The sequence below is a fragment of the Polyodon spathula genome, chromosome 2 (assembly GCF_017654505.1).
Source record: "Polyodon spathula isolate WHYD16114869_AA chromosome 2, ASM1765450v1, whole genome shotgun sequence".
NCBI lineage: Eukaryota > Metazoa > Chordata > Actinopteri > Acipenseriformes > Polyodontidae > Polyodon > Polyodon spathula.
This window is the reverse complement of record NC_054535.1, coordinates 39,855,663-39,927,751: the sequence shown is the minus strand read 5'-3', so window position 1 is coordinate 39,927,751 and position 72,089 is coordinate 39,855,663. Positions and strand designations below refer to the sequence as shown.

The window sequence follows — 72,089 nt, the reverse complement described above, 5'->3', positions numbered from 1 at the left end:
ATTAATGGTTCAACCTAATTGCTTCCAGTGACATGAGTTGCCCCCTCTCATCTTTCCATTTAACAGGGATACACTTGTCTTTATCATAACATTATTCACAGGATGACCTTAGTGACATTATGTGTCAGGCTGTAGAGGGTAATTGACCTGGGGGGGAGGGAGAGATATTGTGGCAAAGTGGAGCTTGCTCTGCCACTTTTCACTGTATTTTGGTGTAAAATAAGTACTTAAACAAACAGCAGATAGGGTGTAAACAAGGTGGTGCCTGTAAATGTATTTACACAACACAACAGATTAAACAAATGCAAGGAGTGCTAGCTAAACTTAATAAACACAGTTCTAAACCATAACTGGACGGCTAAGCCATTTTCCAGTTTACCAGTCCCCAAACACAATATCTTTTCTTCCTTTTCCTTTTCGAAATACAATCCCTCCAGGTCTACATACAGGCCAATGTCTCAACCCAGCTAACAGAATCTTTTTGAGGCACCTGTTTTAAAGAGTTAGCCTTCATTATCCACAGGTGTTTCCCATTAACAAACCCTGCGTTTCTGTTGGCCAGTTGAGAATTCTGGGAAATGTAGCCTTGGTGTCCTTTTTAAACTAGTAGGACTATATTTTTATTTTTTAACCTATAAGGAATACAAACTACGATTTAGCTTGGCTAAATATAACCTTGCCTCTGACTTTATTGCACACACACACACATATATATATGTGTGTGTGTGTGTGTGTGTGTGTGTTTACGTGGTATTACCATTTTTTTTTTATGGTCTTTAAAGCTGAATGGTGAGCACATACGATATATGTTAGGACCCCAAGCCGAAATCTCTTGTCTCATTACTACAACCATAATTGTAAATAGACAGCAACGCATTTTCTGAATCCTTCAGAAAGAAAAACATTAGGAGCAAAGGGGAAACCAATGGTTTAAAACTTTCAAAAACACCAGGCAACAAGATGATTTAAAACTGGAACTAGCTATGGCAAGGAGGTATTTTCAGCTCACGCTCTCCAATTATATAAAAACATAGTTAACTTCAACCTCCTAATGCTTGACAGGCATTATACACAAAGTGTGAATCTACAGATAGATCGCCCAGAAAACACTTCAATGTGTACTGTACATAACAAATTAGTTGTCTTACTGAAAAGCATACACAAATTTGCAACATACACCAAACTGTAATTTTTGCACACGCGTCATATGCAGAGTCTGGACCTTGTAACAGAGCTTTGGAAAACCCACTGTGATGGTGCGGTGTGTGTGGTGGTGAAACAGATGTCACAGAGTCATTGGTACAGGTGCAAATAACCCCAATACCAGCAATGGTAGGGGGTTATTTTTTATTTATGGGAACACAGTCCAAAGCAATACAAAAATACAAATAATATGTCCCAATAGAGTGAGTCCCTCTCAGCTCTATTGTGCACTTTTGGGGTGGTGGAAAGAGCAGGTGCTCAGGTGTGGACGTGTCCAGTTCAGTTGTCCAGGCAGTAGTGCGGCAGCTCCTTGTTGTGACGACTCAGTCCAACCCAGGTCCTGAAAATAAACAAAACAAAAACACATAGCAAACAAACAAACACACGCCTCAGCAACCCAGGTTCAGTGTTACCTCCAAAAGCCCTGCACTTGCAAAATGACAGCCCTTATATACCAGGAGACTCCATCCCATGATCAGCGCAACTCAGCACACCTGCCAGTTGTCTAATGCAGCACAGCTGATCACAGTAATCTTGTCCCCTAATATGGTCATTCCGCCCTGCACTAAGATGGCCGACTTCCTTTTCTGCCCCTCTCTCCAAGCCAGCCCGTCTCAGTACAGGCATGCAAGTACCTCTGCTTATTGCCCTCTTGGTTCGGGAGGGAGATTTACATCTCATATCCTCTCGCTGTCTGTCACACCCACCCACATGTATAACTATCACAAAATGGACGACTAAGGAGGCAGGTCCTTAGTTGGCGATTCAGTTCCAAAAGATGGAAGCTCATCTGTCAACAACTGTAGAAACTGTAGCCAACGGCATCTTGTTTTCTCACTACTGATATTTTAGGCTTTTTGTTTTTGATGTTAGTTCATGTGTTTATTATTCAAATACAGAAGATGTTTTTGGCTGTATTTTTTTTTCATTGATTTCCAAAAATCTTGATGCCTTCTTGAACCATTGTGCTAAAATGTCAAATGCACCCGACCAGCAATTACTGAGACAAACTCAACCTGAATTTCATAAGAACTGTTGGCACTAAATATATAATGTACAGTCAGAGCCTTTGCCCATGCCACCAAAGGCATGGTATTTCACACAATGACTTCACATCCTAGTGCGTGTTATTGCTTACACGCTAGTGCTGTTGTATTATGTTTACAGTATACTAAGATTCAGTATATCTGAGTATCAGGTTTGCCAATTGCATAAGCTTCTGTTAGCATATTGTTGAGACCTACGTATCCTGTCACAGACCTTCCTAGCAAATGGAAACTTTACATTTTAATCAAGCCTATATTACCGGATGGTTCTTCAACCTCTCTAACTAGTTGCATGTCAATATCAATTTAAATGTCTGTGAAACAGTAATTGCCAATGCCAGTTCTTTTGTGAATGAAAATGAGCTATTTTATTTTCTAAATGAAAGCTTTAGGCTATTTTTCTCTTCAACACTTCTAAGATTTTAGACTTCCCTTTAGATTTTAGAATGCAAATACTGCACTCTGGGTTACCGCATGACAGCAGCCCGTATAGCTGTCAATTTGTTTCCTGATTAATATATTGCTGTAAAACTGACCTTACAGCCAGTCCTGATATATAAATATATATATTATTATATATAATATATATAATATATAGACTTATATATACACAAATTTACAAAATTCTAAAACACTTCATGGTTAGATACCTACAAATGTTAAAAGAAAAGGTAGTACATTTAATTGCCTGACATCTTTATAGACTTAATGTCAAAATGTTTATAAAATAGTAATGGTAAAATGCAACACAGACATTACTGTCACTTTTGCACATGCTTCTCACATGTACAATCCAGATCTTAAACGCTCAATAGAGTTCAATTTATAAATACTGAAAGGAACTTGCAATTACAAATGTGTTTGACTCAAAGTCTTATTATACTTAATATACCATATTATTTGCATTCATCTTCAAAAGTGTTTTTCAAAATGTCCTGCCTAGTTTTACATTTATGTTGTTACCGAATCCAAAATATACCGGATTTTGCACAATCGAAGCCCAGGTCAAAAGTAAGAGAGGTGCGTTGACTCAGACAGGCAGGGGTAAAATTACAAGCATTATTGCAGAAGGAGTTTTTGAAAATATTAGGGAGATTAAGTTTATAATTAGGCATGCTTAAATTCAGAGGTAAAGCACAGCACACAGTCACGATAAAGAATCAAGAAGTGCAGTTAACATATTTATTGACTGGTGAAATACAATTCAAAGTTGCTGCAGTATGTCCACTGTTTCGTAAGTTCAAATCTTTTCACAAAACAAACAATCAACTTTAAAGCTACAGTGTGCAGTCCAAAAGCACATCATGAAAAAAACAACGTTTGTAGGTGAAAAACGCTAAAATGTTGCTGCATTTAAAAAATATAAACATGTGAAATTTTCGGTCCACTAAAATAAAGGGCTTCACATAATCTCTATAAGTACAAAATAGCATTGTCCAACACAAAATAATAAATTAACACCCAAAGTAGCACTATGGCATTAGCATGCTCAGTACAAAAAATGGTGCCTGAGTTACAAGCTCTTGCAGTGTCTAGAAAAAAGAAAAATCTAAAATATGGATTGTACCGTAACAGGAAAGTGTAATCAATCAGACATCTGACCCAAAACTGCTGTTATCTGAACTGTCATCGTCGAACCTAAATCATTTCATGCACAGAGCAACTACATCTAGACAATTTTTTCTATTTATGTGAGCCACAATATTTCCCCTCAGGCATTATTTGCACATGGTTATTAAAAACTGGAATTTAATGCTGAAAATCAATGGTTCTAGAGAGTAGTTTTATTTATTTATTGTTATACCAATTATCCTACGCCTTGTACTACTAATTAATAGTTATTTAACATGAATGATTAAATATCAATGACCAGAACAATGGTATATGTTAATAATCAAATTACATTTTAATAAAACAATGATAATATTGATGGTTATTGATAGCACAAAACAAAACAGTTATTTGCAAATATTTCTCAAGACAAGAAAATATTAGTCAGCTGACTTACAATACAGTTTCAAGATAATTGATCAATATTACCTGAACTGGGAGACCTCTCTGATTCCTTGTGTGACCCTGAGCAAGTCACTTAACCTCCTTGTGCTCCATCTTTGGGGTGGGACATTGTTGTGAGTGACTCTGCAGCTGATGCATAGTTTACACACTCTAGTCCCATATCTTGTAAAGCGCTTTGTGATGGTGGTCCACTATGAAAAGTGCTATATATATATATATATATATATATATATATATATATATATATATATATAATAAATTACAGTGGAGTATAAGGAAGTTCAGTTACAAAACCGTCATGTGCTGCACTTAAACAGAACCATGGCACATAAATTTCATCTTACTCATCTGGAGTTGTATGACTATAATTACACGTTGAGCAGTAGACCTTGTTTCTTATTTCTAAATCAGAACATGAAAAAAATATAATAACAAACTATTATATCGAGATCACAAGATAAATTACCCCAGAATGTCTTGATATTTTATTGGCTATGTCATTAGGTCACAACATCTTTAAATCCTGAGATAATTCACCTCTAAACATAACACATATTGGGGTCATGAGATCATTTATCCAGTGATCTCTCAACATACAAATTAAAATGTCAAGATCCAGATAAAATATATCTTGTGATCATGACATACAGCAACAACATGTTTTTTTTTTTTTTTTTTTTTTTGTTTTTTTTAATTTCCTCAAACCTCCTAACCAAAACAAGGCCAATTGTAACTTTCAGACAGTGAGCAGGATTTACAACAGAAACAACTGGTGACACAGACAGTAACTGTTCTGATTGATTGTGAACAGGGATTGGAAATGGTTGTTTTAGAAGATAAGATGCCCACCAGCTACAGTGCTTGGATAATTTAAAGTTTCTAAGTGACAAAGTTTTTAGTTATGGCAGTTTTAAATAAAGTTCAGGGTATTGGCAGCCCAGGTTTCTGTATTGTTACAAATGAGCATATTATACTGGTATGATAGCAGTGAGGCTGAATTGGGATATTTTGTAGAGAGCAGAATTTTACATGGTTTCCCTTTACAAAATGTTTGACTGCGGCAGTAACAGTGAAAAATTTTAGACAGGCCTCAGACACTAACAGCTGGCATTAACAATTGGTTTTTGAAGGTCAGGACCACATTTACTTCAGTATTAGCTCATTCAAGCTACACACTCACTTGAGAAGTGCTCATGTGCAGATGAATTATTTCTGCCCACAAAAATGTATTTCAATCAGGTTTACTCACAAAGGAGAGGTGGAGCTCAGTTGCTCATCTACTTGCTCCTTTAGTTAACAAAGAAAAAAATGCCAATACATTTTTAAAAATAAGTACAAGTTACTTTACCTTAGGACCAGGAGTAACTAGGGGAAAAATATTTGTACACATTATGTAACATTAAATAGCAATGCCACCAAATATTTTTGAAAATACAAATTGCCATTTGACAAAGATTATATTTTATGAATAAAGCTGTGAACAGAAAGAAAATGTATATAAGTAATGTAATATGACAATATCCAGTGTGTTTTGGTCACATTATCAAAGCCTTTGCTAATATAGAACAGAATGTATGCATACATGATTTCCAGGGAACACACATGTCCTGCAGTCATGTTCTACCACTTCATTTAATATCACATTCAGTGTATTCATTCATTACAATTATTTACTGTAGGGCATATTGTAATAGACAATATTGATTGATTCATTGATTATTTACAAGTTCAAGAACAATAATGTTGGTAGCCTACAGTTTCATAGTTTCATTTGTTTCATTTTGTGTGTGTGGATACAGGGCAGGAGGGAAACACAGGGATCAAAACACAAATGCAAAGATTGTTACATTGCCCCCACCTTAGTTTCTGCCAGGGTGGCTCTAACGCTGGCAGCGATGCGAAGCATTCCTGCAGTGCAACATGGGCAGCGGCAATGCTAGCAGTGGTGCTAGGCATTCCTGCAGTGGCAACCCTAGCAGCTGCAATGCTGACACTGGTGCAGGGCACACCAGCCATGACCACTCTGGCAGCGGTGTGGGGAACCTCAGCAGGGGCAACGCTGGCAGTGGTACTGGTCACTCTGACAGCGTTGGGCACGCCGTCAGTGGCAACGGTGCTGAGCACTCCGGCAGTGGCGTGGGGCACTCCAGCAGTTGTAGCACAGGCAGCGGCAATGCTGGACCACACAATTATTTGTATTTTTCAATGTGGACTAAAAGAAAAGCAATGGCAAGGAGTTTTAAGTAAATCCCTAATAAAACTATACATTCACGATTACAATATGGGTTTCTTTACAGTTTAGCGTTAACCATTACAAAGGAACAAATCACCTCGCTACGTCCCCTTGTATACCGTCATTATGACCGTGGTTACTAATGAATGTTCCGTCCAATGTTCGTGTTACATATTAAAGTTCGGGACATGTTAAAAGATCAAGATAAACAATGTGGAACATCCTCCTTGGGCTGCGCAATGTATGGTCCCTAGTATTTGTGTTTCGTTTAGGGATTATAAAGACGGTCTTATGCCACCGTAGCTTGCTACCGTGGGGGCCCTGGTGGAATCACTGCTGCCGCAATCTTTTTCCGGTGGTGTAGTTCGAATATAGTGGGAAGGCCCAGCATCGGGGCTCCCTTTTACACTGCACAAAGGAACAGCCATGCAGTTTGTGCGGCAGTCAACAACTCATCCTTGGCGACCGAGCGCCCGGACGTGGTGCACTGGGGATTTATACCAGACGATTGGTGATACCGGTTATCATATTTCCTTCTTACAAGTGACATGTGAAATGAGGACTGTAATAGTTCTTAACCGTTCCCAAAACATTTATTTAGGGATTACGGTGTATCGTGGCTGCCACATTATTTCCCTTCTGGGTTTATGATTTAGTGTACTGTAGCTCTGCTCCCTTTCTAGATGACCGACTTTTGCCTAACCCTGGGAATTAATTGTCTGGCCATCCAGTGCAGGGCACTCTGTTCCATTTACACAGCGCCCTCACAGGTGGGAAGGGGGATTTATACCAAGAATAATTCTGTCTCCATGACAGAGGTTATCAAATTCCATTCTTAAACCATGTGAAATGAGGACCATCCTAGTTTTTTATACATTTGGCAATGATGTGTCAAAAAAGGACACTCTAAAACAAAAAACAACGAATTTTTGCAAAGACTGCTTGGAAGTAAACTGATAGATAAAATCATCATAATCCAAAACAGTTAAAACAGTCACTAACTTTAATCTGCTAGCCTGATGAAAAAAAAACAAACAAAACTTATTATTCCTAAAAAGGAAATCTAGTTTAGGTCCCAATTTTGAAAGTAGTTTATCAGTGTGATAAATAAATGTAAGATGCTCATTGATCTATATACCTAAATATATATAGGAGGAAACTTTCTTAAGTGATTCACCATACAAAGTAGTAATAGCCCAGGTCTGATTACAAATTTTCTTCCTGTTAGAACAAAATAACATGGTTTGAGTCTTAACAGTAATTTATCTCGGAATAGTTGTTTTTGCACAATATCAAATGCATTCTGGAGATCTCTCTGAACAGCCTGTATATATGGAATATCCAGTTGTATATAGAACAGTGTCATCCACATATAGATGTATGCAAGAATTTATAGTACCCAAATTACTTCCCAAATTATTTATGTACAAAGTAAATAGTAATGGTCCAAGTACTGAAACCTGAGGAACCCCTTTGCACAGATAAAAAGGTTGAAATATTTCCATCAGCTCTTATTGCTTGTGTTTGATTTGTTAAGTAGTCCTTGAACCAATCCGCAGCCCTGTCATTAATTCCCAGGCCACCTAATTTTCTACAGAGAACAGTATGATCAACTGAATCAAAAGCCTTGGATAAATCTAGTAATAAAGCACCAGCATATTTCCCATAATCCAAAACGATTGATATGTCATTGATAACTTTAAGAACAGCAGTACAGGTACTATGTTTTGACCAAAATCCAGATCGATGTCCTACCAAGATATTATTCTATGTTAAAAAATAAATAAATAAATAAAAACTTTTTAATTGCTTACTTACTAACCTCTCAAATATTTTAGCAATAACTGGTAGGACAGATATAGGTATATAATTATTAAGATCTAAGTGTTCACCTCCCTTAAAAACAGGAACAGCATATGCCAACGTAGTAATATGTTATGTTAGATATCGCCATGTTCATTTTGAACCAATGAGAATGCAGCATTTGGTTTTGACAGGTGCCCTTAGCCAATCAGGATCGACCGGAAGTCCAGCCTCCCAATTCCTGTCATGTGTTTATAGTTGAAAGTGTTAAACCATTAAAATGTTAAAAAACAAGGTTACAAGGCATGGCCTTTTTAAAAATGTACTTTTTAAGAAAAGACTTAAGATCCATTGGACGTATGTCCACATGATAGATGCAGCTTTTATCAATACAAATCGATATTGGCAAAAAATAAAAAATAAAAAATAAAATAAGCTTGGAAATGTTAAAACAGTTTACTGAAAAAAACACTAAAATGAGAAAAACACAAAGGTGCAGTGTTAAATAAAATGAGCAGTAAAATGTCAAAAAAGGTGACAAGGCATGTACTTAATAATGAAACAGTTTAAAAGCAGATAAATGTGAATTGTTCAAACGTGCAGAGAACTGAGAAGTGTGCTTGTTGAAAAAAAAAGACTAAAAATGTGTTAAATATACAATTATTACAACTTTAAAAATGGAGGGTTGTTTTTGCATAAATATTTATAGAGTGTTTTCTTTTTTTATCAATATAAAGACGAGAATGACGCTGGAGTAACTGAAACAGCGGGCTGTGCAACTCCTTCTAAAATGAACTTGTGTTTTTGTGCATGTCTTGCTAGTAGCAAGGAGAATGATGTACAGAGTAGTTTAAAAAATGAGGATGACCGTGTAAAATACATAATGAGCAACAATGAATGTGGTTATAGGCTCTGTGTTATTAAAATGTGTCAAGGGCTTTCTGGTTGATGACTGCTATGCTTGTGAAATTGATGGACCCGGTCAAAAGCATCGCATGTGTCTAAGCTTTGAAAATGATCAAGGAGATTTCGGTTCAACTGTGTCTATTATCTGTAACAAAATAAGCATCACACATCTGCTGGCTACAATACTGTGCATTGAAAATCCAAGCATGGTATATATGTTATAACTGAAACAGAAAAGGAAATTGTAAGACGTTTAAAAGCTATTAGGACAGATTACCAACCTTTGGGATCTATTATAGGCCTTCTTGAAAATGCAGACTGTGAAATATTATGAAATGGCTAATCGTGTTGTAAAAAATAAATATTGCAAGTTGTTTTACAAACGCAGACAGCGATATTAGAAAATGATGTGAATGTATGTGCGTGTTTCTCCTATTACATTTTGTCCTATATTTACAGAACAAAGACAGGAAACCTTTTCCTGAGAGAATAAGTGTACAAACATATCATGAATCTATACTGGAAGCTGTAATTACTAATGTAATGTGTATTAAAATAGGCCAAAAAATGAACACACTAGAACTGGTGGCTGCCGAACTTCTGACCGATGTTGAAGCATTCATGCAAAATGTACCAGAACTGATGCTTTATATTTATTATATAGAATGGCGGGTGGTATTTTCATGAGGGTTCAGAGAATGTTGTGTAGATCATTTGGAAATGCCGTCCCAATTGTTACAGCAGGCAAGTTTTACTGCATGCTAGAAAGAATAGCATTGAACTGTGCTAAAGGTTACAAGGATGGGGAGAGACAAGCGGTAATGAATGCTTTGGAAGACAGTGCAGCATTTCTTTATAAAGTGCCTGTTACTAATCGGGTTTTGTGGTATGCCGTGTGAATATATAACATGTATGTGTATGGTTTAAAAGGTCTTCAACATTCTTGTTTGAAATAAGATAAAACCAATCACAAAGAACAAATGTTATTATGTGTTTGTGTACAAAAATAAAATGTTTTAATCATATACATTTTCTGTGCATTTTGTTATAATTACCGCCCCACACCTAGGAGGGGTATGCCACGGCCTGTTTGTGAGTGTACCATATATATATATATATATATATATATATATATATATATATATATATGTGTGTGTGTGTGTGTGTGTGTGTGTGTTGTGTGTTAAAAATGTTTACAGAAACTATGCTTGAGAAAATAATAAAGAAAATATATTATACGCCTAAGAAACCAGTAAGTTTCATAGGTGTGAATAGTCTATTAAAAAGTGTACAGAATAGAAGAGTATCGGTGCCTAGGAAGCGAGTGTCAAAGTGGCTTTCTGAGCAGTATTCAAACTTTAATAATGGTTTCAAGTACATTTTAACATGTACAGGTATATTGTCTGAGTATGCATGGGTCATTGCATTGAAGAGCAAAAAGGTGAGCGAAGTTGCACTGGCTTTCCAAAACATATTTAGCCAGGGCCATGTGCCTGAAAAGGTGCAAATGGATCAGGGTACTGAATTTCTGAACAAAACTTTACAGCAAGAAATTCAAGTATATAGATGTTTTGTCAGACTTTATACACAGCTATAACCACAGCTACCACTGAATTAATGAGTCAGGACCTGCTGATGTTAACAGATTTAACTCTTTAAAGATTTGGGGATTTGTTTAAAATAAAATTGACAGACTTTTCATTTAAAAAGGGGGATCACATGAAAGTGTCTAAATTAAAGGGAACATTTGAAAAAGGATACGAACAGACCTTTACAGATGAAATTTCCATAATTAAAGAATGTGTGAATGGGTTTAAGCAAACCTATAAATTGAAAGATTATGCTGGAGACGATATTAAAGAGTTCTTTTATGTCAGAATTACAGAAGGTGAAGAAGACGTCAGACAGAGCTTATCGCATACAAAACAAATTGGCTTGCAGGGGGAAAGGCGCTAACAAACAATTATTAGTTAAGTGGCCTGGCTGGGGTTCTAAATTTAATGGATTGGTCAATGCTTCGGACGTGAAAGACATTGCTCAAAGTTTTTGAAAAATTCTTAAAATGGATAACAACGGTTTTTACATGAGACTGACGAGCAATGCCTCTTCAGAGTTATTTCCGGGCAACACAAGAGTCTGTTTTACAAATCATTTAGTGAAACTTATACAGTTGACCAGGAAATGGGAAGTAGCACTGGTAGAGATACATTACCCACATGCGTTCAATACAATCAGCAAAGATTTTAGTTTAGAACTGGTTTAAGAAACAACAAGAGGCATTAGGACCTATGTGACACAGAAATGATATTATAAAACTATAAAGGAAGGGTTAGATTAAATGAATGGATCTATCCAGTTAATTCCTGGTTCACCCAAGGTGATGTTTAAATACAGCCCCATCAGTAGAAGCACAAGGCTGATATTACTTCTGGATTTAATACCATGTATGTACAGTATATACAGATATTATTGAACATCAGCAAGTTGCGGACGCTTACGCCCCTGTTACGATGTGTCAATTTAAAAGGAGATGATGGCAAATTTATCACATCATTATTTGACAAACCCCATCATATCCGAGTGAGTGTGCATCATTTTGGAACGATATCAGTTGAAATAAAGTCAGACCTGAATAAGCACGTGTCATTTGCATTTGGCAAGGTTATTGTCAAGTTGCATTTTCGTCCAGTGAAAACTATAAACTTTTAAAACGATGGCTTTCATTAAAACCTACGGAGACCATGCTTTGCACAGATGGCTTACCGAGGTTTCAGGGACTGCCTGTCATGTACGGGGCTGGTATTGGAGGTTTGTTTAAGGCACTGTTTAGGAAGGCCGTGCCTTTTTGGAAGTGAGGGTTTGAAATTGTAAGTTGCATGTGAAATCAGCTGCTAGGAACATTGCCAAAGATGTGACAGGTCAGGTCAACAGCGCTGTAGTGAATAGGGCTATGGTCCCCCAAAAAGGTTCGGAGCTAATGTTTATCAGAAGGGGAATCAAGAGCAAGAGAAATATTTCACAGCCACTGCTTCTGGGGCCACCTGTGCTGTGTAAAAGACAATCGAGTAAAGGCAGAAACACTCATAAAAGCAAAAGAGGGTCTATGAAGCAGACCAAGCATAGCCAGAGAGGGCTTCATATTTTTTAACAATGGCATTTGTTCACGGGTGTTCAGATGAATGTGCAAAATCTGAACTGGATATCTTTCAGATGGCCAGTCTCAAACTAGCATCGAGAAAAGGTATTTACCTTGAAGTTCCGCCATTTACAGCTCTTTCAGAAAATGCCCCTTTGGAATTATTATTGGATTATTTAGATTTAATAACACACTGCTCTACCTGGGCTGTAAAATAGTTAAAGAAGACAGGGTAGGCATAGCTGCGGATGAAGGCGTGAGCCTTGTAAATTACCCCATAGCCTCTCTTTTTAGTCAAGTCGATATCATGGTGGGGGACCATCTTGTCAGTCAATCAAACAACAAATATCCCTACAGGGCCTTTATAGAAACAGTTCTTAATTACAGTGAAGATACTCTGAAAACACAATTTTCTACAGGTCTCTTTTACAAAGATATCCCAGGACATAACGAAATAACCACGCTGACCGGAGACAACGGAAGTTTTTAAAAAAGGGCCGGTTACAACTCTTTAAGCAAAAAAATAGAGTTAAACTCACTCGTAATAGAGATTAATTTTGCGTAATGAGCAACGCAAACACTTTTAAGCTGGTTATTCTCACTGCATTGTTGTTTGTGAAGAGTCTGAGAGTACCAGTAAACATATTTTGGAACTTTATTCAGGAGATGTTATGCTAAATGATAGAATCGTTAATCAATTTGTGCAAAACATGTATAGACAGAGACACACATCTCAAAGCTTGTTTAACCCCAGTGAATATGGACATACTCAGGCGTGTATTGGTTTTTGTGAACTTAAAGGGTGTCATGATTGTTAACCTACAAAAACATACTTATTATATAGCGTTTACGGGTGTTTATTAGTGTTATGAATATGTGTATGAATAAATATTATGAACGTACAGGAGTTTAAAAAAACATTACAAAAAAAATCTATAATCATTCTAAATAGTTATTACAATTTCAAATACACACAAACCCACACAAAAGCACAGCAAACATATACAATATGTAATAAAACTTAACCATTCAGGTATTTTAAACAATTTAAAAACATGCACATCATTAAACAGACATTCAGGTCTTTTAAACAATTAACTTTTTTTTTTTAAAGTTTCAACTCTATCGGATGTATCATATAGCATTGACATAGTGCCCAACTCAGAACTTTTTAAGCCTGTCTGTTTTTACGTTTTTCTTGTAAGAGGTCTTACAGACAAATCGAAGCGTTAAGCCCTTGTTACACGAGTCAATTTACTAGCAACTTTTATCGCCTGTGACCAAATCTTGTGAGGATTGCCCCCTGCAACAGCCCTGACAACGTATTGTCAACGTTCTGGCAACGCGATTGCTTAAGTGGACAGCAATCCTACTACAGGCAACAAGTTCCAGGCAATAGCCAATCAGAGCACTGGTGTGTGTCACGTGATTCTGCCTGCTACAGTGAAAACAATAGTTAACATGGACACGAAAGCCGCAATTACTGGACTCAGGACAAAGAAATACTTCTCATAGGTCAACACATCTTTAATTTGATAGTATTTTGAGAACAACCAACGGAAGAGTTACTTTTAACAAGTTTTTAAAACTTCTTAAAACCTTTGGTCCAACTGTAAATATAGGGGAATAAAAATGTAACTGCTGTAACTCAGCTAAACCGATGTCAATATTTTGTTATTTCTATTACCTTTTTTAAACTGTTACTCGCAGCACTGTGATAATATAACCATGAAAGGTGTGTGTGTGTGTGTGTGTGTGTGTGTGTGTGTGTGTGTGTATATATATATATATATATATATATATATATATATATATATATATATATATATATATATATATATATCTGGCAATACATTAAATATATCATATTACTGTATACTGTACTTGTTCTCAACTCTGTAACTGGTTGTATCGTCGCTTTGACGCTCATTCAGTAAACTGAAAGCAGCCTTTTCCTGTCGCTGTAAGAACCACTTCTTAACCCAGATGCTCTTTCGCTGCTTTGTGTTTTTCTTCATCTTCTAACAAATTAATTAATAGAAGTGCACTTATGGCCCTTTTTTTGTTTAATGGCTGGCATTTCAAACTGTCAATTTACTGTTAATTCCAGAACCATGTGATGTAGTTCTTAAATATGACTGGCTATTGCTTGGATTAAAGGCAATTTGTATCGAATGCGAGCTGCCTGTTCGGTGTATTGTGTAACAGGTCAAATCCCCCGCGGTTTATGTTGCCAGCACATTGAGTTATGTAACAAGTCCTTTAGGGTTTGTTTTAAGTTCTCTATTTGTAGCATTGACAAGATAGTAGCAGGGTGTATTAAGCACAGTCATGGCCTCCATGTACACAAATTTGCCTTTATCATTCCAAGAGGCTGTACAGCGGTTATCTTTTTAATAAAAACATTTATAACGTTGCGATACACTAGCTAGCAATGTCTGAAAAAACAGTGTCTGCGTTATTAGCAGGGACGATGACAAACTGGGTTAGTTTCAGTGGGTGTGTCCTGCTCGGGCATATGCAGTGTTGAAGACCCCTTCTCAGATTTTCCCTGTCGTACAAAAGTCAAGTAACGTTGTAGTACCTGTTCGTAACATATAACCTTTTCATATTGGTTATGATGTTTATTTTGTAGAATGTCTCCAATTCCCTGTTCAGTTTGCGCGTTGCTGATTTACGAAAGCATGTTATTAAGCAACGGTACAGCCACACTCAACAGGGAGCTGATGAAATCTCCGGACTGCTTAATCAAAAGTCTTTTTCTTTTGGCTGACACTGCTTTGTTACTCAGCGCCTTTATAATCTTCCTTTTTTTTCTTAAAAATTCCAAATTGTCTAGTTGTCAGCGGTATGTTATCTTTCAGAGTATTCAGACAAATTTCAGTTTTAGTTTCTATTAGATCGTTAGAAGCTGTACACAGAATGGCATTCCTCTGATGCGGTTTTGATCTTAATAGTTTTAACAGGTTTAAATTTCTGCGATCACATGAAGACATGGCTGATGTCGGATCAGCGGCTTTCAAATGAATCAAGTCCTTTTAGAATTTTGTTTTTTTAAAGACATAAGCTAGAGGCACGTCTGAGGGGAAAAAAACACTCCTCAACCGATCGTCCTCAAGAGTATTTGCATTTAAATCCACACAAATAGCTGTACACCGTCTTACAGGCGTCTTAATAGGATTCTATGAAAAAAAAAAGTGCAAACAATGTAATCGAGGATTTTTTAACAGAATCATGTATTTTGAGTTTAAAGTTATTGTTCTGCTCTTTTTTCCACTGACGCAAAACGTTGTGTACAATGTACAGTGTACATAATACTGAGGTTTTGGAACGTACTTTGTGAAAGCCTTTTCAATTTCATTGTCGTCACAGGCTGCTTCCATCAAATCAACAACAACAATCAGGTTCACTTTATGGGAAGGTTGTAAACTGTCACTGTTAAATGTTTCTGGCAAACCCTCTATAAATTTAATAAAAGGTTATTTTAACAACAAGTTTTTGTAGAGTGGTTGCCAGCAACTATAACACCACACAATATTATCAGGCTTGCAAGATAACATATATTCACTTCTTTCTAACATCTGTTTTATAAAATAACTTTTTCTATAATTAGACGGCCCTGCCAATATGCATGAAAATGGATGTTGCAGTCTAAGATCCATGACTTATTGTCTAATACCCATAGGGTAAAGATGTTAATGTGAAAAAAATAGGCAGACTTGCAAACGTTATTAATGCAGCAGATCTTTTAAATTATGTATGACTACACCACCCTCACTTTATAGAGAGGGACCTCTAAATTAGAATAAATAGTCCACTTAATTTCAATCTTCCCTACAGCAAGTTCTTTCCAAATAAATTAAGACAGAGAAAAAGGTGCAATTAAAAATAATGCTCATATAAGCCTCTATTCACAACTGCTCTAAACTCGAATAAAACTCAAAGTATACTACCAAGTACTTCAAATAATCAAAATCTTTAATTTCTGATGTAAGGTTGCCAAACTATAAACACTAAACCCAAAGTAGTCATATTCAAGTCCAAATATGGACATTCTACCTAGTCGTCAAAGGGTTAAAAGCATAGCAGGATCTACGACATTATGTCAGTAGAACCTGGTAAATGTATGTGGGGTAGTCCAGCTAGCCGCAGTATATCGGTCAATGAGACATCTCTGAAGAGGGTGCGTGACGTAGCTACACCTCTGGCTGAGTGCGCGGCCAGCCTCTGAAGTGGTGGTAGGTCAGCATTAGTATATGCAGTCAAAACCGTGTCCACAATCCAATGGGACACTCACTGCTTAGAGAGGGCTTGACCTCAGGTCCATTCTTCATGACAAATGGGACACTCACTGCTTAGAGAGGGCTTGACCTCGGGTCCATTCTTCATGACAAATGAAGAGCTGGTTAGCCTGACGCAGAGCTCTGGTTCTATTCACATAGCATCTCAATGCCCAAACTGGGCAGTGGGAATTTATTCTCCTATCCAACTACTCCATGGAGGGAGGGGGATGGAAAGCCTCTAGTTCCATTGATTGATTCAACTGAAACACTATAATCACCTTAGAGAGGAAAGCAGGGTTCGTGCGCAACGATACCCTGTTTCCATCGTCCCAAACACGCATACAGGAACTGTGCACAGACAGTGCCTGTAGCTCACTGACCCACTGAGCAGAGGTGAGAGCTGAAGGCTGTCTTCATAGAGAGATATTTCAGCTCTATGGTATCTATGGGGTAAAACGGGGCCTTGTGAGAGCCTCCGGTACCACGTCTAAACTCCAGTCGGGGAGGACGTCCTTTATAGGAGGTTGTAGCTGCCGAGCACCCTTTAGAAAACCGGTCGCCAGTATATGAGCACCCGGGGATACAGAGTCGATGGGGTCATGGTAAGCAGATTTGGCGGCTAGGTACACTTTCAATGTAGAGGGGGATTTACCCGCCACTAGTAGATATTGCAGAAACTGTAATACAACAGCTATAGGGAAATACATGGGATCATGGCCTCCAGCCATGCACCAGTTTTGAAAATATTTCCATTTATAGGCTTACAATGCTCTTGTGGAAGAAGCCCAAACATTCTGCAGTGTACTCGTTACTGCTTCTGAGAGCCCTAATACAGACAGACAGTCCCGTTCAGGGGCCAGACCCATAGTTGGAGTTTGCCCAGTTTTGGGTGCCAGAGGGTGCCTTTCGCCTGACTGAGAAGATCCATGCGCAGTGGGATCTCTCAGAGCTGGCCTTGCAGCAGCTGGCACAGGTTTGAAAAACAGGTTCTCCTGGGTCATCTGGGGGCCACCAGGAGAACTGTTGCTTCCTCTCTCCTTACCTTCCTGAGGAAGGCAGGGAGCAGCGGTATAGGCAGGAAAGCATGTAAATGTGCTTTGAGCCATTATGGCCCTAAAGCGTTGACGCCTAGTGGACCTCCGCAGCTGCAGAGGGAGAAGCACAGGGGACAATTAGTCATCTCTGCTGTGGTGAAGAGATCGAACTGGGCTTCCCCAAAGCATTCCCAAATGTGCTGCACCACCTGAGGGTGCAGTCGCCATTCTAACAGGTGAGGACCCTCCCTGGAGAGGAGGTCCACCACCCAGTTCACCACTCCCAGTGGATGTACAGCCCGGAGGGACAGTAGGTGCCTCTGTGCCCAGATCAGCAGCCGAAAGGATATGCGGTGTAACCCCGTGGACTGAAGCCCTCCCTGGTGGTTCATGTACGCAAAAACTGATATGTTGTTCATGCGGAAAAGGACGTGTTTGTTGGGGAGCACAGGGAGAAAATGTTGCAACCACAAGATGGAATTCTCTCAGCTTTTGTGCACTTATGAGCAGGGACGTCCAGCGGCCGAGCAGGATCCGCGGACTCTTCTGCCTGTTCAGACCACCCCCCAACCGGAGTTGGATGTGTCTGTCATCACCACTTGACGGTTGTAAATGACTCCCATCCTTACTCCTTTGCTCAAATGATGGACTGTGCACTGGACAGATAGGAACGTGAAAATACACGTCCTTGAGGTCCACTTCTGTAAACCAGTTGCCCGGCCAGACAGACTGGAGGATGTGGCGATGTGTGACCATTTGGAACCTCCTCTCCCTCAAGAACCCATTGAGGTGTCTCAGGTCTAGGATAGGGTCGAAGGTCGTCGTCCTTTTTTGGCACCAAGAAATACCTTGCGTAAAACCCCTTTCTTTGAGTAGTGTGTTCTATGAGACGGATAGCTTGTTTTTGAAGTAGTGTTTCTATGGAGCACCAGGGGCCAGAGGGTCTCAAGGGTACTGTAGTGCTAGAAAGACCTTGAAGTGCTGAAGTGATGAGGCGTACAGTCCTCGAGGCGCAGAGGGTGTCAAAGCACCAAGGCACTGAGTCTATGGAGCACAGGGGCATTAAGGCCAATGAGAACGCAATGCACAGAGCTGAAAACCTCAAGGATGTTGAAGTGCTGAGCCATCGAGTCCTTGAGCCACCAAGGCTCTGGGGCAGCGTGGTTCTAAAGGCACTGCTGCACAGGCTCAAAAACCCTTGAAGCGCCGGGGCGTATTGTCCTCGAGGTACCGAGGATGCCGAAGCACTGAGACACTGAGGCTATGGACCACCGAAGCACGAAGCCACCAATGTCGGTAAGTGCTTCAACACAGAGGGCGCTGAAGCACCGAGGACCCGAGGGTACCGCGGGCGTCAAGGCCCAGACACCAAGCATCAAGTACCGAGGGCAAAGCACCAAGGTACTGGGCTGCGTGTCTGTGTCTGGGCTGCTTGCAGACACACAACCCCAAGCAGCTTGCAACGGTGTGAAACGTAGTCTGCAGACAGTTGCAGAATAGTCACACAACCAGTACAGCGTGATGCTTGCAGTGGAGTGGAGCACCAAAGATGGCGTCTGGACCACATGGAGCCCTGCACCGTGTAGCTTGCAGTGGGGTAGTACATTCACAGACCTGGAGAAGGGAGAAGAACAGACAGAAAAGAAAACAAAACAAATCTGTTCTTTTTTTTTTGTTTTTACAAACATACACTGCTTTATGGGTAAGTGATAATGCGCACGGTCTGCTCAACAATAAGACCAAGGTCCAATGGAAGAAGCGTGTGGTTGTCATTTATTTATTATTAAACTGCACAGTAATACAGAGACACTCAAGTCAACATAACAGACTATACCCTTTTTTCAAACTTATTTTATTTTTGTAAAAAAAAACTTGTTTTATTTTTTTTAAAGCCCATTTATTCCCCATTTTCCTCACTTTATTTTATTTTTCTGAAATAAAGAATATAACACAAATTAAAAAATAATACCCAAAACCTTTGTTTAATTCACCATTTTAATGTGATAAACTACAAACATGGAAAATGGTTTCCATACTTACCTTAAACACTACATACATGTGACAGGGTGGGAAGGTGGAATTTCTGGAATTGCAAAAGACTACACATGACAGGATGGGGACGGGACGAGACAGATTGACTTCCAGAATTGCTTAAAAGCTTCCGGTCGATCCTGATTGGCTAACGGCACATGTCAAAATCAAATGCTGCATTCTCATTGGTTAAAAATGAACATGGTGATATCTAATATAGCCTATAACTATTTGTCAATTTTCACATTGATGGAATTGAACTGGTGATTAGAGAAAGACTTAATAGTTCACTTAGTGGTTGAGCAATAATCCAAGCTGCTATCTTTAAGAAATATGGCTCCAGATTATCTGGTCCAATGGGCTTTCTTCAAGGTTCATTAGTAATTTAAAGTACCTCCTTTGTTTTTATAGTACGAAAATAAAATGTAGCTATAGCCTGATCCTCCCTTAGTTTAAGTTAGAATCAATGTGCGACTGAGTATTGGCACCAAGCAAATCCATTGACAAATGTGTTACAAAGTTTTCAAATGCTTGACCCTAATAAAATGCTTATTAAAACAATCAGTAATAACTACTCCCAGTGTAACTATAGTCATTAAATGTAAACTGAAGCAGGAGAGCTGATGATATCATAGTGCATTGTATGTTTTTCACAAGTTTCCAGAATTTCCATGTGGCATTCATATTATCAGGAGTTAGGAAATAATCAAACTGAGTTTTCTTGATTACGTTTGTACATTTATCTCTCAAAGTATGACACTGTTGCCAATTATGTTCAGATGTTATTTTCCATGCTGTAGTCAACACTGGTACCAAGCCTTTTATTTCACTAGTGAACCACTGACAATTACATATTTTTACTTTCAGTTTATTTAATGATTATTGATAACTGTACTAAATTCATAAAAAAAATAAAAATACTCCCAAGCAATATCAACTTGTGGGAAACATGACATTACTGTCCAATGTGGGACACCACAGTTAAAAACCCTGAATCTTCACATTTCTTATAGTGTCTTTTGAAGAGAGTTTTCGGCTTAAGTTTATGCACATCTCTGATACAATCAATTGATATATGATCGCTAAAAGCATTACAGAAAGTTCCTGCCTCTTTGTACCTATTAAGATAATTTGTATAGCATAGATCCATTAAATATGATTTAGACAAGTCCTTCTGATTAGGCCTGGTTGGAACTTTTATCAGTTGAGTTAAACCCAAGGTAGTGCTTACATTTTTAAGATTTTCGGATGTAATAGTTAGCCAGTCACAACTAAGATCACCCATAAGTATTAGTTAACTATTACCTAAAATATCAGAGAGTCTTAAAAACATGTCATTAATAATTATTTCAGAGACCGAAGGAGGTCTGAAACAACAACCTAGTATCAGTAGAGGGCTTGTATTTGGCAAATATAAATGCAAACCAATAATTTCATACCCCTTGACAACAGAATCTAATTTTAGTTCTACTTGGAAACTGCGAATTTGTATAAAAAATGTCACACATCATAAGAATTATACTATGAATTGAACATGTATTGCTTAAAATAAAGATGTTTACAAAAGCTTTGTAAAATAAAGATGTATTTGACCTGTTCCAATTTTGCTAGATTATTTTTCTCTTTCCCTGAGAATGGGTCCTTGTAAATGGAGGCTTGAAGAATTTATAACTACTACTCATTTATTTGTTGATAACATGCAAATTTAAAATGTATTCCTGTTCATTATTTATAAATATCTTGCAGCCTGTAAACTGCTTATGTAGGTCTACATGAGTTGTTTCCTACAATAATCATGCTTTACACTATTGCATTTTTAACATCAAACATTCACTTATTCTTACTACTAGTCCTCCAGACACTCAGACTGCATTAGCTGAACTTAGAGGGCAGGTAGACTGGCTTACATGCTGGGTGTCACTCATAGGCAACACAAACAAAACTGCTTACTACATGCTAATACACAATGATGTCTGCAACTACTGTACTGTTTTACTGGTTACTTCTTGCCAGCTTTAAAATCTAAAACTAGCTGCTGTTTCCCAATTCCTTCATTTTTAAGGACCAACATAACCATGCTCAACTACTGTTTTAGGAACTGCTGAACATATAACATTAAATATGATTAACATGTCACAAATTTCTATTTTTTTCTAGCAGTGTTTGACTAATAAATAAGTATGAATCTTAACCACCAGTAGTGGTGGTGACAGTCACTTTAGAAAAATATGAAAACCTTTTAAGATAAGTCTGTTGTGAAATGGCTAATAAGTACATGTAGTACTTGACAATCATAAGCCCCTTTCACACTGGAGCGCCTACCCAGGTTCCGACCTGAGTTCTGGCTACCAGGGGCACAATCCCACACAATCCCACATAATATTGTGAAACCACGTTCCTGGGTCATACCTGGCTAACCTGGGTGGGCAGCGACCCGCCTCAGGATGTTGGTTGATACCAGGGAGACAAAATGCATGATGGTCGTTCGTAAGCAGACAAAGTAACAAATAGCCCTGAATGCGTGAAGGTTTCACTTCCACAAGGAACATTTCTGTTTATTCTGTTCAACCAAATTTCTGTTGATTGAGACATACCATGAGCCAGATTGCAGCAGGGATGAAGAAACATTTTAGTTTTTAACTGGGAAATACAGTAATGTGACGTACGGATCCACTCTATCTATCGATACCCCTGTAGCTGTGAAAACTGCTACTGCTGTGCACCACTGGCTATTGATCAGTTACCATGGCAACTCCTTTTTATACAAGTGTCAACTACATTTTGTGAAGAATACCCTGAAGAATCGCCAAGTGGTGCATTTTTCTTTAGAAAAAAATTCCCCTGGGTTGATGCCAGTTGGTATCATTTCACGAGCACTGCATCACTTTTTTAAAGTGTACCTACTGTAATATTGACCTTAAAACACACACACACACACACACACACACACACACACACACACACACACACACGCACACAAAACCAAATCAATTTATTGCATTGTAATTTATGGTAAAAACTGTATTATTTGTGTGTAACATCAAGATGGGGTAACCAAAAAAAAAGAGGCAAAATATTTGCCATAATATATTTTTATTTTATTTTATCACAACTTAAAATAGTAATTAAATGTATTTTTAAACAACATTTAATGTGATCACTAAGGTTTTGTTTCAAAATCCATTTTATAACAATAACACAATTTTAAAAAATACAGCCTATCCTATATGTTACTTGTGTCGTTGTCAATCAAAAAATTAAAAAAATTCAAATCTTAAGCAGAAAAAATTAGGTTGTTAATGAACAATGGTATACAGCGAAGTACATTCCTAAAAGATCCCATGTGCTCTCTGCTGGAAAATGAAAGTATTGAGTTTACACTTCAAGTATCGGGGACATTTTCAATTGAACCCACTGTAGATACATAAATACAGACATGATATGACATCATGTTACTTGTGATTGAAAACACAATTTTCACATTTGGAGTTAAAAATCCTTTCTTACAAACAAGCCTCTTTTATAAACAAAAATGTTATTTTACAAGGAGACTTCAGAAATGTTTGTTACAGGTCTCCGATTCCACTCACTCAGGACCTGTGTGATGAAGGGCATTGTAGGTGAGCAGTCTCTTTGAGGGTCAGGGGGCATAAAATGATGTTGTGCAACATTCAGCAACCCAAAGTACAGGGGGCCACAGTGACAATACAGAATTAACATACATATACTGTAATGTTGCTAGCCATTTGGATAATACATTTTCAAAGAGTTTGGGTGGGGTAAAGTCGAATTCATCATAGCGGCAAAAATAAACAATTATATCCAAAGAGAAATCAATAGGCAGTGCAAAATAGCTTTTAAAAGGCATGTGTCCCACATAGTTGTTTGAAAGATTTAAGGAGCATTGTGCTGCCTAAACCCTTCGGCACACTAAAGCCCTGCCATTAATGTTAATGTCTTGGAGAAAGAAAAAATGAGACACATGTAAACATTAGCTTTCATTTTACACTGGCGAGTCAGACTGAATCTCCAACGAGTGTTACAAAGAGAATCTACTGGCAAGTCAGACTGAATCTCCAACAAGTGTTATAAAAGTTATAGCTTTATTATAAGGATATGTATTTTAAAAATATGTCATTCATTTAAGACTGTGACCTTGGACTATGGCTTTGGGCTATGTTTATACATGTAGGTGCCAAATGCACACAATTGTATTTTGTTATTGGTTTTCTTCATTGAAACACATCATAACATTTCATCCAGTCTGTTATTAAGCATGCCTATGAGGGTGCCTGTCGCTGTTAACCTTTTCAACTGGGAACTTTATATTCACCATTCGATCTGATTTGACATTCCCCTTGGATTATTCTACCAGGGATGGTTTGTTTTTGTTCAAAACCCCAAAACCCCTTTATTTATTTATTTTATTAAATGTACAAATGCAACAACCAAACACATATAATGTACGGTATCTTAACGCTTTAGAGTCTGTAACAATCAGTTTGTAACAAGGATAGGTTCTCCCTCAGGTTAGTTTGCCTGGGAGTGTGGGATTATCTAACGTGTTATTTTTTCAATGAAAACAAAACAGAGACAATAGTAACATTTTCATATAAAAATAAACCTTTTACACACAATGTTGCCCCTTATAGTCTGATACTGATACTACATACAATGTAATGGGTTAAATAGAGGCTATGTACATTGCTTACTCTCTTCAAAATGCCTTCTTCCTCTCTTCCTCTGCCTCCCCCTCCCCTCATCCATTTCTCCCTTATTGATTAACTTAAATACGCCCTACCCCCCACCACCCCATCACTCACCATGAGCTGTACATGTACACTATTATTAGGACACTTTGACCGGCAATGAGTTAGCTTTCACCTAAGGCAATAATAATAAATGCAAGGCTTGGTCATTTATCTTGTTGCTGGTGTACGATCACCGCTACACCCTCCTTGGCAACCTTTTGTCTTAGCTGCCTTCATCTAAACGCGTCTAGTAGATTCCAGGCACTAGTTTAGTTGTTTCTTAAAATACTTAACGGGAGAACTCTCTCTAAATGCTAAAGTCAATTAAGCAGAAGTGTGCATCTGGACGCTACACAAACAATAAAAAACGCTTGATCCACAGTTTTACTGTTATGTGTGTGTGTGTGTGTGTGTGTGTGTGTGTGTGTGTGTGTGTGTGTGTATGTATGTGTGTATATAGATAGAAGTTATATAGATATATATATATATATATAATATATATATATATATACGCAAGCACAATAACAGCGTTAACGTGTCAGCTTGCATATATAATGCTACTATATGATAGTTCAAGATAATGTTAAGTCTTCAGAAAAAATTTAATTTATTAAAGCACGGACAGATGCCTTCTACTTGGTACTGACAACCTGCATTCCAAACGTTTGCGGGGGCACCGTGGGGGCGGGGGCGGGGTTGGGAGAGATGTACACACCATGCCCAGCCTTTCCGAAACTGCCATTCGAACTCTGTCACAGTGCTACAAGTTTAAGAGAAACCAAATCAACATAACCTTTTTACTATAGAAGGTGCTTGTTGGTCCTTGCCTTAATTTATAGATTATTTAGTAGCGCCTCACAGTACTAAATCAGATTATATGTATTTATTTTTCTTTTATTTGGCCATCACTAACAAACAACTAATTGTTAACACAAAAAACATCGCTTAAAAGTCTACTGTTGAAAAAAAAAAAAAAGAACGAAAATGGCAAACGCAATCAATGGATCCTCAAACAGAACAGGGAACTTTTCTAACCAATTCATCCAGCCTTTGTGGCAGATTGGTTTCTGGTCTGTCGCCTATGGTTCTGTTGTGGCGGTGGCGGTCTTTGGTAACGTGATTGTTATTTGGATAATCCTGGCTCACAAACGAATGAGAACCGTCACCAATTATTTTTTGGTGAACCTGGCTTTTTCTGATGCCTCCATGGCTGCCTTCAATACCTTGATAAATTTCATCTATGCTCTCAACAACGAATGGTACTTTGGTCAAGGTTACTGCAAGTTTCACAACTTCTTTCCCATCACGGCTGTCTTTGCCAGCATCTATTCTATGACAGCTATCGCTGTAGACAGGTAAGGAACACTGCCAAATAAACGGTTGCAAAAATGAAACGGAAGGTTTCCATTTTGATGCATTTTAGTTGAAAATATTTTTTAAAAGCCCTGTTAAAACTGAAAAAGTCAACAGTAGTATGTATGTATGTATTTTGCAACTTTCATGACTCTATAGTTTAATGTTTTGTTACATTGATTAATGAAGATTTTTCATTTTTAATAGCCCATTACAAAGTTACGATTTTTTTTTTTTTTTTTTTTTTTTTTTTTTTTTTTTTTTTTTTTTTTTACTAATCAGTATAAATGTCTTGGTAATTAAAAACAGAATCTGTATTATAAAAATGGATTTTATGTGCACATTTTCATACACACTAAAATATATCCCAGGTTCAGTAAATTGTCTACGCTCTCCCATTGTTTGTAGATCAGCATTATTTTTTTAAAAAACAATAACTAACATCTTTCATCTATGGGGTTGCCAGTTATTCACTTTCCTCTTTCTGTTTTACTTTGATATTTAAAGTATTGAAATTGGTAATACAGTATTGATACACCATAGCTTTTTGATCTGTCGAATCCCCAGTTATCAGCCTTTGATTTCAAATGCGTGTTGTATAGAACAGATTTTAAAGGATTCAACAGAATCATTTGTGTACAGGTGAGAGTCTTTCAACAGAACTCAAGTTATCAGAACAATGTGATCCTCTTCCTTTTGTTATGGATCTAATGTTCTTATTTAATTTGTATGTTCTTTTAGTTCAAATACACACATAAATAATATACTGTCATAAATATATGCATGTTCATTCTTAGGTTTTAATATTGAATTTATTTTAATACCGGTGTATAGTGTTTTTAGTCTATAAAACTTGTGAAAACGAACACAAGCAAAACATTCATTTACATTTATTACCTTTTCCCTTATTATTTGCACCCTGAATGACAACATCTGGTCTTGCATTAATGGCATATATTAATGTACTGTGTATATCCCAGCCTTCTAAAATTCAGCCTTAGAGAAGCTTGTAATATAGGGCTGTCCAACAGATGGCTCTTGAACTACATATGGCTTATTGAACGCCACAGTATCTCTCCCTGGTCTCCCAGTATATATTTCACAGTACTTTGATGGGTGTTCAGCTGTAATACATTGAAAATAAGTTACATATCTTTTTTTTTTTTTTTTTGGTCATTTGGAGTTTGTTTGGTAAATATTGTTTTAATAACATTTTTCAGCCATTTGTTATTTGTGAAGAACCAAGTAAAAATTATTTTTATTCATGAATTACATTCTGATATCAGTCTGTACTTACAATATATGCTTAAAAATGCAGGGAACTAAAAGAAAGTCAGTTAGACTTTCAGTATTTATTTTCATAGTTATGTAGGCCATTATAAAGTCTTCCGAAAAGATAACTGGAGGGGGGGTAGTTGCACACAAAATAGCTCCTGCCAACCTGTAGGTTGTTATGTCACAGGAGGGGTGTTGCTGGGTACACACCGCCCTTGTGTGTTTTTTGTTTCTTTTGTGTTATGTGTTGTTGTTATTATTTCAAATGTATGTATTTGGGCACTGGGTACAGGGTTAATTACCTTCCCTGCCAAATCACTTCATGTGCAGAATGTGCCTGGGCTCGATTGAATTATTAATAAGCAATCGATACCCAGCGTCAGCTGTATAAAAGAGTGGACCAGTAGCTCATCATGGTTGGGTGTTCAGAGGTGGAACGTGAGCGAAAAATAATTAAAAATATATAAATAACAACAGCTACTTCTGCTGGCTTTAAAACCAGCAAAATACTTGTTTACTTCAGTGTTTTGTGCCTGTCTGTTTTATTTTGGCAACTGTGCTGTTCTGCTTTCAAAAGTGTTTTGTTTGTTTAAACTTTTGATTTAAAATAAAAACGTACACGAGCACTTCATACCTTGCAGTATTGTTGTCTGTCTCTTCTTGGTCTGACCTCACCACACGCCATCCCTGCCACAAGGGGATATTTACTTTATCCAGATGGTTCCATCAGTCGCAAAAATACGAGTGGACTTTTCTGGAAAGCTCTAAATATTTATGAAAATTGACTTTTTAAAATATGTTCAGTTTTGGTGGAAGTGTTTGCTATAAAAGGATCTGCGGCCCAGTTTTCCAGGAATGTCATTTCACAAGACAGCAGTGGCTCCACTGAAGCAGATACAGGGTTTGGACACAAAATAGAAAAAAACTACCACATCTGCAGGTATTTTCTGGAAGGATGTGTGATCATGAAGATTACCTCTTCACAGTCACTGCACAGAATTCTATTCTACAGAATCACCCATCAAAGTACCGTGAAAAACGGTTTTCAAGGCATTTTTTCAGGGCCCTTAAAAGGGGGGAACGACTGTTACGCCAATGGGACGTATGCGACAAATATTAAACTACTGTACCAATGCCACAATGGGATTACTACAGCCACAGTTATTATGGCTCAAACAAGATTAACTCTCAACAACCCAATTATTTTTTCAGCACCTAACACAAAACCACTGTTCTAATTAAAAGTTTTAATTTGTTAGTCTCAGTACCTTTAAATCACTTTGAATGTTAAACGTAAGCGTTCAGACTAAAAATGTCACTTCACTTCACTGTTTTGCATTATACCACTAATTCATATTATCATGCCTATAAGCCAAATGTATGCTGCTCATTTTTACTTAAGTTAGTCAGGGGTGCAGTGCTAAATTGTGCACAATTAACTGCACATTAATAGAATAGGTGTGTTTCCTAGTCCTATACAGATGCTCAGAATAAGCTGGAGGGGTTAGCGGCACATGTGTGCAGTCCATTGCTCCCTGGTTTTAGGGAATAAAATAGGTATTTTGTGAGAAAAGGTGGACTGGGAAATGCCATCAACAAATGAAACTGTTTAAAACATGCTTCCAAAACTTCTTTAGAAAAGCTTGCAACTCGATTTATTCTTGATAGGCAAGGCATGCCGTAAAAATCATTTTATAGGGTTGCACCGGCGTAAAATTCGCTCCCCCCTTTTTGAGACTTCAAGTTTAGGAAAATACATCAAATACAGATATTGTAGCGATCCATGTATTTGTGTTTATATACTGTATTCTCTGTCTTTTTGCATGCTGTGTTATTCATCCCCACTGTATTCCGCCATTGCTTGTTTACCTTTGGTACGGGAATACACACGCAACAGACAGTAGTTCCAGCTGCATTGGCTTTCGTTGTATTCTGAGCATCTGTATACATTTGGCTTATAGGCATAATAATATGAATTAGTGGTATAATGCAAAATATGTTGCTAGTCCCTTGAAATTTGTATTAACGATAATTGACTGTCCTCATATAAGTATCACAACTTGTCAGTGAAGCACCATGTTCTATTTTGTGGTAATTGTCTAGACTGCCAAGTTGATGATAATAATAATAATAATAATAATAATAATAATAATAATAATAATAATAATAATAATAATAATAATAAATAAAATTAACTACTTGGCGCGATGGTAAAAAAAAAAAATAATTTACCCTCACAGCTTTGCTGTTGTATGCGTATATATGTTACACGCTGCCCCGTTGTGTGATGCACTCGGTCCAGAACGAGGTTATCGGCGCACTGCACCTTGGTGCAGCACCGTGTGCTCCCCTGTCCTGCTCTCCTGATTGCCTACTGCAGCCACTCAAGCCTGTAAATCCACCCTGGTGTATGCTATGCGCTACGCCAGGTTGTGTTGACTACACACGGTTAAGGCTAGGCGTCTCTCGTGACCTAGAGCCTCGGTCCTTAGATGCTCCATGCCTCAGTGCTTCAGTGCCCCAGCATGTCAATAACACCTGCACTTGGCACCCCGATTCTTCGGTGCACCAGTACTGTATTCTACCTCACTCAGTGTCCTCTGTGCTTCTGCACCCTTGATGCCTGAGTGCTCCAATAAAACAGGTCTACGCCCTCCGGTGTTTAAACAACAGCCTTGGGGCCATACAGACATCGCACCTGCCCTTAGTCTCCTACACGGAGCGCTGAGCGGGCCAAGCAACTTGAAAAAACAAATGGTCCAAGTCCTTGAGTATTTGGCCAGGCAGCAGGCTCAAGCCCTTGCTCTGGCCCCAGCTCAGCCGATAACGCCGGCCCCAGAGCTGACCCCGCCTGCACCGATGGTCACCCCGGATGTTACAGAACCGGATGTTAGCATTGCTGAGGAGGGCCATGATGCGATTTCAGTCACAGCCTCTGGGAAGGTGGCGCCTTCCTTCCTTTAGGAGCAGCCCCTACCTCCCCTGACCGTTCCTTTGGACCAGCAGTAGAGGAATTGCTGCAGCGCTCTCACCGAGAATGCAAGGCGTAGCCTTAGTGCTCACCTCCTGTACTCTGGTACGGGAGAGAACGAGACACTGGCATCCTCCGTACTCGCACGGTGACTTGGATGGTTCCGATCCCCACTGCCCTGCGTGATGATATGACAACTTCAGGCTTCTGCGGCAGTTAGCAGTTAGGCCTACCCGCAACAACGGGAGGGAGCTGGACATGGGATTCCAACACACCAGCGATCTCGGAGGCAGCCCCGATTCCAATGCCACCCCAGACAGCCCCCACTTGGGTACTCACCACCTTACACACCGGTTATGCACACCATCACATTCTCCCATCTGTCCGTCTGGGCGACTGGTTTACAAAAGTGAACCGAAAGGAATGCGCATTTCACGGCCTTTTCATCCAGCACACAGGAAGTCTTTCAGGGGAGTGTCTTCGAGTTTTCCCCCTGCATGTTTTCAAAGTGCATGGATGCCATCCTAGCTCCCTTACAGCTGCAAGGGATCAGGGTGATGAACTGCCTTGACGACTGGTTGATCTGTCCCAGTCTCAGGAAGGAGCAGGACAATGACTAGACAGACAGATACAATGCAAAACACTCACGGTTTCCTTTTTACTCCTCCTGGTCGACTTCTAGTATTGTGGCTTCGCCCCCTTTTTGGATGATTGACTTTCAACTGACCCTGGAATTAACTGTCAAACCATCCAGCCCGGTGCACACTGTTCCTGTTATACCGTGCCCTCACGGGTCGGGAGGGAGATTGTTGACTTGTATTCATTCACTCTCTGTCACACAGTCTCTTGAGACCGACACTTCCGCTACTGCAGCAACGTCCCCAGTCTTGAAGGGAAAATAATGATGCATGTTGAGTTGTGGAAGTAAATCAATACACAGTAGTTTAATCACCAAGTAATAATAAAAAAACCCTGCATGTAATGCAATACAAAGTTATATAAATAAGGCAGCAGAGCAAGTTTGCTCTGGATGTTTCCTCTCAGTGTTCATAAAGCTATTGGTCCGTCATACACATAGAAAAAAAGGTTTTAGACAGACAACCATCAGAATCTGTCAAAAGGTATATGTTCAAGTTATAGGATTGTATGTGCCCTCCACTTTGGTTATGTGATACAGTACAGTAATATAGCAGTTCTTACATCATAATTCATTCTCCAATCAATTTGTAATGATAATATTTGTAATGGGTTTTTATTTTGTTTGTTTGTTTTGTTTTCCTGGCTATCACTGTACTGATAGTTGGAATAACCTGCTATTTCAGTCTCTTTGTATTTTTGAACTTTGCCTTTTGTTTGTATGATTTCCAATTCCCCTTTACTAGTTCTGCACTAACAGAATATGATGTTGTATTTGGTACCTGGGATGCAACTGAGTTCCGAGAATCCTACTTTAACTGTAGGCATATCCAGGATAAAACTATTTGAAACGCTGTGAATTTGTTACGGTAATGTTTAGTAATTGTTTAAATATTAATACAGTTTGGTGTGTCATGTTCTGAATTAGTAATAACAATTTTATTATAAAGCACATAATTTCTTAAATTTGCAAATATAATTTGACATGAAAATTAACAATGTATTAGGGTCTTCTTGAAGGCATTACTTTTACTACAGGCTCAGGAAAATATTTGTTAAAACAGATTTGTAAGAAAAAAAGTTAATGATCTTAATTTGAAAAATGTACAATATTTTAGACCAACAGATAGTAAACTTGGATTAAAATGCTTTATAATTTTGCTTAAATGTCACTTTGTATGAGTGTATAAAACAGGTGGTAATTCTTTATTTCATGTGAATTTAGACTGACATTACTAGATTAATGACATCTGTTATTACATTGTAGTTTCAAATATAATTTCCAATATGTAAAAAGATGTCATTTTGTAATTACTAAAAGATAGATGTATAACCACAATGAAAAAAAAAAATGCTAACCAAGCGTTTAATTATCTTAAATGAAGTGTAAGATGACAATACTTTTGTCAGTCAATATAATATTATAATGCACAATAAAATGTTAGATTTTTTATTGGGGGGGGGGGGGATTTTATGTATGTATTTATTTTGTTATTTTGTTTGTTAGTTTAGTTAGTTTGTTTTTCATATATATATATATATGTATGTCTTATCAAAATGACGACATAAGGGCCACTGACTAAAGGAATGAGAGGAGATTGAGATAGGCAGTTGTCAGCTCTTGACTTTTACTAAGTATATGTATTACATACTGTAAATTAACAGCGTATGAAAGCAGGATCGCAAAAATAAATAAATAAAAAGTTATAAACAATCATACCTAGACACTGTCATGGCTATACAGTATATATAATAAAACATTTCGCTTATACAGTATAGTAGCCTATTTTTTTATAATGTCAGTCTGCAGCCCTTAGGCTACATTAATGAAACTGTGAATACAACGAAGTATGGAGCTGGCATTTAGACCAGGAGGCATATTTCAGCAACCAACGCATTTCTGTGCATTGAAATGCCGTTCACGTGTTTTACAACAAGGATGGTAAAAATAACTAGGAGTAACTATACTGTACATAGCCTACTACATAATCTATTGTAGCTAGACAAGGCATCATTTTCTACAGAAAAGTGCAAATCGGTTATACTCTGAGTAAAAGCAGGTATGCAGAAGGTATCGACCCCAGTGCCAGCCAACACATGCAATGGGTAGAGCTGTGCCCAAATCATGTAGTGAAAAAAGTACACTATATGCAGGTATGTGATTTAGGAGAACACTTCCTTCTTTGATATTATGTTGTGATTGTAAACCCAATTTCCTTTATTTATTTATATTACCATGTTTCAGTTATGCCTGTATGAACGCAGTTATGCTTTTTTTTTGTGTGCATAGTACACTTGCGTGCTTTTTATGTCTATAGGCTATATAAAGACATTTATTTTCAATGTCCTGTTATTTTGTTTGTACAGTTTTATTTAATCATAATATACCTGTATATAGATGCATTTCTGTTCAAAAGTTGTTTTTATTTATTTTATGCAGTCGGCTGGTATATGTGTGTTTTTATATATAAACACATTTATTTTAAAATTAGTCTTATTTACAGAGTTTCGGGTGTGTAGTGTCGTACATACAAATAGATATATGGTTGATAAATATGGGATTATCTAGCACACGCCTTATCTTTGGATAACACATGTGTTATCGCATAAGAACCTTTAGTAAATGAGGCCCTAAGAATCCATTGAAGTTGCATGGTTCCAAATCAGTGTGAGAACATATAACGGCTAGATATTAGTTCTAAATCCTCTGGGGTCTATTTTAATGTAAGTAAATAGTGGTGCATTAGTGTGCTGCTAAGATTTCATCAAAGTGTTTGGCATTTTAATGGTATGCTAATGGTATTTTTGAAAATGAAAAGGTGTGCATGCTCTATGCCTCATAATTACACTATTAGAAAAACTGAAAAATAGCTGATGAACTACAATGTGGTGACTTCTAATGAGCAATTACTTCAACACACCAGTAAGGAGCCTGGAGATCCAACACATTATCTCCCTCCTGATTCACGCAAATCAAGTTCATTTTCTTCGCAAAGCCTTTTCAAACTAAGTCCATTGTGTTGTCATTCTGCGTTGTGTTGTGGTCTGCTAATGGTCATTTATTGTTGTTATAATGATATCCCAAAGGCTTGTCTGGAAAGTTTATCTTCTATAGACAATTAATTTGGTGGCCTTTTAATAATGAAAGGAATAAAAAAAAAAAAATGTAATCTAATACCCAGGCTTTTCTAATTTGAGTCATGGACCCTGGAAGTAATACTATAAATAGACAAAACCATTGGTGGAAGATTTGTTTTCTGTTTACAATACGACACTCTTCACAATATAACCCTGCGACAGAAATACAATGATTCTTGGTTGTAAATTTTCCTCCCGACATGTGAGGGCACTAAGCAGTGAGAACAGAGTTCCCTGGACGGGCTGGCTGACAGTTCTTTTTTTAAATATATATTTTTTTAACTTTATTTATTTGGTTGGGACCATGTAAAATTAAAACATTCATGATTAAACAAGCGATGCATTATACACCCGATTTAGCCAAAGCTAATTTTCGTCGGCAGTCCCAAAAACTAAATAAAACAAAACATATAAAACAACGATAATAACAATACAATACAATAAAGAAATCAACAGGGAGGGGGACTCATAAAACAACAATAAAATACAATTAAAAATACAAAAATAACAATGAAAAAAAAATTAAATTACAGGGTTCAAGGGAAGTCGGCCAGCTAGAAATGGGGCGGGACTCCGTTGCATTAACGCGTTGACCCGGAAGGGAAACAACGTGGCAACCGCAGATTAGAGAGGCGGTTGCATTCGTTTCCCAAGGGGTCATGTGTGACGGCATAAAAGGGGAAGGACAATCGCAATCTGTTCCTTCACTTGTTTTATGCCTTGATCCTACAAGGACTGAGAGATATCCCAGTTGTTAAACTGTAAACCAGTACCGTGAATGTTTTGTTTGTTTGTCTGTACATAATTTGTCTTGTTTGTCAACTGCTAGACAGCTAACACATACATGAGCTGTCGTCGTGGGCCAGCACAAAGCCGGAACAACACTTCACCGTTGTCACAAATATAAATCTGTATCACCCACCACGAGTACTAATCCACACACCCAGGACTGGTGCCTGTGTATGTATTATTGTGGAGCGGATATTGTTTATTATTTGGGACTACAATCCCCTTGTTATTTACCCCGTGCTGTACACATTGGTGTGTATTGCCGGGGGATTATTGTTTGGTCGCCAGACCTGGAAAATATAAATAAAGCATTTTTCAACCAGGTTACAAACTTCTCTGTCATTTCATTCATGCACTGCATCCGCTGTATCCACTTAGCTACTTGTTCACAGACACATATTGCTATACAATGTGACGATATAATACGTATCACGATACAGTAAATTAAGTATAAAACAAAAATTACTAAATTGTACCTTTTGATCGTGTTAGTGTTTTGAATCTGCCACGCTTTTGTTATCTTTCAAATAAAAAGATTTAAAACAACATTACAAACTCTGTAAATTATAATAATACAGAAACAATAAATAAATAAAAAAAATCTATGCAGTTGTTGTAATAATATTTTTTGGAAACAAATATTTTAGAAGAAAAAAATCATTTTTTATCAGTTTTGCAAACAAATTCTGAATCTGTCATGTTTAAAAAAAATAGTTCTTTAAATGGAGAATCATTTTAAACCAAATGCTGTAGTTGAATTTTACCCTCTGCATGACCTCTTCTTTTACATGCCAATATAATTCAAGAAAAGATTTTGTAATATAATGAACAGTAAGAAATGTGTACCTTAGCTCCAAAGTATGTATACATTTGTTTTCCACAATACTGTAGGGACGCAAATGAAATGCACTAGAAACTGGTAATGTTTGTTAGCATTCACAGATTTTTAAGATAGTTTTGAATGATTTCATGTTTCCAGTGCAGGTTATACATAGTGAGTAGTAGATGTTATCATGCCTGCATTGGCTGACAGATCTGACTTTGCCATCTTCAACTTTAATGTCGATGATGATGAAGACTATCCTAACCCTAGGGTGTCATTTAAAATTAGACTTGTTGTTTTCCCTGAGTACTTGATTCCTGCCTCATAGTTTAAACACAGTATGACTCTTAGCAAGAATTTAGGGTAAAAAAATGGTAATGCAAAAAAACCCAAAAATCCAGTAAAGCCATCCCTGACATTTTGTATTTTATTAAAGCTGGTGGTGGCTTCAGCCATGGTGGGAAAGACAGCAGATCTGACAAGTAGATAGTTGGTTCAGTTGTTGGTGGCAGGTGTGCACAAATTACAAATTTAGCAAGTTTCTATTTTTATCTTACCCCATTACCTAGGTATGACTTACTGAGTGAGAAGAAAAACAACAAGTGTAAATAAGAAGTACTTCTTGTTTTTATACATTGGTGTTATTGCCAGTTACTGTCAAACAAAAAAAGGAGAAAAAACTAGGGATCAATACAATGATTTATTTTTATTTCAAACATTTTAACGATAGTTGTAGCTGCTTATTATTTGATGTTACAATGTAAAGCCCCTTTCATACTGGCACTCCTACAAGACTACTCGGATTACAGTCCTGCGTAGCGTGAAACCACGTACTTGGGTTGACCCGAGTCCCAGCTACCCACCTCAGGATATGGGTCGACACGCTTTGACCCAGGTTGAGTGAGAAAAAATGTATGACGACCATGCGTAAGCCGACAAATAACAACTAGCCATACCTGCGTGAAGGTTTCACTTCCACATTTCTGTTTATTCTGTTTAGCCGTATTTTCGTTGATTGGGACACCATGAGCCAGATCGCAGCAGGAATGAATTAAAATGTGCTCTAATCGACATTTGGGCCGATGGTTAAATCCAGAGAAGCTTGGATGGAAGCGTCTGTAACAAGCTGCTTCCGGGACACTGATACGCGCATTGTGTACTTAAGTCCGTCAACCCTGCTTTATCAAAAGCAGTGTGAAATCACTTACACGACCCACATGACACCAGGTTCTGACCCGGTTAGGTTCCAACCTGGGTAGAGCACGCCAGTGTGAAAGAAGCTTAAGAAAGGGCTAACAGTTACAGGACACATACCAGTACATTTATAGCTGTATGTAAGCCATGTACTTACTGCATGTCATTTTGTGAGCACAGTGATGAGTTTAAGGACATTATTTGAATATGTAAGCACCATCAAATCAGAATCTGAGTACTGCCTGCAATTTAATCTTTTAAGAAATGGTCTTTTCAAAATATACCTGTACACTTTCCAAAGTTAGTCTTTTTTTTAATATTTAAACGTTGACAAGAAATAGCTGCCATCATTTAGATTAAATGACCCCTTTATTTAATTAACTACATCCAATAGCTACATCATGCTTTGTTTATCAATTAATCACTTGCAGAAACTGCCATTTTAAGTTACAGTTTTTTTCTATGAAGAACCTAACAGTGTTGCTTTTTTTTCAAGTTTATAGTTGGTCTTACAAACTTGAATCCGCTCACAATTTCCAGCATCCCTCTACGAGATGGCATTAGCCTTGTTCTGTACTGAGAGTAGACCACACTGTGTCTGCTAAAGTAAGCATGTTCATTTTTTTTTTTTTTTGTCTTGTCTTTAATTTTCTTGGAGGGCACAATCTAAATCTATAATTGTTTTATTTGATTTGGCTTCTTGTACTCCCAGATTGCTTTAGTTCTGACAGTGACACATTAAATATATCTTTCTGACAGCTGCAAATATAACCAGCATTGACACTGTCAAAATCAACTCTCTTGTTGTTTAGGTATGTGGCCATCATACACCCTCTGAAGCCGAGACTCTCTGCAACAGCAACTAAAGTGGTGATTGTGAGCATCTGGATCTTGGCGTTTGTCCTTGCCTTTCCACTGTGCTTCTTCTCCAGGACTAGACAGATTCCAAATAGAATTCTCTGCTATGTGGACTGGCCCAGTGGTTTTACTGATCACTTCATGTAAGCCATGTTATACTTTACCTTTCTTAAGTTTGTTTCATTTTAAGATTGTTTTTTTTTTGTTGTTGTTTATTAACTAACTGCTAGCTTCCTAACATGTCAACTGAAAGAAGTGCTGGGGAAATAGAAAATAACTTGAACTGTTTATTTTGTTTGTTTTCTTTGCAATTGTGTAATATTACTGCTAATCGGGTTATGTGAAACCAGCCATAAAGGTGTACATAAATTCAGCATGCTTTTTCTTGTTTGTTTTCATATAACAGTGTCTAATAAGTCTTACTGAAAATATCTGCCTTATGAAAAAAGAAGACCACCTAACTTCTGTTTTGCTTCCTACAAAACATAGGGCCCAGAAGGCTAAACAGTGGGGAAAAAATGACACTGACATCAACTAATGTCATGTAACACTGATATTTAACATGAATGGGGCAGCTTTCAGAGGCATAATTCAGAGGAATGGTAATTCCTCGCACCAAGCTATCAGCGAGAACTGCCAGAGATTCTCTGTACAGTAAGGATACTTTACGTGTTTTCAGGGTATTGGCGCAGCAAAAGTAAATGAGCCAACAGGACCGTTTCACTTTTAATTTGTAGTTCCGAACACTCTTAGGTGAAATATAGATAAGTCAATACCTGTCACACAGTAAGATAAATAAGTCTCCAAAGTAAAGTAAAAATGTCAGTTTTTGTAGATTTTTGCAGCCCCAGGCACTTTTATCCACGCATATGTATATTACAGGATATCCGAGTTTAATGACAATTAACTTGTTTTGTCAACAAGGAAATATACTAGGGAACACATTTATTTTGACGTCTATCATTTATATTAAATGATTTATTTCTATTTTAAATTGGAACACTTGCCTGAAAAAAATATCTTAAATAATATAAATATAAAAAATGTTCTAGCATGCATGGCATTTGAAACTATAACCTTCAATTTGCAAGAGTGTTGTGTTACTGCCATCAGTGCTACATGATTAGTAGATAAAACAAGCAGTATTTTAAAAGAATTCTTGGGATTTTGTTATTTTTTACATTTTTGAGATTTTTTTGGAGTCATTCTCATTTTTTAGATTTTTTTGGAGTCATCTCATCATACTGAGATTCTAATCTTGATCTCTAAAAAATGTAGTTTTCCTGTCAGTGTAACGCTATTTGTGGTCCCCACTGGAATAAATGGTCTCAACGGTAATCCAAGTCGAGAAGGATGATTCTTCAGAGAGAATATTCTTTCTGATCATGGCTTAGGAATGAAGACCCAACACCAGGGCAAGGCGTACACAGTAATAACACAGATGCATTGTAGTTTTGTGGTTGTTATTTATAGCTTTTTTTTGTATCTTTCCATAAGCTATACTGACCGAACTACAATGGATTATAAACTTTACAAGCATAACCCAGGACGTCTTTTTTAGTGATATACTCCTAATAGAAAACCAAACAATGCACTCATTTTATTTCTTTATGCGTACCTTTTTCATAAAAACAATAGTGTTGCCTGGCCAGGCTTACTGCTGCTAAAAATAAGAGGCAGCAGGTGGAACATTTATTGTCCCACATTATAAGGTATTTGCTACAGATTGGCATAGTTGCACACATTGCCCAAGATTCACTGGTAATTGTTGATGATGGCCGGTTAATGTCCGAAGTACTCTACATTTATGTTAAGAAAACAACATCAGCCAAAATGAGCGGCTATTGACATCAATGACCGGACAGTGTTGTCAGAGCCCGGCCAATGACAGCAATGGCCGATTTATATATATATATATATATATATATATATATATATATATATATATATATATATATATATATATGGCAGGATTGGAACCCTAACTAGTCATACTTTCACTACATAACCGCTGCGCTACACAGATTCACATTTTAACCCTTTCAACAGACTAGGCTACTATTTACATTTACCCTGTTTAAACAGCAATACATTGCCTCAATATAGGTTGAACAATTTTGCTATTCCCATAATGTGTGTCTCTGTGTGTGTGTGTTGTAAATGTGAAAAAAAACGCCAAGTTACCAAAAGTGCCCAGTCATTTAAATTGTAGATATCAAAACCATAAGCCAAGTTTCAAGAAACCATTGGGACAACCTTGCCCAGCACAAAGCAAATAGGCTGTAAAACCAATGGAGGGCCAAAGTAATTGCATGGTTATCATTTGTGTTTGTAGTTGTTAGCTATATTATACATGTATACCATGTATGTAACACTTCATCATTAAGATTTTAAAATTGCAATATAACTCCCTACCCAATACACAATTTGTTTATAATTAATTGTTCGGTGAATTACTCTAATCATGCATTTTCTCTGGTACTCTTTGCTCATCTCCGCGATAAATAAACTCAACATGATTAGATGTAGCCACCGAACACTTACAGTATTATAAGAACATTTTCTGTGCATACAAACGTCTGAAGGTGAAAGTGTACATTACAGTACAGTACAGTGTGGGGGAGTCTGACAACATTAAATATGTTTAGGCAAATTCCATGTCAAGGATCTGTGTGTTGTTGACTCTTGTTCTTCGTTCTTGTGTGGTCAAGACACTGGTCTTAAAAGCGAAGGACGGATTGCAAATCCGCAATCACCTAAGGAAACTTTATTGTAATATCAAATATGCCGTTTTCTAGACTGAGATTTCAGTTCTGTAATTCAAATAAAATCTACATTAGATGTCAGCTGTCGTATAATGTACATATGCAGAATTCAAATAATTTCTTGGTAGTACACTTCATGCAAATAATGGTATATCATTTTAACTGTACATCAAATGTTGCATAAGGTTACAAACAGTTAAAACAAGTGAATAAATTTCCTTTATAACCACAAGTATTGGGCTAAAATATTTTCATAACTACAAATATTGAATTATCTAGGTTGTCTGTAAGAAATTAACTCTGGTCCTGTACACACACTATATCGTCAGCCGTGGTCTGTTAAATTTCTGTTTCAAGGTGAGCTATATACTGTTTCATTATTAAAACTCTCCTTTTCCAAATGCAAATTAACTCCTGATAAATGATGACAATTAACACAGATTTGCTTTTAAATTCCCACGCAAACAAAAGAAATAGTCACAAGAAACACTGCTCGTTAAGATATTAACCGCTTGAAAATGCCAAAATCAGTGCTACATACCGATTTCTTGATTAACACTGGAGTTATCATTTATGACCTTTTGAAAATCCTGCCCATAATTGTTATAATGCAGTAAATATTAATTTCAAAGGGACATGTTTGTCCTACTGGATAAATACATGACATAGAGTGCTTTTAATAACGAAACAGTGAGTTTAGCTAGAATCCCACACATCAAATGTAACTACATACAATAAAGTATAAAGTACACTGCTCTGTTACATGTGTTGTGCACATTACTTGTTTAAGTGTAACCCTGTATTTTATTTAAGTTATGACAGAAATATCAGTAACAATTTGTAAATACAATGACTCCACAGTCAGGGAAATGACTCGTTTAATGCTGGGATAGTCTTAAAATCAATATGTTTCTTTGTTTTTTTTTTTTTTTCCTCACTGAAATGTACTAACAAGTTCCATAACTGTGAAATCGTATATATTTCAGTAAGCACCCAAGTGCTATTTTGAGCAAATATGGTAGAATATTAAAAGAATCCTTGTGATGATTTGTATTACTCTCTAGATAATGGACATGTATTATCACTGTTATGTTTTGTTTTGTACAGGTATCATATCATTGTAACAGTGCTGGTGTATGTACTCCCGTTGGTTGTCATGGGTATTACCTATACCATAGTAGGTGTCACCCTATGGGGAGGGGAGATCCCAGGAGACACTTCTGACAAATACCATGAGCAACTGAGGGCTAAAAGAAAGGTAAGCAATATATGTTTTACACAGAAAACCACATTCATTTATAATAAAAAATCCACTCTTTTGATAAACTGTTCCCGCATTTTATATATGGTATATATACTAGCACTGTCAATCACCGCCTCCTCTTGTATTCCCAAGAGGACTTATTATTTCTGTGTACAAATACTTTTGACAGTGTACAAAGACACAGGTCCCCAGTTATTAAGAGCCCTTAATTTAAACTCAAAAGTCCATGGCGGCATCAATTATATATAGAAATGGAGACACCACAGCACATTTTAACTTAATGTCAACTTCCATTTTTTCAAGAACATCACTTCAGGTTACAGTACATCATTTTTTTTTTTTTAACATCAAATTTTTATTTGTTCTTCAGGATTGACATACCGAACCGAATAACATACAGTATATTATATATCCCCTCCCACCTTCCACCTCCCCAGGCAACCTGTCAACTTCCCTGGACCCATAGATAGAACAAAAAAAAAAAAAAAGGGTAAGGATACTTCAGCTGCTGCCCCCCCCCCCCAAATGATACCCCCCCCCCCCCAAATGATACCAGCGTGGATGATTTGGCTTTATTTATTCAGGCTGTAGAAAGTTATAACAGAATAACCTCTTTAAAATTAAACAGCCATTGTCGCAAAGGTAACTGGTGAGGGCTGAGCCAGCGTTGCATTATCTTTTTTTTTTTTTTTTTGCTGCCGTTAGACCAGCCAGCCAAATTTTACGTTGGTGTTCAGATGAGTGAAGATCAGCGTCATCATTAAGTAGCAAATGCAGTGGGTCTAAAAGTAAATCCCTGCTGATCAGATTAGATAAAGTGGAAGCCACCCAACCCCAGAACACAAAATCATCTGGGCATTCCCATAAAACATGTAACAAGGTACCAGGAACACCGAGAGAGCAAAGCCCACAGTGTGGGTTTAGAATAACACCCACAAGGAAGCTTCTATGGAGGGCTAAATAAGATCTATGGCAAATCTTGAAATGAATTAACTGATGATTAGGGTTGTTGAAGCTCCAATTATGTTGTCCCAAACTGCTTCCCATTTAATAATCTATCAACTATAGCCAAATCTCTTTCCCATGAAGCAGTTAAGGACAAAGACTTTTAAAAGGCTTTAAGTAAATGCAAATCAATCTCAGAGACCACCCCCCCTAGAGGAGCCCCCTGGGGAAATCCATTTTATCATAATCTCAGAGACCACCCCCCTAGAGGAGCCCCCTGTAGAAATCCATTTTATCATAGGGTGTAGTTGTAGTTCGGACCCCCAGGGAACCCCATGAGCTTGCAGGGCAGATCGAAGTCTTAGATAGAAAAGAAAAAAAGCCCATTCATAAACTTCTCAAGAAGCATAAATGGGCTTGCCCAGGTCTGAAGTTTCTTCAGTGGATAATTGTGGGAGGTGCAATGTTTAATGAGGAGGCAGAAGTAAACAAGTCAGAATAAAATAAACAAAAGGTTGAGTTGATTTCTTGAGGGTCAGACACCTGACCTTTTAAGGGTGATTGAACAACCTGAATAGATGAATGGGCTTAATTTTGATTTAATTTAAGTGCTAACAAATGACTTGGTCTACTGCCTTGAAAGTAATATTTCTGATGGACTCTATGCATAATAAATTCTGCATTATGTTGTAACAAATCATTAATTTCAGCCCTATTTGTTCACAAATTGTCTTTCCTGCCTGCGTATAATTGTATTCCTGTATGTGACAGCGTTTTTCTAAATCATTCATTTTCTGAAGCCTTGTTTTGTTTAGGTGAGAAGCAAAAGCTGTACTGTTACCCTATATAAAACCTTTAGTAGCTTCCCATACCATGGCAGGGTCCTTAAATGAATCTTTGTTGATTTCTAAAAATTCTGTTAATTTCGTTTTAAATTGGATGACAAATTCAGAGTTTTGAAGTAAAGTAATGTTAAATCGTACAGTTCTTGTGTTGTACTAGGATGAAATTGAAGTTCGCATTGCAATGAATTATGATCTTAAAGAACAGACCAATCGTGTCTTCCCTGTTGATTTGCTGTCCAGTAGCTGCGAGTTGAGCCTTCATTATGGTGTCCTGTCACAGACATGATTTCGCTTGTCTCTAGACCAGCGTCAGAAAGTATGTTTAAGTAGCTTTTTATGTTATCGGATTAGTTGTAGATTAGAATGTTAAGGGAAAAAGCCGGTATGTATGTGCGGATGATGTTAAAATTTAATTCATAGTTAAGCGCTTCAACTTTCCAAAGGGCATCGATGCAAAATAGAAGCCTGCTAGATCTGGAAGCTGATGGGCTGTTCACACTCAATATATATATAATATATAATATATATTATATATATATATATAATATATAATATATATATATATAAATAATAATAATAATAATAATTAGTCATTTATCGGATGATTTTATCCAAAGTGACTGACAGAGACAAGAGGGTGAACTATGCATCACAATTGCTGCTGCAGAGTCACTTACAATAGGACCTCGTGTTTTATGTCTCATCCGAAGGACGGAGCACAAGGAGGTTAAGTGACTTCCTCAGGGTCACACACAGTGAGTAAGTAGCTGTGCTGGGATTGAACTGTGAACCTCTGGTAACAAGCCTCTCTAACACCTGGACCACCACGCCACCATATGTGGGCAATTATCAAGCAATTGACATCTACCTTGATGCTTTTTTTTGTTTTTCAAGCCAATTAAAAGATCAAAAATAGTATGTGCTTATGGTTCGGTCCCATACTGGGTCGTGGAAGTGATCACTTGAAGAGCAACATAGTCAGTGCCTCTTTGATTCTTTCTGTGGGGCTTTTAAGCTCTGCAAACCAAATAGGACTCTTTGGTTTGCCAGCCATCAAAAGGATTGTACTTACACAGTTAACAAGACTGAATAGCGGATAAACATAATAAGAAAATGTCACTTCTTGAACAGGGTAAGGTCTTTGATAAACAGATAAAGGGTTTTTTTAAGGGTTCAGAAAAAGTCTAAGCTTCTTGGACATAATTTCGTTGATGTGATGTGAATACCTAAAAACTCCTTCCGAGGCTGCTGGAACATTCACTGCAAATACAGCAGGAAGCTTAATCTGACCAAATAGTCGGAGCACTGCTCATATTGACAGTGCTGTTGAGGTATTGATTTTGGCCAAGATGCAGGTGGAAGAGAAAAATAAATCAAGCACCTTAATTTAGGTGATGTGTTTTATTACAATAACATGAGATTGCTTTGATAGTTGATTTTACTGTTTATATGTAAATATAATGAATGCACTATTAAAAAGACAAAACTATAATATATATATTATATATATATATATATATATATATATATATATATATATATATATATATATATATATATATAATATTTATAGTTAAAAGAATTTTCAAGATTTCTCTGCAATAAAGCACAAACATTTAAGAATAAATATTACAGTATTTGATTTACTCTTTCAACACTGAATACCTCAAAATGGCACCCTGCTAGTGTCGAATATTTTTTTTTAAATCTGTGTTTATTTTTTTTTTTTACTATTTAATTAGTAAAATTACTGTGTGTTACTTAGTACTAAAAGAAAACATCTTTTTAGACACATCTGGTGAAATCCCTGTGTGGCAAGGTGGTTAACAGTGTGCAGGTGATCAATAAAGAGACAGACAATGATAATCCAGGTGCAATGGTGTTTTATTTGTACAATCCAAAGTCTGTATGCTTATGCACTTTTAAAGCAATGTTGCTTGTGTTAATGTTTATATATTATATGTGTATTGATTTGGTTATTATCAAACAAATCGAAAAAGACTTGCATGTTTTTTGCCCTTTCCCAAGTGTAAAATAAACAAATCTCCAAAAACATAGAACATCTGCATTTTTCCATGTTATTCCTCAGCAAACGGATTCCCTGTTGATAAGTGTGTCCATCAAGACGCATTTGTAGAAAATCAGAAAGCCCCGCTCACTCAAGTCAAAAGATGTGCTACAGTGGCCCAAATCATAGGACCCTTTAACATTGGACAAAGCACAGCTATTTCCACTGAAACAATGTGTAAGGAGCTATACATTCGGTAGCATATCACACAGGTGATTTTGCCAGTCAATGTGTAAAAGTCACTGTTAGCAACTGTTCTAAGTCAAAAAATGTTAATTGTTTGAAACCTATGACAAAAACTAAGTTTAAAGATGTTACAAAAGCAGGAAAGAAGTGAGCAGATGTTTCCATAAATGATTTATTGGTTGTCTGTTATAACCATTGTAAGTCATAAAGTAAATTCAATTAAGACCCCCATCCACCTTTTTGTATTACCTAAAGTAATTTCAGATTTTTGTAATGCAGTGACGACTCAGGAGCATTGACAAGAACATATCCATTAATTAAAATCCTCTCAACAGCATATAATCCAAGAAATTGAATTTGAACTCCTGGGATAATATAAGGTGTTGAAATAATGTTTCAGATGATATTCAAGTACAGTAGTCTCCATGTATAGGAACACCTCCTAAGACGGCACTTCGCCTGAGAGAACACCCCTGTGCTGAAACTTATTTTTCCCATTGTAAATGCTCCAGCTAAAGGAACAGGAACTTTGCTTAAAAGAACACCTTGGCACCAACAGCGTTTCATTCACAGTGGTTACAGTACTGTTTTGTAACTCATCATCATCAAACTTAAAATGGTTTATTCAGTCTTTCTAAGACTTGTCACTGTGAGAGTGTCTTGAGGCACACTGATTGGTTTACTAAGTATTTCCGCCATCATATCATTGAATTGTTTTGTATTTTGATTTCCACGAGTGCACCTAACAAAATGGCATGTAAACAAACGGCAAAATGCGCAGCTGTTTCTCTTGTTACAAAAAGTTGGAAATTGTTCGAGCTCTTGAAAAAAACCTGAATCAGACACAAGTCATCAAGCAGTTTGATGTTTCCCGCTCTGGTGAGTTGCTTCACCATTCTGTTAAATAATGTGCGTGTCTGGTATATTGCTGCTGCATTTTTTATCGCGTGTAGGGGTGCTGTGTTAATTTAGTTTGACAGTTAGTTTATTAATGTTAGTTTGTCTGATACTTTGTTATTATAGTTTATTAACATACACTTGCCTATTTTACTTTTACTTATTCAGTTCATTTCATATGCTGATACATGTGTGTCATGAAAAGTAATAGATTTGTATTTATTCTATTTATTGATTCATATTGTGTCTGGTGGTAACGCCATCTTAGAGAACACATTGACTATAAGAACGCTTTGCTTGTTTCCGTAGGGGTGTCTCTACCGGAGACTACTTTACTACATGCCATGAATGAACAATTAAACAGCTATCATCAGCATCTAAATGAAGGTAGCACCTTGGAGATAGTTCATATCTTCTGCTAGTTTGAAACTCCAGACCAATTAGGCCTGCCTTTCATCTTCAGCTTGCTGCTTCTTTAGAACAAAGCATCACATTTGCATTGAGGCCGTACAAGTGACTGAGTTATATAATGTGCTGTTAATTTAGAACTTATCGAGAACACAGATAGATTTTTACAGATTGATTTTTTTATCCCCCACAGGGGATGCATGTCATTAGGGTTATGGTGGAGTCGTCTGTAAGTAATTAAGTAATTCACATTTAAGTTGTGATAAAACATCATTCAATTGTGATGAACCATTGGCTGGGACATTCTTTAACTTTATTGAGAATATTGGGATATGAGAAGGTTCCTGTTCATCTGTCTTTGCATTTAATACTATATGTCATATGCATTTTTTAGGGAAGTGGCACAGCCAGCCTACATGCCCAATGGGTAAAGACATTATTTTTTTCCAGTTTCTGATTATACATACATTATAGAAAACCCCTGCAAATTGCACTATTACCGACAGGCCTACTGTGTTGAAACATATAAGCAAGACCAAGTTTTTATTTATTATGTAACTTAATAAAATAAAAACCTATAGAGATTTGGAACTGGGAGCTTTATCCATGTGTGTTAAGGAAGTCTGTCTCTGCAAATTGCGACGGCACAGTGGCACAGGTAGTGTTTTTTTCTCGACTTATAACTAACTTTCAGACATGCTCACTGGATAATCTTATTTTTAGCAACTTGTTGGCTCAGTTGCATTCTCTTCGTTGGCGGCGCACAGCTATGTCTGCCCTGGCCAGCCAGCAGTCTAGTAGAGTGGTTACTGCCACATCATGTGGCCATCCACCTGCAGTCATATACATGTAGCTTACACCACTGATATAGAGAACTGCATATTAAATGTGATAACACATATGATAATAGTATAATACAATATAACAGAATGTGAGGATAAAGGGAGGAACTTGCCTTCATGTACAATTATATTTCCCATGGTGGTTATTTATGAGACATGTAGAAAAAGTGGACTTACATTGTGGATCATTCTCAAACAGCCTGAGTTACACTAAGCCCACAGGCCATTAGACGCATAACTGTTTTTGACCTTGCAGGTCTCACAAGATGGTATCTGAGATGAATGTCAACTACACATTGAGTACTTGCTACCAAACTGCCTCATGCAAGGAACACGTGGGATTAAAGGTTACAAAATACAAAAAGAGTGATCCTTAATAAATGTTAACAGCAAAGCTGTAGCATCCATACAAACATGTATTGACTTGCCGTTATTATATTACTCAACTACCGAGTGCTGTGAAGTTACACATGATCCTGACAGTAAATGTATATTTCTTTCTCCTCAAATGGATCACAATGTGTTGCAAGGGAGTATTTGAAAAGTGAATGGAAGGTTTCCGAATGGTTGATTTTATTGACAGGGAATGGAAACAGTCTTCTGCTAATCATATTTTCTCAGTTGGCATTTATGGTTGCATGCCTTTTATTCGACAGCATCAAGACGAGTTCATAAACCCAGATGAATGTAATCTGTGATTACAGTCACTTTAAAGACAAATTCTGATGGTCTGACCATAATAATACTGACGGCAAAAGAAATAACCTTGAAAGAAATACAGTGCTCCTTCTTTATAAGGCATCCCTGTAGACTGCAAGGGCAATTATAAGATAGTATGGTCATGGCTCCCATTTGTTCAACAAAGCCCTTCCCATAGTAATTGCATTCCAATAGCACAGTCTTGTAACTATGGTATATAGAAGGTGCACTGTATTTGCAAATCATATTTGAACACAATATTATCGTCATCCGATTAGGATACAGTTGGAGTTCAAAATATTATTGTACTATTAAAAAGTAAATGAATTATTGAAACCCTATTCATCCTTATTATGTGGATGTTGTTCAAAGGCATTTTTTTTTCTCAATGCACACGGCAGTATGTCTAGGAAATCTTGCCACAATCATTTAGCCATCTGAGTAAGATTTCACATGTTCGATGTAATATGTGCTGTTTAAGTTTAAATCAAAAGGATCCGTTTTAGATATACAAAAAAAAAACAATGAAAAGAAATTTAAATCATCTCTGAATGAAGTCTCTCACAGTTTTGCCTTTATTATTTGTTTATGTTTGCATTACCCAATCTTATGTACTTTCTAATTTCACACACATTAAAAAATGTGTTTTTTTTTTTTTAAAGCAAGCACTAAATCTAATGAACTTATTGACTTATTTGTGGATAATCAGTGTCTTAGTTCTGTTATGTTGTTCTTAATTATAATTGATTTTTAAGGGTAGGTGTACTAAGGTGGGCCAGTCGCAGCGCTAACATATCGCAATTTGCGTTTTTATTGCGACACGTAGCAAAGTGTACATTTTGTCGTATGTACTAGGAGAAAATATGTTAATGAAAAGAGCCGCAATATACTAATTTAAATATTTGTTGCGTCTTCTTAGGAAGATCTCTATTGCGAGGGTCGGGCGACATTGTTCAGATAAATAGTGGGAGTTGAGTTGTGGTTTGCTGCAGCAGAGGGTGCCCGAAGGATAACATCTGGCAAGGCTGCAAGAATCAAAATAACATTGTTTTTGTTAAAGGTGGGGTGCAATGATTTTTCATTTTTTTTAATGCTAAGTGTATAAAAAACAACTCTGAAGTTGACACCTCTATGAAAAGTCCAGCTCTCTTGAAGCTGCGGCTAATTTATGCTTGACGTCACACTAGGACAAGTTCGCCATCCCGCCCGCTGCTTCCTGCATTACCGCGCACCAAAACCGCTCACCAAAACACAAAGCACCCAGGGATGAGATACCATGGTAACAAAGTGTGTAATATATGGTTGCTCCACCACAACAGGGCCAGTGGTATCTCTCCATGAGTTTCCTAAACAGTGGGTATGATGCCAGCAATGGCTGAAGTTCATGAGGAGGACCAGGGATTGGGATGCTAAGCCCAACAGCAGCTGCATCTGCAGCACCCATTTTACCGAAGACAGCTTGATTAATTTAATAATGTTCAAGATGGGTGCTGTTAAAAAAAGTTAAATTAAATAAAGATTCAGTACCATCCATTTTTCTGGATGGATGATACCTGCAGGACATCAGCATCATCCTCTAGTAAAAAAAGTAAAGTCATCGACTTGAGCAGCTGCCAGGAAGAGAAAGGTGTAGCGGGTAAGGGTGTGATCCTATCATTTCATTATAATTATCGCTTACTGTTTGATGAAAATATGTAAAGTGACACGATTATAGCCAGCTGCCCATGTACATTATTATTAAATGATGTGATAAAATGATGTCACATTCTCGTATGCATTCCTGTGAAGTCTCTCGATTTCGTCGGGACACTCCCGCGTAAGATCTTCTGCCTCCAGATTATTTAGATCGCCAAGCTTAACATAAACATCAACTTTATTTATTTATTATTATTTTTCCCATCCGACCTGCGACAATGTGTTCGGCTACTTTATGATGTTGATGTAGGATTCTAATAGGCTACAGTTAAGAATAAAGCATTTACCCTTGATTTGTTTGGAGAAAGTTGTGCAGTAAGTCAGAAAAAGGAGACTCCTGGTTTTTGTGTTTTCATAAGTTGACAGGTATTACTGTACTTGTTTCGCATGATACATTCTGTGCAGTCTGGTCTAACCACAACTTGGCCCTTTTTTCCACTTTATAAGTAACAAATGTGAATGAAACTTTCAGGACATTTATAGAAAGTTTAGCTGCACTCAACAATGACTTTTTTTCATGTCACCCCACCTTTAAATGTAAACTTCATCTATACAGTACATTCTGTTCTGTCTTCATTTGACCTATTTTAATACTGTATGTGTATATACAGTGCCTGTAGAAAGTCTACACCCCCTTGAACTTTTTATCACATTTTGTTTTGATATATTATACCACATAGACGATTATACTGTATTTACAGTATAATTGTAAATCTCAAAAAACTACTCACTTCTAAATCTTTTGTAGTCATTTTTGTATTACTTTAGTATAAATACATGTTAATTTGGATTCATATGTTGTTTTTTTCTGACTTTATGTGAACGAAAAGACACACATTTGCCCGTTTTCCCATTGGAAATAGTGATATTTTGAAATATCACTGTCCTGGTCACAAAAGCAAAGTTTGTGGGGAATAATAGCCATTTTCTATACTTTTGAGGCATAAGCAATTAGGAAATAACACTTACTACCCAGGAACAAAAATTGTGTTACATAGTGTTATTATTATTATTAAGAACATAAGAACATAAGAAAGTTTACAAACGAGAGGAGGCCATTCGGCCCATCTTGCTCGTTTGGTTGTTAGTAGCTTATTGATCCCAAAATCTCATCAAGCAGCTTCTTGAAGGATCCCAGGGTGTCAGCTTCAACAACATTACTGGAGAGTTGATTCCAGACCGTCACAATTCTCTGTGTTAAAAAGTGCCTCCTATTTTCTGTTCTGAATGCCCCTTTGTCTAAACTCCATTTGTGACCCCTGGTCCTTGTTTCTTTTTTCAGGCTGAAAAAGTCCCTTGGGTCGACACTGTCAATACCTTTTAGAATTTTGAATGCTTGAATTAGGTCGCCACGTAGTCTTCTTTGTTCAAGACTTAACAGATTCAATTCTTTTAGCCTGTCTGCATATGACATGCCTTTTAAGCCCGGAATAATTCTGGTCGCTCTTCTTTGCACTCTTTCTAGAGCAGCAATATCTTTTTTATAGCGAGGTGACCAGAACTGCACACAATATTCAAGATGAGGTCTTACTAGTGCATTGTACAGTTTTAACATTACTTCCCTTGATTTAAATTCGACACTTTTCACAATGTATCCGAGCATCTTGTTAGCCTTTTTTATAGCTTCCCCACATTGTCTAGATGAAGACATTTCTGAGTCAACAAAAACTCCTAGGTCTTTTTCATAGATTCCTTCTCCAATTTCAGTATCTCCCATATGATATTTATAATGTACATTTTTATTTCCTGCGTGCAGTACCTTACACTTTTCTCTATTAAATGTCATTTGCCATGTGTCTGCCCAGTTCTGAATCTTGTCTAGATCATTTTGAATGACCTTTGCTGCTGCAACAGTATTTGCCACTCCTCCTACTTTTGTGTCGTCTGCAAATTTAACAAGTTTGCTTACTATACCAGAATCTAAATCATTAATGTAGATTAGGAATAGCAGAGGACCTAATACTGATCCCTGTGGTACAGGGAAGATAGAATAACTAAAACAGAGGTCAGAGAACCACTGGCAAACTCAGACCACAACATGGTCTCATTTGAAGTGTTTTTTAAAACCCCAAAAGTAATGACTAAAGCTAAGGTTTACAATTTTAGAAAAGCAAACTATGAAGGTATGAAACAGAGACTAACAGAAGTAGATTGGAGTAAAATAGAGAAAACACCCACAGAAGAAGGATGGTTGTTCTTCAAAAATGTAGTACTAGAGGCGCAAAACAATTACATCCCTAAAGTAGACAAATCTAAATGTAAAACTAAATTGCCAAAATGGTTTAATAGATCAATTAAAAAAAATATTCAGCGAAAAAAGGCACTTTACAGAGCATTAAAAAAGGACCAAAAAGAAAGTACGCAGAAAGAGTACACAGAACTGCAAATGCAAGTCAAAAAGGAAGTTAGAAAGGCCAAGAGAGAAATAGAAATGAACATTGCTAAGGGAGCTAAAACCAATTCCAAAATGTTTTTCCAATATTACAACAGCAAGCGAACATTCAAAGAGGAGATTAAATGTTTAAGAGATACAAATGGCAAAATCGTAGATGAAGAAAAAAAATAGCAAATATATTAAATGATTACTTTTCACAAGTTTTTACAAAGGAAGATACGACAACATGCCCCACATGTCATCCAGTTCCTATCCAGTTTTAAATAACTATAGCATAACTGAGGCAGAAGTGTTAAAGGGACTAGGAGCTCTTAAAATAAACAAATCCCCTGGGCCGGATGAGATCCTCCCAGTAGTACTCAAAGAAATGAAAGAAGTAATTTACAAACCGCTAACCAAGATCATGCAGCAGTCTCTTGACACAGGGGTGGTACCGACAGACTGGAAAATTGCAAACGTAATACCGATCCACAAAAAGGGAAACAAAACTGAACCAGGTAACGACAGCAATTATCCGTTATCGATGTTGCATCCTCAAACAAGTTAGTTAGACACGATCTCCCTTTCCTAAAACCATGTTGACTGTCTCCCAGGTCCCTGTTACCATATAGGTAATTTTCCATTTTGGATCTTATATGGTTTCCATAAGTTTGCATATAATAGAAGTCAGGCTTACTGGTCTGTAGTTACCTGGTTCAGTTTTGTTTCCCTTTTTGTGGATCGGTATTACCTTCATAATTTGCTTTTCTAAAATTGTAAACCTTAGCTTTAGTCATTACTTTTGGGGTTTTAAAAAAACACTTCAAATGAGACCATGTTGTGGTCTGAGTTTGCCAGTGGTTCTCTGACCTCTGTTTTAGTTATTCTATCTTCATTATTTGAAAAGACTAAATCAAGGCATGCCTCCCCTTTAGTCGGTGCCTTGACAAATTGTGTTAGGAAGCAGTCATTTGTCATTTCCACCATTTCAATTTCATCCTTCGTGCTACCCATTGGGTTTTCCCATTTTACATGGGGGAAGTTGAAATCCCCCATTAGTATGGCTTCTATTTTGCTACACGCATTTCTAATGTCATTGTATAACAGATTATTTTGCTCACCGTCTGAATCTGGCGGTCTATAGCATGCTCCTATTATTATGCCCTTTGAATCTTTGTCCGTTATTCTGACCCATATTGATTCGGTTTTATTTTCTTTGTCCAGGTTTAACACCTGGGCTTCAAGACTGTTTCTTATGTATAGCGCTACCCCTCCTCCTCTTCTGTCCTGCCTGTCTTTCCTATACAGTGTATACCCACAAATATTATATTTGTCCCCATCACTCTCAGACAACCACGTTTCTGTAACACCTATCACATCATAGTTACCTGTTAGTGCAGTAGCTTCAAGTTCTAGAATTTTGTTTCTGATACTTCTATTAACTTGGCAGCCTAGACAATTAACACAAAACAGATCATGGTGCCGCATTGACAAGTTATGATACTTACCGGAGGACAGTCAATTCATGTTAATACGAATATCAAGAGACCAGCAACAAATGTTTTTATTTAAGTTAGTCAGGGGCGCAGTGCTAAATTGTGCACAATTACAAACCACCTGCACATTAATAGAACAGGTGCGTTTCCTATTCCTATACAGATGTCTGTAGTTTTCAAACTTCTCGTTATAATATTTGAGAACTATCGCCATCCCTTTTTGTGAATTTATGTAGGAACGCCAGTAATTACATATTCACCAAAGGTTGAAGTGCAAAGAAAAACTGCTGCCGGAAAGCATTCCCTAAAAAGTTGCATATAGCATTGTGCATGTCTAGTAAATTTCATCCAAGACTTCTGACTCGTTTGCAACTGGTTTGCGATTTTATTGCGACAGGTGCAACACTTCAGTAAATCTACCCCTTAGTGTTATACATCCTGCCATTTTATTTTGGTTTGAAGCAGACCTCCTTAGATCAAGGTTTGCCATTCATTTCCACACCTGTATTTTAAACCCAGTGAAATTAAAACGGGAACCATAGTGACCAGAAAGAGGCAGTATTCTAAAAGGACAGCACATACGTTTTTTAACAATCCATTTGCAATACAACCTCTCCTGTCAACTATCCTTTTGGCACATTCCATTTTCTGTAAATCAATACTGCCCGGTGGCAGGTCCACCACCCAGACAGTTTTGCCTGTGGGGCAGTATTGATAAAAGTGCACACAGACTAATGGTGTCACAGATGGACGACTATTGTTTAAGGAACCCATTAAAAGTTAGGATTTCATGCATTATAAAAAGACAACAGCTTCAGTACAGTGGTAGCTCTGGGTTCAAATCCTACACCTCCCTTTTTATGGTATTTCTTATAAATACATATTATTTTTAACCAGGTATTCTGTGCTTTTGAATTACGGGTTTTCTCATATATGCTTAAATTTAGAAGTGAGTAGTTTTTCGAGATTTACGATTATACTGTATTTACAGTATAATCATAAATTTCGAAAAACTACTCACTTCTAAATCTTTTTTAGTCATTTTTGTATTACTTTAGTATAAATACATGTTAATTTGGATTCATATGTTGTTTTTTTCTGGCTTTATGTGAACGAAAAGACACACATTTTCCCATTTTCCCATTGGAAATAGTGATATTTTGAAATATCACTGTCCTGGTCACAAAAGCAAAGTTTGTGGGGAATAATAGCCATTTTCTATACTTTTGAGGCATAAGCAATTAGGAAATAACACTTACTACCCAGGAACAAAAAAAAATATTTGTTACACGGTGTTATCTTCCAGATGGGTCTGTATTTAAAGGATAATGGCATGGTATATTGCAAGGTAATAATGATCCTCCCAAATCCAGTCAATAAACACTGAGACCGGAGGTCAAAGGGATTTTTTGAAAAAGGATGTTATTACATTATTACTGAGGAACATGCCACAGCAATGCCGTTATCACTAGTATACTGCATCCTTTTAAAGTTATTTATTTACTTTACTTTGTCTGAAATAATCATTGTAATAGTAGACTTTTTGAGAGCATTGCTCAAGCCTTCTTGTAAGGTTATTTCATCAGTAAATAGTGGTTTTTAAACAGGTGTCATTAAATAGTGGCATCCTGTCAGCTGTGGTGTATTTGCCGATCTGTTATTGAGTAACAACAGAACATCTGACCTCCATAGAAAAGAATGTGAGAGTCGTGACTGATTGTTGTATAATCTCTCTTATTCCTTTAAGATTACGTACTGTGAAAATATATTAGCACATTTCTATTAATTAGCGCTCACATACCCTTGAAAAGTTTACTATGTCTGTGTGGAAGGGCAGAAGCCCTGCTGCTGCAAATAGTGGCCATTGAGTGCTAGTTGGGGAGTGACCTTGTGTATTCAAGGAAGGAGAAATCCTTTGTCTGGTTGTGACAGGGTAGTTATGAGCAGGAAGAGACACTCAGAAGCAAGAAGCTGCAGGTTAAATGCTAATGCACACGTTTAATCACAAAACTGGCACACAAAACCACATTAACAAATAAACGGACGCAGTGGCCAAAATAAAAGGTCTACAAAAACTTACAGACATAACAACAAACAAACAGCACAGAAACATACACATTAACAGCATTACCCGATCGTTAGGAGAGTAACGGAGCCTCATTAAACATTAGTCATTCAATTATGGCCCCAGCCACATTCCCACATGTTTTCTGGCAGGGAGTAATTTAACCCCCTCCCTGCCAACGCAATGTTCCCCCCACACACCCTTTACACCCTGCCACATTGGTAACGAGAGTTTTGGTGAGTCTGTCATGCCTGATGCAATCCTGCTATATATGATTATAGAAGTGGGATATTGTCTGAAATGAGAGGCTCAGAGACAAGAAGCTGCAGTTAAAGCACTGCTGTGCACTTGTAATACACAAAACAACACAACATAACAGGTTAAAACAGCATAACATAACAGGCTTATCACAAAACAATAATGAATACTAACACTGAAGTCAGGCCTGGCATTCGCCTTCACTGACTAACACAGAAAAACACACTTTAAACATGCAGGTTACACTCACCAAAACTCCCTTTAGCAGACAAATGATTTCTCCTTCCTTATGTACATGTGGCCACTCCTCAATTACCTCATTGAGGAATGGCCACACCCACTATTTTACAGGTCTTCTTGTTATTGCAATTACTGTTATTACTTTATTTATTTTTTCTTATGTCTTTTCCTTCATGTAAAGCACTTTGTGGTGGTGCTATACAAAATTAAAGATTGACTGATTGATTGATTGCACAAGGCAAGATCTGTAAATAGTATTTAGAATCTTGCTTTTGAGTAGTTTATAGAATCTTGCTTATTAGAATGTATCCTTTCTGAGTCAGTTGGTATATGTAGTCTTTTACTATATCATATAGAAACTGTATTTTAAAAAATCCAATGGATATCACAGGATGCATTTTAATGTGTATTCTATTCAAGGATTCCAGAATTCCAAGACAGTAATGACTTCAGATAGTCTAAAATGCAGGGTGCAGAATAAAAATAAATACAAGTTATTGGCTCCAACAATTGATTGCACCTCCTGCCTTTGTGGAATTATAGGGCTGTTCAGGTTAGTGTGACTGTCAAGCTAAAACCACATGCAGTCATCAGAGATTACCAGCAGAACTTTGAATGAGAATTAGGGATCAGACTGATGGACTAAACATTGCCTTTGGGATCAGGATTGAGTGTCATCAGAGTTTATAGGGTGATTGCAAAATGGATCAGGTACAAAGGCCATATTCCTTCGAATTTAAGACATGCTTTTTAAACATTTTTTTTTCTCAAAAATGGCCTGCATCTTGAATTTGAGTATAGTGATGCATGTATTAAAATCGGCAACAAAAGAGGAATACACAAAGAGCAATTACTGCCCGATCTCGAATCATCCATGACATACAGGCAGCCATTTTCAGGAAGGGTGTCATTAGCTTCCCGAGGAATTTCGAAGAGAAGCTTTTACAATTTCAGCGTTTCTTTAGTAAGCTCTGTGACCAGGATGGCTGGTGGGTGACATCAGACCAAGAAGACACAGGCACAAGTACAGCAGGGTTGAGACGCAAATGCGCTCCTTTATTAAATAAATTAAATATCAGAAGAGAAACAAAACACTGAACACAAAACAAAATAGCACAGTGGCCAAAATAAACAGATACAATAATTTAAAGAAGTATCATGCTGGTCTTAACCCAGCATGCGTAGCAATTGTTTTTAAAGTCTGTCTCTCTCTTACATTTCCTCCGCTCTCTCATTCCTGCTGTCCACTCATCAACCTTCTATGAGCAGCTGCTTTGCTTTTATATATCTGGCCATCTCCCAATTGGTAATTACTTAATTAATTTGGAGATGGTCACATTAACTGGATGGGAGATTTTAAGCCCATCCATGAAGTAAAACAACAATAACAAAATGTTGTTTTGTTTAAAACAAACACAAAACAGTACATTTAAATAATAATAATTCCAAATTGTACAAATAAATACAGGAGGTGAACAGTACTAGCCTTGACAGATCGGAAATGCTGATCTGACTCCCATATTTTTTTATATGCCAAGCAATAACACGGTTCACAAATTGGGAGAAAACAGTTTCGAGTAATTACGACTGGAAATTATTTTTTTCCTCAAATTGATTGTGGGAAATTTGGCCTGTGTCTTACAATCGAAGGAATACAGCATATTTCTAAATTGTTCTTATACATCTTTTCCCATAACAACTGATCAAAGACTTATCGATAAGTGCTGCAGCCAAGGACCCTTGACCTCAAGATTTACTATATGAAGGGAGGTTTAGATCTATGACTTAGGAAAGCTTCATTATACCAACTCAAAAAACTGTAGTACACTTGGATGTGTCTTTGTGAAATGTAAAAAAATTGGAAACATATGGAAAATACTGCTTCATTAAAAAAAAAAACATTTACCAAAACCGGGCATTGCCCAAAATGGCAGAGCAACCCAGATGTTTGGTAAAGAATTGTTGATTATGGTTTGGAATGAAGATTCGTATTTGAGCATAGGTTGTAGTACCTAACAAGCATAGTCTAGCGATGGTTAAAATGGTCAATAATGGCCAAATCATGGTTTATGTTTATAGTTCACGATATCACATTATGTATACATGACACAAATTTCTAGGATTGTTGACAATGGGGGACATTTCTGTCAGATTTTTTTGTTTTTCAAAACAAAGCATTTGGACATCATTGCTTAGATGTCTGTCTTTTGTACAGATGGTGGAGAAGAATGGGAATGTGTAATATATGATAAGTATGTGTAGAAATGAAAGCACATTTTTGTTTCCCTGTCCCTCAGGTTGTAAAAATGATGATCATCGTTGTTGTGACGTTTGCCATTTGCTGGCTGCCCTATCACATTTACTTCATATTGACTGGAATATACCCTCATTGGAACCGATGGAAATACATCCAACAAGTGTACCTTTCTATCTTCTGGTTGGCCATGAGTTCCACAATGTACAATCCCATTATTTACTGTTGCCTTAATAGCAGGTAAGCACTGTATTTATGCAAATGGAGAGAAAACAAATAAAAGAATACTTACAAATAAAAGTTTGCATTTTTGAAGTCTCATTATAATAGCTGTTTTGGCCATATAGTTTGTAAAATCAGTGTTTGTTGGTTTAGAACATATACCTTCAGTGTTTTAGCACTATTAAATTGATGTTTACTGTCCCAGCTTCTTTAAAGCATTACGCATAGTCTACCATAATTACTGTAAAATACATCACTTGTGTAAAGAAAAATATCAAACAGAATTTTATACACTTTGGATTTCAGAAAGCAGCAAGCACTGAATAGCAATACATTTTGTTCCAAAACCCTATTTCTATTTCATTAAAGTGTGTGGTGATGTTAATGGAACTACTATTCTGATAGACGGACAGTTCAGATATTCCTGCTGACAACATACATTTTATTCATATGCAAGGAAGGCATAACAAGACCTTTTACATGAGTTCCAAATGCATGTTGGCACCCAGACATTTAAATAAATTTGGTTGAACTGAATAGCAAGTTAAAAAATATATTGTCAATTGACCTAACGTTTAATTATTCATACCACTAAACAATTTCAGAACCAGTAATCTGTAATAAATGTATTAGTCAAATTATTTCCGTGTTACTGGCTATCCAGTCATTCAATGTCAAGCTCACAACTGACTGTGAAAATAGTATTTTTGTCGCTCTACAAAAATGTGAGATGCTAGCAAATACACATTTAAATGTGTGTTTTGCACTTGCTGACACATAATCATGATGCTAGTGTTGATGAAGTTACGGAAGACTGCCGCTGAACAGAACCAGCTGGGACCAGACCCTGTTGAGTTTAGAGATTTGTTCAGAGTACATTATCAGAAAACGCCTTGTATAGTTTTTGTTCTATGTTTTTTGTAATCAATTACATATCAATAATAACCCTCATCACAGATATATTAATCTTTGGTGTCTTAGGATGCTATTTGCAAGTAATTTATTATGACAGAGTGGTTTGGATTTTGGGTCAGTTTGGTCTCTCAGAGTTTGGATTAGCATAAGTCTACTGTAAAATAGAGCCTTGCAAAAATTTTATACAAAAAAAAATAATAAATAACACTATCAATAACATTGTAAAATGCCCCATGATTTAATAAATAAAATATATATTTTGAAGAAAATAGAAATGTATCTAAACCTAAAAACACATTTAAAAAAAGGCACACCTCACTCACCACAGTAAATCATCTACAGTTAATGTTTAAGTAGTTATTATGTAATAATATTTTATTTTTAATAATTGATATAGTTTGAAACTGCTGATTTACTGTATTGTTAAATTTTTGGGGTCGTGTGTTTAACCCGGATATATCTGACTTTTTACTTAGGTTTAGAGCTGGATTCAAGAGGGCATTCCGTTGGTGCCCATTCATCGAAGTTTCCGGCTTTGATGAATTAGAGCTAAAAACCACCCGGTTTAACCAAACTCGCCAGAGCAGCATGTACACTGTCTCCAAGATGGAATCCAGCATGACCGTTGTCTTTGAGCCCAATGAGGGAGACAATCCAGACCCTGCCAAGAAGAAAAGTGCCACTTCTCGAGACACCAGCCTCAACGGCTGTTCTGGCAATAGCACCAAAACATCAAGGAGCTCAAGCTTCTACAGCACCACAAACACTTCTGTGGAAGAGTATTCATGAAGCCTAGAGACATGCATTGATTGTAAACTGGAAAAACACTGTAAATCCTATAGCTTAGCATCAAACATATGTGGAGGACACTTTGCAAACAGGTAGTACACTCTTTGCAAACTTGTGTTTCCTCCTAAGGTAACATAAAGAGTAAGTAGCCGGGTTCCAAAAAATATAGTGCTATATATCCCCACGTATTGCTACAACTGTTTAAATAATGTACCTGTAATTTTTCTTTTCATTGTTAACATCTATAATTTTAAAGTCTGTTTCAAGGCTCTTTTCAAAATGGCCGCTATAGTGCACTTGGGTTTGAGATCTGCCCTCTAAATCACTGCAGGTTCTGGTTTTTCTGTTCTGTACCACATCATGGATCATTATTTTTAACAATGTGGGCAATAATCCTTACACTATCAGTGCACGAGGGCGGCCATTTTGAAAAGAGCTTTGAAACAGACTTTAAAGTTAAAAGTGTAAAAAGTTGTCAGGATGGTAACAATGAAAAGAAAAATTACAGGGACTTTACTTAAACAGTTGTAGCAACACCTGGGGACGTGTAACTAATTTTCAGAACCCTGCTACTTACTCTTTAAAGAAAAAAAAAATCCTTTAAGGACTGTTTTAAGGAATGTTTTTTAAGTGATTTTTAATTATACATTCTTTGAAAACCGAGAGATATTGAAATTATCTTAAAAATAAAAAAGCCAAAGCATTACTTAAACCAGTTGTTTAAATTGAGCCCATTATCTTCCCAGTAATCTGAAATTATCCTATACCATGTCTTGACCTTTGAAGGGGGGGTCCATTCATATGGAAAATATATATATTATCCAAAAAGAAAAGAAAAGCATACATTTAAATGCATTCAAGACATTTCAGAAAAATCTGAATAAATCAATTAAGATTTTAAAGTGACTGAAGTGCTTCAAAGGTAATGTTGCAACATCTTCAAATTAATTTAAGAATCACCACAAATCCAACACCATGACAATTCCTAAAGATCTTTTCCAGTTTTGGGAAATAAAGCATCGCACCACAATATCAGATATGTATTTGTAAATAAATGTCTGCTCTTTCAAGTACGATTTCAGCTGTACATATTCTTAGCGTTTCTTTTTATCTTGTTTGTGGGTGTGCAAAGCAGGTTTCTTTTTAAATGTCAATTTATGCCTAAATCTTGGGTCCAGTTGCTTAGCTATTTTTATGTGAGATACAGTACAATGAGAAACATGGACTTAATTACCATAGTGTTCATATGTTATATCCGTTATTTAAATGTGGCATCTCCATTGTATTAGAAGTCCACGGACTGCCAAGGAAACAAACTACTATGTGCTGCATGCTACATAATGTATGAATTGTATTTGTAATGTATTACTGCAGCGTACAACAGTAAATAAACAGAGTTTTCACAGCCTTTTATAAAAAACACACCTATCAGAAAATGTTCTGAAAGACTCTCACCACATCCTTTGAAACTGTATTTCCCATTTGGACGGCGTCCGGCCTTGGTTGACCTCTGACGTTGGAGGTTGAGAACAGCTTCTGGTGGACTGGAAGACTTTCATGACCCATATGGCTGTGCCTAGATCTTTGAATGTGGAAGTCTTACAAACATCAGCCTAACTAACTAGATGTTTAGATCAATGCTTTGTGCAATACGTATCTACCCCGAGATAAAACATACACAGTACATCAAGTCCCAGTGATTTCAAGGCTGCTTATGCCCAACCATAAGTGATGGGTTAAAACCAAGCTTGTGAGCTGATACTGAAAGAGATTCTGTTGTTATGCATTATTATACTTATAGAGTGGGCTGTATTGCATGAGACGTTGTCATGTTGGAAGGGCCATTTCAAAGACAACCATATACCACCATTAGAGCATTTTTATATTTTTATGGATATTTGTGGATTGTATGATAATGGTAATTCTAAAGCATCAAATACTAATTCAGATCATCCTGAAAAATATTATCAGTGTTTTGTACTGCATATTTAATATTGCTATGATATCACAATATAGATGTTGGTTGTAGATTTTCTGTGATTAACAACCGGTCATATCTAACCATAAAGTAGACGTTTTAAGTATTTTAATAAATGTTTAAATTATGTAAATTAAATGTCCAACCTGTTGAATACATCTAAAAATATTTAAAATAAATGTGTTTAGTCAGTGTGTTAAAATCTATTTTGAATGTTTTAAATGTTTAAGTGTTAAAATATGCTCTTCTATACCCCACATGCTGCCAAAAAAAAAAAAAAACTGTACAGTTCTATACATTTATTTTTGTAAAACAATTCGATATTGAAGCAGTGGTGCATTAAAATGTATGTTATCTTGATACATAGTGCGCTTCCTGCAGGTCTTGTCACATTGTCCACTTACATATTTTAAATAAACAACTCATAACTGTGTTGTCTAAAAAATATTTTTGGGTTGAAGTTTACAACACAGATTGCACATCACACACTGATGCAAATAGCATCCTGTACAGTCCGCTGCAGCAACTCCAGAGTCCAGACTTCACAGCCTATTGTAAAACAGTGTTTCAGTGCAGGTGCAGTCTTGTATCATATCATATCAGTTCTGTTTTATACAACATTATACAAAAATAATATTATTAAAAATAATAATAATAATAATAATAATAATAATAATAATAATAATAATAATAATATTATTATTATTATTATTATTATTATTATTATTATTTAGAACGACATTCCTATTATTCTTGTTCTTTCAAATCACAAATCCATAACTGCTGTCTCCCACACATTAATTAATATTATTGTGGATTCAGTTACGTATAAGTAAAGCTTCATTTGAAAAATAAATGTAAACCTGTACTTGCCATACAAGCAAGTAGCATAATGGGTCTATTATAATGGTTATAGATGATTAAATGTAGAGTATCCCAGGTGTCCTTTCATAAACTGCTCTGTACTTATATTCTGCAACACCCTCATGACACAGACCTCTGTGAACATTCATGTATCTGTACAAACAAATGACACAATAACATGATACTTTTTCATCATGTATTTATCCACAAATGATACAACATTCAATATCCATGTGTGATAAAGTTTGGGAACCTTTAAATTCAGTAACTGGTGGCACCCCCTTGAACAACAAAGACTTCAACTAAGTATTTCCTGTAACTGTTGGTCAGTCTCTCACATCGGTTTTGAGGAATTTTGGCCCATTCCTCCTTACAGAACTGCTTCAACTCATTGACATTTGAGAGCTTCCTTGTATGGACAGCTCGCTTCAGGTCCTGCCACAACATTTCAATGGGGTTTAGGTCAGGATGTTGATTAGGCCATTCTAAAATGCGAAATTTCTTCTGCAGCCTGCTTGTATGATCTGCTTGCATGTTTAGGTTCATTGTCTTGCTGTACGACCCACTTTTGATTCAGCTTCAGTTCACGGACAGGTGGCTTGACATTCTCCTCTAGAATTTTCTGATACAATGCAGAATTCATGGTTGTGTCAATGATGGCAAGCCGTCCAGGTTCTGAGGCAGCAAAGCAGCCCCAAACCATCACACTCCCACCACCAGGCTTGACGGTTGGGATGTGGTTCTTCTGTTCGAACGCCATGTTTGGTTTTCGCCAAACAGAACGTTTCTTATTGAGGCCAAAAAGTTCTACCTTTGACACGTCTGTCCAGAGAACATTGTTCCAGAAGTCTTGTGGATCATCTATGTGCTCTTTGGTGAAATTCAGATGGCAGCAATGTTCTTTTAGAGAGCAGTGATTTCTTTCTGGCTATCCGTTCATGAACACCATTCTTGTTCAGTCTTTTTCTGATAGTTGAGTGAACACTCATATTAGCCAAAGCGAGAGTGGCCTGCAAATCCTTGGATGTTACTCTGGGGTTCTTTGTGACAACCTTGATGATTTTCCAGTTTGTTCTTGGAGAGATTTTGGTAGGACGACCGTTCCTGGGTAGAGTGACTGTGGTCTTGAACTTTCTCCATTTGCAGACTATCTGTCTGACAGTGGATTGGTGGAGCCCCAAATCCTTAAAAATGTTTTTTCTGAGGTCCTCACACCTCACACTCAGAAAGTTTGTGCTCTTTATATAAGAAATAACTCACCCCTAAAGATCTACCTAATTATTTAAACACCTGATTCTAATTATCCCCTTAATTGAGCTGATAAAACTAGGGGTTCACTTACTTTTTCACATACCCTGAATCTTAATTACTCATTGTTTGTCTAATTCATACATCATTTTGTTTCAAAAGACAAGGAATTGGTTAATATAAACTCTATTGGATATTTAAGTTTTGATTCAAGGCGGCTATCATGGTAAAACTATGTGTAACACCCGCAAGTTAGCCCTTACTACGCCACCGAGGGAAACTACACCCTCGGAATTTAAGTTATTTTTTTCAGAGGGTAAATCGGGGAACAGAGCAACCAGAACACAGTCATTATCAATTAAAACAATGTTTTTGTTGCACAGAATTAAAAGAGTTAGCAGCAGATCAAAGGTTTTGTTTTAAAATTACATTAAAAGGATCCAAAATTAAAACAACCGGTTTTGAAACAAACATAAAACACAGAAAACAAAACGGTGGTGCGTACAGAGGAGGGGACAGCGATAAACATTATTCCCAACCACATTCATCATCATCATCATCATCATCATCATCACAGCAGCAGCAACAAGAACAAAGTCCAAAGTTTACTGTTTATTTCCGTCTCGGGTCCCCTCTTTCCTATACACACAGACAAAACAAACAGTGGATGGCCATCCTGGAAAACCGAAAATCAAGGGATATTTATAGTCAGGTGAGTATATTATTTTTAATTGCTGGGTAATTAATTAATTAATTTAGCTCCGGGTGCCGAGTGGGGAAGCAATAATAAAGTGCTACAAATCAATCATAAACTGCCCTATCAAAGAAAACATGCACAAATCAAAATACACAAATAAATAAATGCAAAAATAAAAATGTGAAGTAACGGGTCATTTCAACCCTGTTACACATAGAATTTCCATAATTATCATTGGGGTTGACAAACTTTTTCTCAGCACTGTAGAATAAAGCACAGCACATTTTTGCTTTGCTCCCCTGATTTGTAGCAGAGCTCGCAGATGACTTTCATTACCTCCTGCTGATGCAGGCTGTAGAAAGAGCAGGCCTGTGAGAGTTAATAAAGGTTCAAGGAGGAAGGTAGGCATTTATATGTTTAACATACTGCACAGAACTATGTAATAATGTAATAATGTAGTTCAGTTATACAGTTATTAGCTCTTTGAACATGATGGACACTCCTACATTATGGGCAGTGTAATTATTATTTTTTTTAGGTGTGACAGTCCTAGAAAAATGAAAAAAAAAGATTGATAGTATACTATCTGTATACTTACTGGAATTTCCAAATAAAAACCACATTAAGAATACCAATTTTAAGGATCCTATGATTTTCCCGATGCTAAGCGCAGAACATATTTAATTCTTTGTCTAGCTAGTGGTAAAGGCTAATATGAAGACATTCAATCTTTGCACTTTTGTACATTATTCATATTGAACTTATTAAAGATATTGGCTTAAAAATTACTGTTAGACCGAGCAAAGGCTTTTCATCTAGTGTTTAAACCAATTCATTGTTTGTATTACATATTAATAAAATAACAGAAGGGTCATTTGAAAAAAAATAGTTTTGTAATTATACTAATTAAAAAAATGTGGCATTAAATGAACTTTTCATTAAGGAATATGATTAGATTTTCAGAAAGATTACGATGAGGTTATTAGTCACAAGATATAGTTTAGCTGCAACATTTTGGAAAAATTGTTCGTTTTTAAACAGGGGTTATTTGTGCCGGATAGCACACTTTTAAAATGATGAACCATATGAAAAAAAAAAAAACTCAACATAATTAACATGTACAATAAAAAAGACACGCTTTGTTGTTCCCATACACGCCTACAGCCCCTATATGGTTGGGTCAGTCCCGATTTATTAGCAAATGTCCCACGTCCCGATGCTTAGGAAGAAAGTCCTGATATTTACAGATTTAAAAAAATTAATTCATTCTGCACAGTAGAGTTAGTGAAAACCACACGCTGTGCTCTTCGTGCGGCTGACACATCTGCTGATCACTAACTTACCGGTATACAAAGTAAGAACGCTTCATAGGCTATTTATTGTAGTGCTGGTCATGTGGTGTTGAGTTGAGTGGATACGTCTATTAGTGTATGATAGTATTGTTTGCGTATGACCCCCTCCCATGTGTATGATGCGTATACCATAATGCCGCCCCAAGAACCGTACATTCAAAATCATAACACGTTGGTCAGAAAGGTTGCAGTGTTTCTGGTACAGTGCGATACGTTTATGAATAACGGTATTAATTGACAAATTTATGGACGAATTGCTGGACAAATGTACCAATTCATGAATTGACAAACTAATTGACAAATTAATGGCTGGATAGTTCTGACACAAATGGCGCTCCATAATTATCAGCGATGTGTATGCAACAAAAGCCGCTGGTAGATTACAAAAACGATTAATTAAACTTAGGCTAGGTATTGTTATCTTAGTATGTTTTTATTTTCTATTAATTAAATTATATTCATTGAGAAGGGCAAGAGAAAACCAGATCGTTATTATTTTTTATTGTTTTGGTTTAATAGAATATAGCAGGCTAATGATCCTATTGATGAAGTAGGCAACATTTTTTTTTTTTTTTCATTAAAAAATGTTGTTGTTCTTTGTTGAAATTAATGTTCAGCTTTCATATTTTGTTGTGTACTGCTCATTTAATCAAACCAAATAGTAAGTGGCTTGTATTGTTCATGACGTTTTTCAGATCAAGTGAGCTTATTTGTGTATAAAACTGACAATAGAGTTGCAGCCAGTGTCATCTTACTTAAAGGCACTCAAGCTGAAATCGTAAAGACATTTAGACACAAATGTGGCAGCGGACTGTCCCTCTTTAGCACACACGCAAGAACTTGCAGACTTCATACAACTGTGTTGAGAATTTAAAAAGAAAGCATTTCATGAGATTTTTAACGACACACAGATACCGGGAGTATGATTGCCCTGGCACAAATTAAGCACTGCGCTGCTGGAAAGTCTGGGGCCGGAACTGCAGAAAAAGGAGACGCCAGCTACAGTACACCAGGGAGAAGTGGAGCTCATGCTGCCGAGGGTCTGGAGCTGTCGCTGTCTCTCCCTTTTATTTTACAGGAGGGCTCAGAGCTTTCTCTGCATGGGGTCCGAAACCACCGCTGCTAGAGGGTCTGGAACAGTTGCTATGTTATTTGTTTTGTTACTGTTTGTAAAAAACCTTGTGAGGATGCGTGACTGATCAGCCACTGATTACTTAACTAGACGGTCACGTCCTTATTAAACCCGTGCAAAATGTGACCAAGGATAATTTTAGCTGGTTAATCCCTCGGTCATGGATATATGAGCCTGTAGCTTTGGTTTTTCGAGGATGTGTGTTTGAGTGGAGAACGGGTGTGGAAAGGAATGTTGGGACTACATCAGCATGGTGCTTATTTGTTATATTTTGTTTGGCCAACGCGCGTATTTGTTTTGTGCAGTCATTTGTTCTGTTCAACTTGTGATTGTTTATTTCTATTTAATAAAATGCTGAATGTCGTAGCGTTTCAGTTTCGCCCTGCAGTTGCCTTGTCACTGTGTTTCTGTTCCAGATCTGACGTCATCCACCAAAGTCTGTCACACATGCCCATGACACTTTTCCTTATGTGACCCCACTTCTCCAGTACCAAAGGAGAGATATGGGACCTGGGTTATATTGGTTAATAATATACCATATTTTAAAGATAGTGGTATTTAAGGACTGTATGCAATTGCAACGGAATGTGTTGTGACTCTGCTCATTATAACAATAGAGGCGTGAATTCTGACTAAAAAAATAAAATGCTATGAACAATTATAAAATACATTCTTAATCTATTGTTAATAACAGTACCCCTTTTTCTTAGAGATCTCAAACATAACCCAGGGATCCCAAAAATAAACTATCAGCCCCAAATTATCATTTCAATTGACTGATTTATCCAAAATGAAATTAGTTTTTTTTTAATGATCCCAGATCTCCGGATCATGCATCCCACTCAGACAGCAGGCTGTTCCTGCCTCTCTTTCACTATGTGCTCCCCCTTGTTGTCTGTGTCCCACACCTTCTAGTGTCCCCCCAACAACACTGCACAGGTTGTTACCAGACTGATAAAGCAGAGTTTTTGTAGATTTTATTTTTCAGTTTTTTGGGCTCAGTGAAATGATTATTGCCACTGTCATCTCCCAATTTCTATGGCCAGTAGAAATAAATAGTTAACTGAGACTCATATAGTATCTTAGAGAAACACAGGTTAGTCCCCAAAACCTGGCTTGGCAAGAGGCTTACACTCACAATTACAGCATGCTACAAAGTCGCCTGTACCCTGAACCCAGGCTGATTTATGGTGCTGCTGAACTTGCTAGGATACTCTGAGACCATTGCCAAAGCTGTTCACCTGGTCCTCCAAATTAAAGAGTGAAGATAAATAAGACAAGAGAATAATAAGCTGAGCCAAAGGATGAACTCAAAAGAAACTGTCTGTTTCTGCTTCAAAACAAAACCACCAACATGCAGTATGATTGATGAAGTGTTGATATGTTGTCATATAAATAGCATCCCACTGGCATTTCAGCTGAAGACAAACAGACCATTGAGGTATACAATCTGTTTGGAAATTGCTAGGCACAATATGGCTATTAAGAAAAATAGCAGAGTAAAGGTTAGCACTGGCCTAAAACTGAGTTCAGAAATGTGATGTAAGCCTGTAATGTTCTAGCCCTGTATTGATTTTGCACAGAATCTTAAATGTAAAATAATAATAATAATAATAATAATAATAATAATAATAATAATAATAATAATAATAATAATAATAATAATTGTAACACAATCAGTTTCTGTCCACAACAACACAGTTTATTCTACAGTGTCAAAATTGATAAACCAGAACGTGTTATTTATTTATTTTTCAAATATTGATGAGCGCTGCCTAATATAGTTCATGAATAAATATTGCTGACTGATAACACAGGTTACATTTTTTTTTTTTTTTTTGAGAAACATCATCAAGCGAACGGGGTTAAACTCATTAAAAAATGAGAAAAATAATACATTAAGTATTAAACAAAAAAAAACAAACATTGAGAAACTTTAGCTTTATGTATTAGGATTCAGGTGTATTCTTTGTACCTTTCTACATCTTTTTCTAAGTTAGTTGTAAATCCTTTTTTTTTTTTGTTTGTTTGTTTTGGGTTTTTTTAATAATAATGACTTTTACTAATAACTAACTCCAAAATATTAATTATACTTTTTTTTTTCTGCACATTTAAACATTTTTTTTCACCTTACTACAGCATATATCAACTTGTTCACAGCCACTCAGTGTTGCTGCAAAAGTTTACAATGGCTGTTTTCAAGGTCCGAGTATGTTTATGTAAACATTTCCCTAGCAACCACTTTGAGAGAAAAATCCAAGGCATGATGAACTAACAGTAAGTGCTAAACATGCACTTCTGCTTACAACATATTTATAAAACTTTAAGATGGTGTAACAGCTAATCAAAATCTCTTGGTATTTCCTAAGCTTTTAGGTTGATGACAATCAATCTCATCTTTAGCACAGAAGAGTGCTCTAGTGCTTCTCGCTCCATCATGGTGTCTTTCACAGAACATACTGTACTTTATAATGTATAAATCTTTTCCTGAGTTACCTCGGTCAGTACAACCTTTTAAAGACAACTAACAAACATAACAGGACTAGAGCTGGATGAAAACAACCCTTTATTTGTATACTGTATGTTTTTTCCTCATTTATTTTCAGTATAGAAACATTGCATAATAAATACATAAACCAGTGCAGCATTTAAAGTAATCAATTGATTTTAAAGATTGGACACTCTCGTATTAGGCTGTCAGTAGCTGATAATAGATCCTGCAGGCTGGTCCCTGCTTGAACAATCTTTAGTAATTTGTTAATAAGGTCAGGCTGCCTGATACATCTTCGTCTACATATTTTAATAATAAACCTGAAACTAATTAGGCTGCATAAAACATGGACTGAATGTTACATTTTAAATGGTAAAGTCATTTACATTGTTTGGCTTTAAAAAAAAAAAAAAAGTATGTAAAACCTTTTTAGTTTAGTTTTTTTGTCTTTTCTGCCAATCCTGATCGCACAGTCTGTCAATAGAAAAAGTGTAGTTGATTTAGCATTTATACTGATTTAAATTTAAATTTTCACTGTTGTATTTATTGTTCTACCAAATTATAACTGAAGAAATTAAGCAAAGCGGTGGTTCAACTCTCTTTTAATCAGTCAACCAAATCAAGCTTATTAATGGTCGATAACCAGACAATTGTCAATCGAAATAGCAGTACCTCATTTGCTAACAACGTAATTACTTGTCCAGTGATCGTCAGGGAAGGGATTAAAATCTTACCTGATCCATTACCTTCCTGCTGCAAGTTAATTTGCCTCCTCCTCCCCAGCCTCCACCTGTTTTTTGGCTTAGTCTAAGGGGGAGGGCAGCTATCCTGCCCCCTGCCCATCGTTTCCCTACAGTCAGCCTCTCCACTTATCAGCGGAAGAATGTATGGGTAGGGCTTCCCCGAGGCAAGGCCAAAGGCCAAAGATGTATTATATATTAAATGTTTTGTCCAAGAATGTATCATATGCATAAATGTGTTATCGTGTCTAATCTGTAATAAATATTTTAACTATTGCATGAGTTCCCTGACTAACCATCATGGAGAAGAGCAATGTCTTCTCTATAACATTATCAGAGTTATCTTCAAACAAAGTGAAATAGTGTTTGAACTGCACAATTATAATTGGACTAGTGAAAATGGTACTGCAACTAACACAGGGTATAACCTTTAAAACCTTTGGGACTCGACCTAAGGTTAAGGTGTATTTTTTTTTTTTTTTTTTTTTTTTTTTTTTTTTATGTACATGTTTTAATATTAGCTTTAATTTTTTGTTTCTTTACGCTTCCCTCTTTTTGTGTCTGCTTCTATTCTGTTGCTAAAATGTTTAGATTAAGGGCTTAAATCACCAATGCTTCTACTCAGTGTCACATCATTTTCAACTTTATTTAAGGATTAAGCATTAATGCTGTTTATGTTAAACCCAATTACAATCCGCAATCTGGCACGCAGAAAATCCAAGAATATTGGATTGTTTAATTGGATGAATTACCTAATGTGAGAAACAGGTGAATAAATCGCTACATTTTATTCAAGCAAAATGCATTTAGTGAATGAGGCCTTATATATTGTTTATGTGTCTCTACAAGGGCTGTTCAAATTATACAGTTTTATTTTTTGC

The 72,089-nt window shown here is 36.8% G+C and overlaps 1 protein-coding gene across 2 annotated transcripts; it reads left to right on the top strand.

Moving 5' to 3' along the window:
- Positions 1-25,222: 25,222 nt before the first annotated feature.
- Positions 25,223-60,861, top strand: LOC121327946 (neuromedin-K receptor-like). Of its 2 annotated transcripts, none has more exons than XM_041272313.1 (5): positions 25,223-25,797; positions 37,434-37,603; positions 41,309-41,502; positions 58,824-59,020; positions 60,394-60,861. In XM_041272313.1, the coding sequence occupies exons 1-5, from the start codon at positions 25,427-25,429 to the stop codon at positions 60,704-60,706; spliced, it is 1,245 nt and encodes a 414-aa protein (XP_041128247.1). In that variant the 5' UTR covers positions 25,223-25,426; the 3' UTR covers positions 60,707-60,861. The 2 variants fall into 2 exon arrangements, with proteins under 2 accessions (XP_041128247.1, XP_041128256.1); XM_041272322.1 differs by having other exon boundaries at positions 37,434-37,622; positions 41,352-41,502.
- Positions 60,862-72,089: the final 11,228 nt, after the last annotated feature.

Bases quoted from the DNA above. Each gene is read 5' to 3' on its own strand.
- LOC121327946 (XM_041272313.1), top strand. From the start codon at position 25,427: ATGGCAAACGCAATCAATGGATCCTCAAACAGAACAGGGAACTTTTCT. The intron at 25,798-37,433 runs GTAAGGAACACT...CTTGTTGTTTAG, and splicing joins ACAGCTATCGCTGTAGACAG to GTATGTGGCCATCATACACC. The intron at 59,021-60,393 runs GTAAGCACTGTA...CTTTTTACTTAG, and splicing joins TACTGTTGCCTTAATAGCAG to GTTTAGAGCTGGATTCAAGA.